Raw genomic sequence first — 72,089 nt, 5'->3', positions numbered from 1 at the left:
AGACATCAAAGGCCTTCCCCTTTTTCACCACCAACTTATTGACTGGGACCATGAAGGACCTACACAGTTTGACACATTCCAAAATGATGAAGCTTTTATTGACTATCTTGGCATACGAGATGATCTTCCCCCTGGGGACCATAAAGCGGGATACACTATAGAACTCAATAGCATGGCATATTTTGGTGAGGGTGTCGGGCCTTCTAGTCACAAAAATATAAAAATAAAAACAAACCAAGGGTCTTATGGCGAAAACCACATTGTGGCACTGTCTGACCCCAAAAAAGTAAAAAGAAAGGACGTATATAAGGGCGAAAACCTCTCTGAGGCACCCGAAGATGGAAGGCTCGACATTCTCCCAGTATCATATGAGGAAAAGTCATCCATGTTGGTAGAAGAGACTCTCAAAAAAAACATTGGCACAGAAGAAGTTCCACACAACATATTCCTGGCGCAATCTTTGACAGAGTCAGAAAGGTCAAAATTCATAAGTTTCTTCACAGAATGACAAATCAACTTTGCATGGTCATACGTTGATATGCCTAGATTGGATCTGGATTTGGTAATGCATCATTTGACAGTTAAACCAGGGGCAAAACCAGTGAAACAAAAATTAAGAAAAATGCATCCACAAGTCGCATTATTAGTCAAAGCAGAGCTTGAGAAATTATTGGATGTCGGATTCATACACCCAATTGATTATCTTGAATGGATCTCCAACTTAGTGCCTATCAGTAAACCAGATCGTAGTATCATAATATGTATAGATTTCAGAGACATCAACAAAGCTTGTCTTAAGGATGATTTTCCATTACCAAATAGTGACTTGATTGTCGATCTCATAGCAGGCCATGCAATGTTATCTTTGATGGATGGATTCTCTAGTTACAATCAAATAAAAATCGCATTCGAGGACCAACACAAAATAGCATTCACTTGTCCTTGGGGAACTTTCTGCTGGAATGTTATGCCCTTTGGGCTAAAAAATGTAGGTGCTACATATCAAAGAGCCATGACTACTATCTTTCATGATCTCATGCACGTAACTATGGAAGATTATGTTGACGACCTCTTGGGTAAATCAATAGACAGAGATACACATTTGAACATACTTCCAGTCATCTTTGATCGGTTGGAAAAGTATAAAGTAAGATTAAACCCCAAGAAATGTGTCTTTGGAGTAACCTCCGGGAAGTTCTTGGGATTCATTGTATCAAAAAGAGGAATCGAAGCTGATCCAGCAAAAGTCAAGGCCATCCTAGAGATGCAACCACCAAGAAATATCAGTCAACTTCGATCTTTGCAAGGGAGACTCCAGTCCATACGAAGATTCATAGCACAAATTGCAAATAAGTGTAATCCTTTTCAGCACTTGCTACATAAAAACATCAAATTCAAATGGGATGATAATTGTCAACAGGCTTTCCAGATACTCAAAGATTATCTTCTCAATCCACCAATTTTGATGCCACCAGTTTCGGACCAACCTTTATTACTATACATATCAGCTACTTCAATAGCACTGGGAGCACTCTTAGCACAACAAGTTGCTGAGGGCAAAGAAAAGGTAGTATACTATATCAGTCGCACATTGGTGGGATATGAGCTAAACTACACACCAATTGAGCATGCATGTCTCGCTGTGGTCTTTTCTTTGCAAAAATTATGACATTACATGCTAACTCATAAGACTAAGTTGGTTGCAAGGATTGATCCATTGAAATACCTTCTCAATAAAGCAACACTTACTGGGTGACTAGCCAAATGGGTGATGATCCTGAGTGAATTCGACATCGAGTATGTGGACAAAAAAGCAATAAAAGGACAAGCTATCATAGATCAGTTAGTAGATGCTCCCACGATAGATGATGTTCCTCTAATTTTAGAATTTCCAGATGAACCCATTTTAACAATGTCACATGCAAAGCCTTGGCAACTATACTTTGACGGCTCATACACACAACATGGGGCAGGAGCTGGCATCCTCTTCATAACTCCTCAAGGGGATTCTATACCAAAACCATATCGATTATCATTTCCCTGCACTAATAACATAGCGGAATATGAGGCATTAACAACTAGATTACGGATTGCAATTTAGTGGAAGATCCAAGAACTTCGTGTTTTTGGGGACTCTCAACTTGTAATTCGTCAAGCCACTAATGACTACCAAACAAAGGATGATAAATTAATGCCTTACAAAAGAATGGTGGATGACCTGAAACAACATTTCATGAAGATAGACTTTGAGCAGATACCTAGAGAGCATAATCGAGCCGCGGATGTCATGGCTACAATTGCTTCACTAATTGATCTACCACCGAATGAGACCCGCTATGAGTTCTTGGTGGATAACCTTTTGGTTCCCTCATATGAAATCATTTCTACTGAGATGATATGTGTTGTTGGTCTTGAGTCCCAATTATACAGTTCCATTTTCGCATACCTTCATGACAATATCCTCCCTCCTGACCTATCCAATAACCAACGTCGCACTTTCATTCACCAGTCTTCTCGATATGTCATTTTAGCCGATATCTTATACCATCGAGGTCTAGATGGCACTCTTCTTAGATGTTTAGAAAGCGACAAAGCTTAGATTGTGTTATGTGAAGTACATGAAGGGATATGTGGTCCACATTCTAGTGATCCTACTTTAGCCAAGAAACTCATCAGGATTAGATATTACTAGCCCAATATGGAAAAAGATTCATATTAGTTTGTCAAGAAATGTAAGCAGTGTCAACTTCATGGAGACCTCATCCACATGCCAGCGCAAGAACTTCAACCAATTGTGACTCCTTGGCCCTTTTGTTAGTGGGGTCTCGATCTCATAGGCAAGATTCACCCTCCATCTTCCAATGGTCATAAATTCATCATCACTGCCACAGAGTATTTCACAAAATGGATCAAAGTCGTGCCTCTTACACAAGTCACTAGAAAACAAATTGCTACATTCATTCTCAACTATATCATTTGTCGATACGGTATACCTATTTCCATCATCACTGATAACGGGCGTCCCTTCAAAAATCAAGATGTTCGTGAACTCTGTGACCGCTTCCATATTACCCATCATTTCTCCACACCTTATTACCCCCAAGGTAATGGTCAAGCTGAGGCGTCTAATAAAACAATCCTTAAAATCTTGAAAAAGACAGTCGACGACGCTGGCCGTAATTGGCATATCCAACTTAACCCTGCACTTTGGGCTTACCGCACAAGCGTCTGCACACCTACAAGAGCTACACCCTGTTCACTTGTCTATGGCATTGAAGCTATCTTTCCTATTGAGGTTGAGTTACCCTCTTTACGAGTCTCTTTGTAAAATATCATCAATGATGAAGACTACAGGGTCTCTCGCTTACAAGAACTGGAACTATTGGATGAACAAAGACAAACTGCTTTTAATCATCTCAAGGCTTATCAACAATGAATGAGTCGCAGCTACAATCATAAAGTCAAGCCTCACACATTTGAGGTAGGTGACTTAGTTCTCAGAGAAAATCCAAAAAATCAGCAAGACAGAGAGAAGAAGTACAAATTTGAACCAAACTGGCTTGGTCCTTACATCATTACAGCAGCATATGGATCTGGTGCATATCAACTCTCAACCACAGAGGGTGAATCCTTGGAGGATCCTATCAATAGCATGCACCTTCGCAAGTTTTACACATAGCTCTCTAGAGTATCCCAATTTTAAAAATTCAAAAATACAAAAAAAAAATCAAAAAATTAAAGAAAAACATTTCGTCCAATGGTGAAAACCACTCCGGTGGCACCCTGGGCAAGTACCATGGTGAAAGTCGGGTCACCGATGCCATGTGTAGAGACATTGTTCCTCCCTCCTTCAGGATTCTATTTACATCCTTTCACTTTGCACACACTCACAACCTCTTCATCCATAATAAACTTTACACATTCCCATCATGGCTTGTTATTGATCTACCTAAGATTGGTTAGCCACCCATAATAAAAAACATTATTTTTCACCCCTTTCCATCCATAATAAATCAGCTCCTATATGTGGCTAACCCAAATCCTATGTCTAGTGATGGGTGTGGAACGCATCACATGTGTCGAGGAGTATAGTTTCTTCCAGTTTATTCAATCTATCCGTGCACAATCCACAATTAAGAAGCACTTGCATCGCCGATCCACAATAAAGTTTCGTCTGCTCCACAATAAAGTATCAGTTGCATGGATTCAGTCAGTTTTAGATGAGACACATTAGAAACAATGGACTTCAACAAATCAAATCTTTCAACAAACTCAGACAACATTATGGTTCAATGTTATCTATCCTTTTTGTGAAAGTAAACATTGTGACCACAATCAAATAGACTTATACAAGTGGCAAGAGACACTAAAACTTGAGGACTATAGTGAATGTTGGTGTCGAGTCTTGGTTTTCTTTTGATTTTGATTTTCTGGTGACATGTCTTTTAGCTTTTCCAGGATGTCTTTGACTAGAGATTTTTATCTCCAAGATTTCTTTGACTAGAAAGGCGAGGATGGGGTATCATCACCTATTTTTCTTTTGTTGTCTATGGATTGTCTTTTAGTAATGCTATGACTTGTCCAAGGATATGAGGACACTAAGAGTCTAGTATGAATTGGGGCATTCCTTGTTTGTGGTTGTCTTATCTCCATGCAAATGGTTACAATGACTTTCTGGGTCGAACATATGCCTTGATTGTCATAACCTACTTGCCATAATAAGCTCAATGATGATAACGCACAAGAAGCTCTTTCACTTTCATATCTTCTATCTTCCATCCCCCTTTCTTGATTGACCTCCATCATCCTTCTTGAGTCTATGTAGCCTTCTATCACATGACTGAGTATAATGACACACCAAAAACATTTGCATTTCATGTAGTTGCACCTGCATTACCACATATCACAATTGCATCACATCCTGCACACAACACATGTTAGCACATTTTACATTCTCATCATGAAAATAGTCATTTACATTATCATATTCATATGCATTTCATACATTCACATTTGCATCATACATAACATATTAAAAACATAAAAGAACAAAAATATTGTATTTCATCATGTACATATTTGCATCCATAACATAAACATCACATAGAAACATACATCATAAAACATCTCATCACATAGGTACACATGCATATAGCTGCCGTAAAGATGAATTATCTCATATCTATAATCAAAAGTGTCATGATACAATGATGTCAAAATCATATGGCTACAATCACCCGAAGGTGTCTACATCATAATACAAAATGGTACAAAACTGATACATAGGGAGCCCTCTATGGCTATGATGAACTCCCTCCCTTGGAGCCGCCTGGCCTCGATGGAGTCTGAGCCCTAGAAGGACCCACCCTAGGATCATCTCTCCTGCCCCCTCTATCTGGTGGTGGTGGAGGACCCATAACCCCACCACTAGATGCCTGTCTCCTCTGACTCCCTCCTGTGGCCGTCGCTGTCCGTGATGGTCTACGGAAGCTCCTCGCCCACTGCTTTGGTGGCATTGCCCCATAGTATAGGTCTCTCCAATAACCTATCTCCTCTCCTACCCACAGAACATAGGCGTATCTAGCCCCTGTGTCCTCTGTCACCTGTCTCCCTACCCGCAATGCTGTCTCAGCCTCAATATAACGCTGGATGGCCTGATCCCGCTCTCGCTCTGTATCCCTTAGCTATCTCCTGAGCCTAGTTGTCTCCCTCTCTAGGTCCTAGATCTCATCTGCCTGTCCCTGGCAGATCTCCCTCAGCTCAAATAGCTCATCCTCCTCCTCCTCAGCCCCCTGTGGCTCCCCCTATACTGGTACTTGTACCTCTACCTGTACCTACCTCTTCCTCTGTCCCTACACCTGTCTAGGACCCTGTGCTGCTGGCACCTGTAGTGGCAATCCACCACGAGCCCTCACCACTCGAGCCTATCTCTCCTCCCCACCCTCTCTCTGTGGAGCCACCCTCCTCTCTCCAACTACACCCCACCTCCTTCATTCGCCTCTCCCCCCACCATCTCCATCATCATCCCCATCCCCACCACCATCTCCATCTATCGGCTCCCCTGGGTCTGTCAGTCATGGAAAGGGATGCTCAGCCCAATATGCAGTGTACTCTGCATCCATACCTACATCCTCAATCTCCGACCACATATCCCATGGCATAGGCACCATCTCTACCAGCTGCATCACGGCCTGATCATATGATAAAAGCAACCCAAAGTGTGCCTGATCCCTGACTGTCCGAGCATACATCCTGAAACCCCGTGGCATCCGCTGAATATGGTCAAACTGCCTGCATACCCTGTCAACCAGCTATCTTTCCAATACATAGGGCATCCACCCAATTAGATATCTACTCTGAAAGGTATAGGGTAGATCCACTACATCATCCTCCCACTGCTCGCACTCATGGTATGACCTCCATATCACAGTGTCGATCTCATCCAGAACTCGACACCAATGCTCCAACCTGCTAATCTATGGCTGTGATGTAATCATATCGTACAAATGAACAAAGCTGCGTCCATGACCCCTGCCCCTGAAGTGTATCGGTCAGGTAACCAGCAAATGCTCATATGCCCAAACCTGTAGCAATGTAACTCCACAGCCCAATCCTACGGATCCATGATAAACAAACTGATGCAGCTCATAGTATAAGTGTGCCAGCATGCACGGTCCCCAGACATATCGGGTATGCTATGTAACTAGTGTCTCCAAGGTGTTCCCCCAGCCTATAGCCAACCCTCGTGTCGCCTTGTCTGGACACAGGAACCCACTGATCACTCCTAATAGTGTTGGTAGTGCTAGTCCTGTTGCTATCATCGTATCCCATGCCACGTGCCCAGCCCTCATCTCCAGTCCCAGATCCTAGAACACTCGTCTCAGGGCCTCCCTATCTCCATCTTGATCATAGGGTATCAGTTCTCCATCTATCGGTATCCTTAGAATCCTATACACATCCTCCAAGGTGACTATCATCTCACCCATCAGTAAATGAAATGTGCATGTCTCAGAGTACCATCTCTTAGCAAGTGCAGTCAGCAAACCCATGTTCGCCCAAAACTCAAGCACATACAGAATGTATCGTAGACCCATAAACTCAATAGCAGCTTGGTCCTCGAATGTCAGCTCTGGTCGTAATCTCTGCATCGATGGGAATCTCTCTCGTGACTCCAGCATAGGCAAATACTCCTGCAGTCAAGCAAATCAATCATGTCAGTCAAAGTGACATTCACTGTTCATCACAAAGTGTTGCTTCTATCCTAGTGACACTCATTGTTCATCACAAAGTGTTGCTATCTATCCTAGTGACACTCACTATTCATCACAAAGTATTGCTATCTATCCTAGTGACACTCACTGTTCATCACAAAGTGTTGCTATCTATCCTGGTGACACTCACTATTCATCACAAAGTGTTGCTATTTATCCTAGTGGTACTCACTGTTTGTCACAAAGTACTACGTTTTAGTATTCCCTGTTCATCACAAAGTGTTGCTCATATTTGCACTCCCTATTCATCACAAAGTGTTGCTCATCTTAGTACTCCCTGTTCATCACAAAGTACTATGTCTTGGTAGTCACTATTCATCACAAAGTGCCTCGATCTATCCTAGTCTTCCCTAGAGGACCTGCTTGAGTGTATCCTCTCAGTAGCTTATCCAATCAACAGTGTATGTTCATCACAGAATTGTCGATTTGCCCTTGAAGACATAAATGCACCTTTATGACATAAACGCGCTTACAGACTGCACAAACGCGCCTGCTCTGCACAGATGCACCTAAAATACATAGACGTGCCTGAAATACACAGATGTGCCTTTGTTCTGCACAGACGCGCCTGTCCTGCACAGATGTGCCCATATTTCACAAACACGCCAGCAAAACGCAGACGCACTTGCATCTAGCACAAACGCTTTTCCCAGCATAGATGCGCTTGGCACCAATGCAGAAGTGCCTAGCCAACCAAGACGTGCCTGCAACCAATGCAGACGCGCCTACATATTTTTGACATTTTTTGACATTATCCTAAAGCACATTTATTGCACTACCTAACATGCATTAATGACAACAATTAATGTGATAAAGTACAAGGAGGTTTTGTGGTACTCACCGGCTCTCCTACATCTGTTGGCCTCTGATATTGGCGAACGTGATCGAATCTATGCACCAATGCCATCACTGCTAACTGTTGTTGCTCAATTCTCTCTCTGCACTCTGATTTCTTGGATGTGTGGATGACAATGAGGATGTATTCCCTTCATGGTCTATTTTATAGACTGCCCTAGCCCTAGCCCTAGCCCTCGTCTCCTCAGTCAGTCTTCATTATCCCATGACTCTGTCACTCTATCTTATCCTGTCTATCCATTCTAACCTTTCTTTCTTATTGAGAGATTGTCTGTGATCTTTTCAAACATTTTCATCCAATCTCTCAAGGGGGCATATCATTCCCATCTTGGGGCAACTTTGTATCAGTTCATATTATCTTCTTTGAAACAACGCGACAAGATGCATTGTCTCAAAGAGGGGCAAAACGTAGACACCTAAAATTGTCATGGCTAATTAAATAAATATTTTATTTATTTAATTACTTAAGCCTAATTCTTCTATTAATTAAATAAATCTTTATTTATTTAATTAATTCATTTATCCTCTTTTAGCCTTATTTCTCATTTAAATAAATTCATTTATTTATTTAAATTATCCTTTTCCTAAATTAAATAAATATCTTATTTATTTAATTGATCCCACTTCCTCTATTAATTAAATAAATCTTTATTTATTTAATTAATTCATTATCCTTTTCTACCCATGACACATGTCATTCATCTCTTAATTCCTGCACCACCTACCCTCTCATTATTTTATTATTTCTTTTACCTACCCTCTAATCATAGCCGACCATTTATCTTTTACACTTCTCAATCTTATCCCTCCATTTCTTATAGTGTCTTCAATATAAGGAGATGCTTCCTTCATTATCAAACCCTAACTGACTAACTCAATTTGCGCACTCGACTACACTATGCCTTTTACATGTGATCCTACTTGCAACCACATTTTCGTTCTTTGTTGAACTCTTGTGCACATATAAAATCTAAGAGCAAATATATCAAGAAAGATCAATGGAGATAGGAAGAACGGAGATCCAAACTCTATTGGACATGTGATGGTATAATCTTTGTGACTTCATTTGATTTGCATTGTCTTAGGTAATCTTCATATGTTATGGTGGATCTTTGTTGTTGTTAGGCTAGGGTTTTGTGGTTGAATCTATTTAGTCTTTCATCATTGTTGTATCCATTTTCACCATAAACAATAACCATTTTTTCAAAGCATGTGGAAGAGCACTTTTCTCACTTAAGGCAGATTTTTGAAAGGTGTAGAGAATATGGAGTATCTTTAAATCCTAAAAAGTGCATTTTTGTTCTACACGAGGGTAAGTTGTTGGGCTATATTGTCTCCAAACATGGAATAAACATAGATCTAGAGAGGGTAAGTACTATTTTAGCTTTTCCTTTACCTGCACATAAGAAAGGCCTTCAAAGCTTTATGGGCAAAAACAATTTTGTCCGAAGATTCATCCCCAATAGAGCATCTCTTTTGAAGCCATTGACTAGTATGCTTAAGAAAAATGTTACTTTCAGCTGGTCCAAAGAGGCTAAGAATAATTTTGAAGAAATCAAGACTACCATAGCATCAGTGCCTACTTTGATTAATCCAGACTTTGCAAAGGATTTTATATTATATGCTTTTGGTACTTTTGATACTATTTCAATTATGTTGATTCAACAGAATGATGAGGGATTGGAGCAGCTAATAGCATTCTTCAGCCAAGGCCTCGAAGGGTACAAACAAAATTATTCTTTTGTTGAGAAACATGCATTAGCGGTCATTAGAAGTCTAAAGAAATTTAGACACATGCTTTCAAATAGAAAAATTCACCTAATGGTTGCTATTGCTAGTATAAAAGATTTTTTGATAAATAGAGATCTTAATGACAAAATAGCTGGTTGGATCACGAAAGTGATGGAGTATGATGTCAATATAAAGGTAACGAAACTAATTAGAGGTAAGGGACTATGTGAATAGCTTGTTGATCACACAGAAAATAGCAAACAAGAGAATGAAGAAGTTGTTCTAATTCATGAAGATGTAACGAGCCAATTGTTGTAGCAACACCTCCTACAAGTTGGGTGCAAGAAATGATGAATTTTCTTCAAACCGGTGAGTGTCCTAAACACCTGAACAATGCTAAACAAAGATATTATAGACTTGAAGCTATCCATTATATCATTTTGGAAGGAATTTTGCTTAGAAAAGATTTTAATAGTGTATTCTTAAGATTCGTAGATTTAGATCAAACTGACATAATATTAGAGGAATTCCATAATGGACCAGCTAGTGGTCACTTTGCACCATGAACTACAGTATTAAAGATCATGAGGATGGGATATATTTGGCCTGATTTGCATAAAGATGCATATGCTTGGGTAAGGATATGTAAGAATTGTGCAGTATTTGCAAGCAAAGAGAAGATGGCAGCTTTACTCCTACAACCTGTTCAAATTGAACAACCATTCATGAAGTGGGGTCTTGATTTTATCAGAGTCATCAATCCACCTTCAAGTTTTGGGCATAAATGGATCTTGACAACCACTAATTACTTTACCAAGTGGACTGAAGTTGTACCCTTGAAGGAGGCAAATGAAAGTGCAGTCTTAAACTTTTATCAGGACTTAGTAGCAAGGTTTGATATCCCTAATTCTATTATTTCAAACAATGCATTAGCTTTTGTAGGATTTAAGATTACTGATTGGGTTGTCTAGAACATCATATTTTTTAGTACTTCATCCAATTATTGCCTTGAGGGTTAATGGACAAGCTAAGTATACTAATAAGAACTTGATTAGGATAATCAAGAGGACAATAGAAGATAATCAAAGAACTTGGCACACTCAGCTGAAAAATGCATTGTGGACTGATAGAATCACCCCTAAGAGAGCTACAGGTATATCTCCTTATGTCCTCATTTACAGTAAAGAGGCAAGACACCCAATTTCAGTTGAAATGCCTACACTAACTCTGATTAGAGAGCTAGAAATGTTGCAAGAAGAACCCATGCAAGTTAGGTTGGCAGAACTAATGGAGTTGGAGGAGGTAAGAAAGCAAGCAATGTTGACTATTGAAAATCATCAAGCTCAGATGAAGAGGACTTTCGACAGGAAGTCATCTCTAAGTGTTTTCAATGAGGGAGATTTAGTTTTGAAATGGGATGAATTAAAAAGTAAGCTTGGAAAGCATACTAAATTTGACATCATATGAGATGGCCCATACATCATTACTAAGAAAAAAGCAACATAATGCTTTTCATCTTTCAAAGTTGAATGGTGAAACCCTTCCAATCCCAGTTAATGGGATTCATCTCAAAGCTTGTCTTTGATATTTTATTCAGGTTAATAAGTGCTGATGCACTTTTAGTTCTGAGTTTCAATAAGTGCTCATGCACAGTTTTGTGGTTTCTGTTTTAGGCAGCACCACTTGTTTTTTTTTGTTTTTTTCTTTCCTATTTTTCCTATTTTTGTTTTGCTGACATACTATGAAGCAATTGAATTTCAAGAAAATTCCATTTGGAGAGAGGGCTGAGATGACTCCATAGGCCCAATGGATAAGCCATGATTAGTCTATAGTGTTTAGCAAGAAAACACTCCGCAAAAGTCACCAAAAATGTTACCAAATTTTTCCAGATGCTAAATTTGGTGACCTAATGAAGCCTTGCTTTCATTCATATTGAAAAAGCACCAAGCAAATCACCAAATATCAGGTCAAATTGTTAGCAAGAAATCAGATATGCACTACTTTTTTTAACTTGTTTGCTTCATGTGCATATACAAGAAAAGCAAAATACAACATGTGGGTTAAAATGTGGCTCCCACAAGGGTTGAGCCTAGCATGCTGATGGAGATGAGTTTCTTTGCAGTTTTAAAATTTTTGCCTTATCAGCAAGACCTACCTCGATGAGCAAGCATAGGTGTGGAGCGGTTGTATTGGATATTGGTAGGCAAGGTTCTCCACTACGCCGACGCCTGATAGAAAAGTGGACGGATCGGAGTAAGTCATCCACTATTAGAAGGAGATATTTAATGTTATCCCGATGACCTGATGGAAAGGCCCAGGCGTAGTCCATTTATCCCACATTGGCCGCAGGGAGGAGCATTTCAGTATTTAAAGGCAAAGCCCCACACATATTAAATGTCAAATCTTAAGGGCTTTTGGAAAATTGCAGCTCAGCGTTGGTGGGCCCCCCGCGTTTGCGCGCATCTCAGAGTGGCCAAATTTTGCAGTGAAAGGTGGTTAACCAACCTGCAAGCCCAACAATATCGGACAATGGTGCGAAAGATCTAATGGCCATCGCTATACCGATATGCGAAAGCACTTGACTGTTAATCTTTGTGACTTAGCGACTAGTGAGGTGGCATCCAGGTGGAAGTTGAGGTGGCTCCCAGGTGGATCATGTGGCAAAGAAAAGTCTAACACATGGTGACACGCAGCAGAAGGGCATGCAAATCAAGGAAGATGGGATGGTGGAGTAAAATTATGGGGCTATCCATGATTGTCGCTATATCACGGTTGTGATGTGCCCCAAATGAATACCCTCGCGAAAGGTGGCAGACAGGTGGTGCCCAGATGATGGCCAGCTGGATGCGCAGACAAACCAAAGGGTGAATTATTGAGCAGACCCTTGCATCGATGGATCTCTAAACGGATTCACCAAAGGTATCGGTTCCATCAAAATAAGAGGTATCGATGAAAGTGTAGTTTCGATGAGACATGAAATAAGTTTTCCAAGGGAGGAAGTTTGGCCAAAATAATAATATCGAATGAACCAAGGTGGGCCCAAGTCCAGTGGTGACACCGTGGCATAAGAGAGAGCCACTCAGAGAGACTAAAGAACTAGTAGATCAACGGCAAGTCCGAGATGATCCGGTGGTTGTCGCTATGTCATGGTGGGAAGATGATCGCCAAATACTCACCGCGACTTGGTGATAAGGCATGTGTGGAAAAGGTGAGCGAGACAAGGAGATAAGGAGTGAGCAGGTTGGAGCTGATCCAATGGCTATCGCTGATCTATAATGTGAAGATGATCGACAGTTACCTATTGCGGATCAGCGACAAAGGAAGGATAAGTCCAGTGATGGGGCCCAACAAAGAATTTGATGGAGTGCTACCATCAGCTATCAAAACAACCAGTTTTACCCTACCTCGATGACTAATGAGTTTGCATAAGGCCGAAAAGGAGCTATCGGACATCGGTAGAAGTATTTTCCACCTACCCTGATAACCCAATAGGAAAGTATATTGTTTGGGAGCGCACCATCGACTATCGGTGGGAGTGTTTTAAAGCTATGTTGATAACCCAATAAGAAGGTACACGAGTTCTAAACTATTTGTAGACAAGTGGTTCAAAAGCAGGCTTGAGTAACCGGTAGCATCCAGGTGGAATCAGCAACAAAGAAAAGAGAAGTCATCAAGTAGTTTGGGGTTCAATTTAAGCAGTTTGCATGAGTTTTTCTCATAATTTTGAACCTATTTTGGTGGATTTTTATTTTCACTCGAGGATCAATTTTTAGAAAAGATATTCTCAGTGGGAGTTCATCTTCAGTCTTTCTAGAGTCATTATTTCCTCTACCTTTTAGAAGGTTTTTGTATAAAGTGAAAAAGTTTTATCTTTCTTCACTAGTTCTTGATCATTCTCTTGCTGGTTTTAGCAGAGAATACATTCTTGTAGCTCATGTGAAATTTTATGATAGAATACTAAATAAAATTATCAGCTTATGTCTTATATCTTTGGAGTTCATCTTTGTATTCATGATAGAGAGCTAGTTTATTGTGTTATTGTTTAGATAATCTTTAAATTTTATGTCTCATTCGTAAGTCACAGGTTGTGCATTGTTATAAATTGGTTCATTTGGTTGATTGTGAAAGTTTTCTTTCCTTTCAATTTCTTGAAGTTTAAATCCTTTGCATGAAATATTTATGTGCTATGAACCAAAAGTCTATTTGTGCAAATTGGTTTTTTTAGGAGTGTATTTCTGTCATTTTGAGATATCACATTGATGCGTCACCTTAGTTTAGCATTTGCAAGGTCATTCTATTTTCAATTTTAGTTTTCCTATCCCTTTTCTTGGCAAATAATTTAGAGTTATTCACAGAGAACCAACCCTTCATCTAGAGGTTAATTCTCACTATAGGCAACCCACGGGCCTGAGAATTATCCCATGTGTCACCAACTTGCTTGAGCTTTCAGCTTGTGCATTACGGGTGCAATTTGAGTGACAATAGTTTTTTGGCACACCCACTGGGACACGTTTGAGCTATCTCAGTTCAACAAATATTCACTCTTGTTTCTTTTGGTGAGGAGTGACAATTCTGGCCTTTAGAGGAAACAATTTTCATACGTGGCGACTCATTTTCTTTGTTTCTTTCCAGATTCAGTGACATTTTGTAGCATATTAAAAAGTATCAAACCAGATAGAGTGAGGATCCGGTTGAGTATATTGAGCTACCACCATCACAAAGAAGGTCAAGGACAACAAAAAAGATAGAGAAAGCAACAAATTCAATAGTTGAGATTCCAGAAAGTTCGTCAGTTGAATTTTTTCAGGAAACTCCAGATTCTGATCTCCTGTCTAATTCTTCTCCTCTACCTAATTCTCAACCTTATTTTGCCACCCACATAAATCCTCTTTTTGCAACTACTCCAATTCAACCATCTATTACCCAGATAGCACAAGTAAATCCACCTATTATCCCAATGGCTCTGCCAAGAGCTCAGCCTTTTGTACCTTTCAATCAAGTCATCCCTTTGAATCTTACTCATTATGATGATATTCATGTAGCAACATTGAAAAGCCTACCTTTTTTTACAGGAGAAGATCAGACCACTCCCATCGAACATATAAGGCATATAGCTTGGTTGTGTGGTGTACATCATATCACACAAGAGAATGTTGCAATCAAACTCTTGGTTGCCTCATTTAAAGGGAAATCTCTTCAGTGGTTTAGAGGACTACCTGTAAACTCAATTGATACCTGGGATCAATTGGGTGATAGATTAAATTCATAGTTTGAGGACAAATCTGACCATTTGTCACTATTAGAACAGCTGAGTACCAGAAAGAGATCCCCTCAAGATAAAATGACCAACTTTAATTTTTGTTTCCAGAAGACTTGGAGTAGAATCCCTGTCACGGTAAGGCCTACTCCTGGTGATGCAGAGATCCTGTGCCTAGCACTCCAATTCGCCCTTACTCACCCCAACTCCTTAACTCACCCTTGTACTCAAGATCCTCCAAGGTAACTTGTTAGGGTACACTCCTTAGACCTCTAAGGCCTAAATATATTGGATTTCCTCCTAGGTATAGCCTCTTGAGGTTTCTTGTTGGTTTTGACCCCAAATCTCTGATTTTGAGATGGTCTCCTACTATTTTTCCAAAGACCTTCGCCAAGGATCTTCACTCTAACCATGTTTAAAGTTTGTGGTTATGTTTTTTAGGTATTTTAAAGGTCATTTTATTCATTATAAATGTCTTCACCTTCCTCCCAAGCCCTAGCCTTTCAACTTGCTTCTACCGGCTGCTATTAGGCCTAAATGACTAGCCCTTCTGGGACTATTTTTTGGTATTTTCCCCAAAAATTTCCTAAGAACACCTAGATATTTTCACATATTAAGATACCCATTTGGAATTTAAAAAAGATCACAAATTTTCCCATCTGGGTTTGTCGTACAACTCGGGTAACTCAAAATGAGCTATTTTTAAGGGGTTTAGGGCTTCCAGGCAATTTTGGGAGATGTGCTCCAAACTATTCACTAGTCAAAATCTACAACTAGAAAAATATTGGATACTTTTTTTACACCCATAGACCTTTCCAAAACACTATGGATTGCTAAGGTATCAGTTATCCATGGCTCTGAAAATGAGCAATCTCTGTTGCCCCCACACACTAGCTACAAGCTTGTGTGTTGTTCATCTCACCCATTCTCATCCTTGTGGCCTGCAAAAACACAAAATGCCTACTCTAAAAATATTTATAGAGCCTACCCAATCCATCCAATGGATTTCAACTTTTTCCATTCATGGATGCTCAGGTAAAATGCATTTTTACAATCAAAACCCCAAATTTCAAGGGTTTGTGAACAACTATTACAAAAATAGTGATAACTTTTGATTCAAAGCACTTCAGACCTTCATATTATACTTGTTGGAAAGGTAAAACAAATGTATAACTTCCTATGCTACTATGATCACCATACTAGACCATACAAGTTGTACAAAATCATAAATTCAAAGCAAAAATAGTCCAAATGTGAGAAAAAGCATAGGAAAACCTTGGCAAATGAATTGAATGCAAACCAAAAGTTGATTAACCCCATATTGGATATGTTTAGAAGGTTTTATACACAATTTCAATTTTTTTGCAACCAACTTCCAATGCCATTTCCTTCATGGACAACTTTTGCCTAAAAATGCAAAAGTTGTCATGACAATTTTCACAACTTTTACCTATGAGTGCAAAAACACACTCCAAGGCTCTCAAGGCCTTAAAAATCACTCAAATGTAATCCTAAAATGGATTTAAACCATTTAAAAATATTTTAACAATTTTCTAGGAATCCACCTAGTACATACCAAAAATTGACATTTTGACAATATTTCAGGATAATGACAATTTTGGATCCTGAGCACAACAAAAGTGTGGACAACCAAACTATGGCTTCAAAAAGAATCATAGGAATTATTCCACCTTATTACAACATAAAATAACTTTAAATCACACAAAAACTCTAAAATGCAAAAAAGACAACTTTGAGCAAGGTGCCCTGCACCATACTCCCTTGGGGCAAGGAACTCAAGTCCCTTGAGTTATCAGGTCTGCTAGTTGCACTCCATGATAAATTATGTCATCTTCTGACATCCACATAGCCTCTATATCAGGTATACTTGCCCACTTCACAAGATAATGTTTGTAGATGCCCTTTCTTGTCTTCTTGATCACCTTGGTATCCAAGATGCTTTCCAACTGAACCGGTTGACTAACTGGTAAATCCTTCACCCACTCCTCTTCAGATTGCAATGTGGTATCCATCTAAGAGGTATAAGATTCTCCTTTATAGGGATACAAGTCACAAACATTAAAAATAGGAGATATGGCCAAAGAAGGAGGTAGTTCAACCTCATAGGCATTTTGGCCAAACTTATGAACAATCTTGAGTGGCCCAATCTTCTTCATCATCAACTTGGTTGGTTGTCCTTTTGGAAATATTTCCTTTCTAATATAAGACAAAACTAATTCTCCAACCTTAAATTGCAAGTTCCTCCTTGATTGATCAGATTGTTCCTTATATTTTTATGATTTTTGTTGCAAGGACTATCGTACTTTGTCATGAATTTCCTTAATACCTTCAACAAAACTCTTTCCTTGAGAACTCTTGTGGGTCATTGTATTGATATCACTAAGTTCTAAGACACCTCTAGGATGCATTCCATAAACAATTTCGAAAGGACTTCTACCTGTGCTTTGGTTGACTGAATCATTGTATGCATACTCTGCTTGGCTGATCACCAAGTCCCAAGTCTGACCATGCTGCTTAGTGAGACACCAGAGGAGATTACCCAAGGACCTATTGACCACCTCAGTCTGACCATCTGATTGTGGATGGTAGGCAGATGAAAATGAGAGTCTAGTACCCAACTTCTTCCATAAGGTTCTCCAAAAGTGACTCAAAAACTTAACATCCCTATCACTCACAATGCTAACTAGAAGTCCATGTATTCTTACTATTTCTTTGAAGAAAAGACCTGCAATATAGGTGGCATCATTGGTACTCTTACAAGGGATGAAGTGAGCCATTTTGCTGAACCTATCTACCACCACATAAACACTATCAAATCCTCTAGGTGTTCTTGGTAAACCCAACACAAAGTCCATGCTCAAACATTCCCAAGGCCTCTGGGGTATGACTAAGGGCTGATATAAACCTACATTACTTGCTGATTCTTTTGCTCTCTGACATATGGCACATTGTTCAACAAATCTCCTTACTTTTGAATTCAACTTGGACCAATAGTAGAACCGACTAACCTGTTCCATTGTTTTATCATTGCCAAAATGACCTCCTAGACCCCCTTGATGTTTCTCTTAATGATGTTTTGTCTCATAGAGAATTGGGGTATACAAAGGAGATGTCCTTTAAACAACAAACCTTCCTATATCATATACTCTGAGTAGGAAACATGAGAAGTGTTAGAAAAATCAGAATATGTAGCACATATATCAGCAAAATCTTTGTCTTCTTTGTAGAGGTCTCTCAACTCCTCCAACCCCACACTGTGCAATTTAATCTCTTGTATGGTCATGACTCTCCTATTGAGTGCATCAAAAAATTTATTTGAGGTGCCCTTCTTATGCTTGATAGTGAAGGTGTAAGATTGTAGGTATTCTACCAACTTGAGGTGCTTCTGATTCAACTTCTCTTGTCCATTGAGAAAACTAAGGGCATGGTTGTCAGTATAGAACACAAACTCTTTGGGCAGCAAGTAATGATGCCACTTCTTCAAGGCTTGCACCATGGCATACAACTCCAAGTCATACACAGAGTACTTTTTCTTTGCTTCATTCAACTTTTCAGAGAAAAAGGCTATGGGAAGACCCTCTTGACTCAAAACAGCCCCTATTGCTCTTTGACTAGCATCAAACTCTACTGTAAATAACTGACTGAAATCAGGTAACCTAAGGGTAGGTAACTTAGCTATCTTCTTTTTCAACAACTCAAATCCCTTTTGGGCCTCCTATGTCCACCTAAACTGACACTTGACTCCCCCTTTGATAGTATTGAGCACAGGAGCACACACATGACTAAATTTTCTTACAAACTTCCTATAAAAAGATGCTAGCCCATGAAAGATCCTAACATCACTGATATTATTAGGTGTAGGCCAACTAAGTATTGCCTCAACCTTACTAGGATCCATTTTTAGACAACCTTGTGAAATGACAAAACCAAGATATACAAGTTCGGTCTTGAGAAACTCACACTTTTCAAGGTTGATTTTGAGTTGTGCCTTTTTTAGCTTCTTCAAGACCATCTCCACATCCTTGAGATGTTCTTCTTTGGACCTGCTAAAGATTATAATGTCATCAAGATATACAATCACAAATTTGCCTATGAACTCAGCCAAGACTTCATTCATGAGCCTTTGAAAGGTGCTAGGTGCATTGGTAAGGCCAAATGGCATGACCAACCACTCATAGAGGCTGGCATTGGTCCTAAAGGTTATCTTCCATTCATCCCTGGTCTGATTCTTATCTGATGATAACCTAATTTTAAATCCACCTTTGTGAAGTAGCTTGCACCCCCAAGATTGTCCAACAAGTCTTCTATCCTTGGCATAGGGAACCGGTACCTTATAGTGATCTTATTGATTGCTCTGGAATCTGTACACATTCTCCAGTTTCCCCCTTTCTTGGGTGCTAAGACAGTAGGTACACCACATGGACTCAAACTCTTTTTGATGAATCCTTTGTCCAAGAGCTCCTGCACTTGTTTGGCAATTTTTTCATTTTGACTAGGTGTCATTTTGTAGGCAGCCTTGTTAGGCAAACTTGCCCCTAGAATCAGATCTATTTGGTGATTTACATCCCTCATTTGTGGAAAAGAATTAGGTAGATCTTCTCCTATTACTTCTGCATATTGTTTGAGTAGACCCTTCACCTCTTGTGGCACTTCTTCCATTGGATCTGCCTTACCTTCTTCACTAGGTTTGAGCATAATAGCATATCCTTGATCTCCTTCTTGTTTCATCACCTTAAAAAACTCTTTCCCACTCATCATCATCACACCTGATCCCACTTTTGTTTCCTCTTTTGGATCAGGTAATGGATCCATTTGATACCTCTTACCATTCTTGATAATGATATAGCTATTCTTTCTCCATCATGTTGAGCCTTTACATCAAATTGCCATGGACGTCCCAACAGCAAATGGCAAGCATCCATAGGAAATATATCACATAAAATCTTTTCCTTATACTCACCAATCTCATAGTCTACCCATGCTTGCTCATCAACTAAGACATGTTGGCCCCGGTTGAGCCATGACACCTTGTAGGGAGTGAGATGTGGCAACCTCTTTAACTTGAGTTTATCCACCATTTCAGTTGAAACTATATTCTCAGTTGAACCTGAGTCTACAATCACTTTGCAAATCTTGCCTTGAGACTTACAAGTTGTTCTAAACAAACTCTTCCTTTGTGGTGGCTCTTGAGCTTGAGGAATCTTCAACAAAGACCTTCTTAGCATTAAAATTTCACCATCTGTCACTGGGCCTACCTTGCTGAGAGGGGAAGACACACTTTGATTGTCTTCTTCCTACACTAATTGTGTTCTACTCTCACCCATGTATGAGTGTGAAGAGCTAGTTGCTTTCTTTGGACACCTTCCCATTGTGTGGCCAACTTGATTAGAATTGTAACATCTACCAGTGAAAACTAAATTTCCTCTTCCTGAGCTTCCAAATCTACCCCTAAAATTGTTTCTTCCTCTGAAGGATCCTCTAAATGGCCCCCTTGAAGAGTCTCCACCACCTTCTTTCCTGGAGTTTTCTTCATTCCTTGATGTTTGTTGTCCTCTATTAAAAGTGCCCCTTCCTCTAAAGGATCTGCCACCTCTAAACTTTTGATTTTGTTCACTCCTCCTCTTGATTTTGTCTTCTGCCCTTAATGCTAACTAAAAACACTTATGAACGGTATCAGGAGTAAGGATACTAATTTCATCTTGTATATTTTGTCTCAATCCATTCATGTATCTAGCCAATTTCTCCACCTCATTCTCATGCTTCTTACTCTGAGGCTTACCTTATGGAATTCTTCTGTGTAAGCATTGACATCTAGCTCCCTTTATTTCAGATTTTGTAGTCTCTTATGAATTTGAACTTCATAATCTCCTAGAAGGAATTGTGCCTTAAGTCTGATCTTCATACACTCCCATGAAGTTATCTTCTTCTTGCCTTCTTGTATCCTTTCTTCTTCCATCATATTCCACCAAACCAATGTTGATCCTCTCATTCTTGATTTCGTCACATTAACTCTTTTCTCTTCTGCTACCTCTTTGTAAACAAAATGATTATTGAGAGCTTCTATCCAATCTAGCAACTCTTCTCCATTGAGGTTTCCTCCATATGTGGGTAATCCATCTAGATTGTCCATTTGACTGCATCTAGGAATAACTTTTGGTCTTGAGGCATAGCTATTACTATTGGTTCCTCTCCATCTTCCACTTCTTCATTAGTCTCATCACTCCATTCTATCTTAACCTTTCCCTTCTTCTTCTTTGCCTCTCTCGTTCCTCTGCTTCCTTCTGTATCCTTCAATCCTTCTATCATCTCTACCACCATCTGTCGGATGGCTTCTGGAGTCATTGCCTTTGGAGGCATTGAATTTGCTTCTAATTCTTCACAATCTGACACACACCAAATCTTTCAAAGAATGGCTATGATATCACTCTGATGCAGAGATCTTGTGCCTAGCTCTCCAATTCGCCCTTACTCACCCCAACTCCTCAACTCACCCTTCTACTCAAGCTCCTCCAAGGTAACTTGTTAGGGTACACTCCATAGACCTCCAAGGCCTAAATATATTGCCTTGCCTCCTAGGTATAGCCTCTTGAGGTTTCTTGTTGGTTTTGACCCCAAATCTCTGATTTTGAGATGGTCTCCTACTAGTTTCCCAAAACTCCAGCTAGGCTCCAACTAGGCTCCAAAGACCTCCACCAAGGATCTTCACTCTAACCATGTTTAAAGTTTTTGGTTATGTTTTTCAAGTATTTTCAAGGTCATTTTATTCATTATAATGTTCTTCACCTTCCTCCCAAGCCCTAGGCTTTCAACTTGCTTCTACCGGCTGCTATTAGGCCTAAATGACTAGCCCTTTTGGGACTGTTTTTTGGTCTTTCCCCCTAAAAATTCCTAACAACCCCTAGATATTTTTACATATTAAGATACCCATTTGTAAGTTAAACAAGATCACTAATTTTCCCATATGGGTTTGTCGTACAACTAGGGTAACTCAAAATGAGCTATTTTTAAGGGGTTTAAGGCTTCCAGGCAGTTTTGGAAGATGTGCTCCAAAATCTTCACCAGTCAAAATATACAACCAGAAAAATCTTGGATACTTTTGGTACACCCATATACCTTTCCAAAACACTATGGGTTTCTAAGGTATCAGTTCTCCATGGCTCTAAAAATGAGCAATCTCTGCTGCCCCCACACACTAGCTACAAGCTTGTGTGTTGTTCATCTCACCCATTCTCATCCTTGTGGCCTAAAAAAACACAAAATGCCTACTCTAAAAATATTTGTAGAGCCTACCTGATCCATCAAATGTATTGCAACTTTTTCCATTCATGGATGCTCAGGTAAAATGCATTTTTACAATCAAAACCCCAAATTTCAAGGGTTTGTGAACAACTATTACAAAAACAGTGATAACTTTATATTCAAAGAACTTCAGACCTTCACATTATACTTTTTGGAAAGTTAAAACAAATTTCTAACTTCCTATGCTACTGTAGCATCCTAAAATTGTGACACTTGCAATTTCGACTGCATTTGGGTCTTCATGATGGCGGCGCAACACTGAACCTGAATGGAGACCCCGAAAACTATTTGTGACATCAAAAACTGCATCTTTTCTGCACCTTGGCCTGATCCTCCTTGCACCCTGCTGTCCCGGGAGGTGGGACCATGGTGCCCAGTGCCCTGGTCCCTGGCCCTATTTTGGGCCCGGTCTCTTGTTGGGCATCAGGTCTTTAAGTTTGCAATTTGATAAATAATGTTCCTAGGTCAGCCTAAGGTCAGAAAAATCAGTCTTCTAACCCTAATTGACAAGTATATAGACTACATTTCCCCTCTTAGAAAGGGTAGAGATGAAAAAAAAAGGAAAAACATATGTGTGCAAGAGGCGAAAGCGATAGGCAAACATTCAAACATTCAAGCATTCAAGCATTCAAGCATTCCTTCAAGCAATTGAGCATTCTAAGTTTCCATTCAAGGCTAGGTGTTGCATTCAAGACAAGGATTCAACCATTGAAGAGGAGATCACTTACAACATACAACATACAACATCATTACACCTTCGCATGTAAGAATACAAACATTCTTTCAACAAGGTATCAGTACTTGATTACATTACAAACATTTACATTTACAGCATTCTCATTTCTTGGTTAATTCCAAAACCAGGGTTTGACCTGAAGGCAAACCCCTAATCCCTAACCCCCCAATCATCCTCTCTTTTTTGTGTGTAGGTTGTAGGTACGCGGTTGTAATTGAAGATCTGGAATCCTTGTGCAAAGACAAACAGATCCCCCTTCGTTTCTCGGATTTTTTGGAGGACCGTGTGCATGTCGGGCGCCATCGTCCCATCAACTTTCACTCAAACTTGCAGGACAGAATCATCTCGACATTTTACTGCTAATTCCAGGTCCGTAGCTTCATCCCGCGTCTCTATCTCTGTCTACAAGCGAATCTTTCTTACTTTCACATACACTCCTAGTTCAATCCTTCTATCTACATTCTTTACAAAAGAGGGTAGCCTTGCTGTCTCAACCCTTGAAACTCATTTAGTATTCAATCTTGCATTGTGTGGGATTGGATCTTGTGAGTTTCGACCCCTCTTTTGAATGTAAAGTCTCTCCTAAGAGAAAACCATCAATCCTAGTGACCTCCTTTCTCCTTGGAGTGGGGGGAACACCCAGGGTTCGATTTTCCGCTTTACATTTTGGTGAACCCAACATGAACATCCTAATTCTGATTATTCATGGCTAGATCTGAAAAAATTTGCTTCCTTAATTACATTTCCATGTTTGATCTTTTGCAAATTTTAGAGGTTAATTGCATAAAAACCCTAAATTTTATTTTTAGTAATTGAGCTTGTGAAATGTTTAATTGTTAATGCTTGTTTCAGATCTACCCTTCTATTGCAAATTGTCAATTCATATTTGTGCTTTAATTCTGAAAATTAAGTGGTTAAGTGTCAAAACCCTAATTTTTAAAACCCTCTTGATTCAACCTTTGACCGATGATTTCACTGATCAGAACACCTCCAAATTGGCTGTAACTTTGGATTCCGCAACAAAATCATAATATCTTTCATCCTTGAAAATTTTGAAAAAAGTTGCGAGGACCATGTGCACCCCGAGCGCCATTGTCCTCGACATTTTTTTCAAAATTTTGGGAGCTAGATCTTACTGTATTTTTCTGCTAGAATCCAGAATCTTGGCTGATTTCATCAATTCTAACACTTTCAAAATTAAAGTCAAAGTTGGTCTAGTGATTGCTTGGATTAAGGCCTCTAATCATTCAAAAATTGTTGAAATTGAAATTTTGTGTCAAAATTGTGTTTCTTACTGTCCTAAATCTGAAAGGTGTGTTGGCATTCATTCAAAGTTTCAGTGCTTTATTCAAATTTTTGCAATTTGTGACTTTTGAAATTAAGTGTTTGATTGCAACAACTTTGATTTCCGCTTTCAAAATTGAATTTTGCATGAAATTGAGTCAACTTTTAAATTTCAAAGCTTGCATTGCTTTTAGTATTCCCTCTAAAATCATAAAATTCAAAATTTCAGTTTCCCTCTCTTTTTCAAAATTCAAATTTTGCATTTTTCAACAATCTTGGTAGGGTTCAATTTTGAGATTGCAACTTTAATTTGGCCTATCTACAGATCGTAAAATCACTCAATTTTTTCAGATTAGCTTTAAAATCATCATAACTTTCATCCCTGAAAATTTTGAAAAAAGTTGCGAGGACCGTGTGCACTCCGTTCGCCATGGTCCCTGACATTTTTTCTAAAATTTCGGGAGATTGTCATGATTGCATTTAACAGCTTAAATCTAGGAGATTGGCTGATTTTATTGAAATTTTCTACCTCTAAATTCGAAAATAAATTCAAAATTCAAGATTTCAATTTTCAAGATAACAATTAAAATTAAGAGCTACCCCCCTTGGCCCTAATTTTTCAATTGTGCCTACCTTTCTTGGAAGTTGTGTTTCCCTCTTCTTTCACAAAGTTCAAATTGGATAATCATTATCTCATTGTTCAATTTTGCCAACTTTATTTTAAAAATTCAAAATCTTCTCTCTCTCTCTAGTGCATGAGTTTTACAACAATAAGCCGTACTTACACTATTCCCGTTAGACAAAGCCTTAGAATTAAGTCTTTCCAAGGTTTAAGTACCGAGGAGATGGAACCTAATTTGAAAGGCCTTTTTAATGAGGACACGGGTAATTCCTCTAATCCTCTTAATGATGAAGAAGCTCTCCATGAGGTTTCTATAGAACAACTTTCGAAATTGGATAACCAATTTGATGATTTTCAGCAATGGATGTCTCAAGCATACCCCGATAGTCAAGCCCTTTCATTAATTGAGGGTCTAAAACGTATGGTTCAAAGTGATAAGAATGGAATTGATATTTTGTGTAGTATTGCACACATCGTGGATTTTAATGTGATGCCTATGAAGAGTTGTGTCGAAACTTTAGGTTATACACAAACTCCTACTCAAGTCAATCATTCTATCCCTTTGACAACTTCTATTGCTAGTATACCTACTTTTACATCAAACATAATGACTACTTCAATACAAAACATTCCACCTATGATCACCAGTCATGGGGGCAATCCTTCTTCTTCAATCAACCCTATTCCTTCATTCAATCCGACTTCTTCATTCATTCCTTCAATGAGTGTCCCTATTACATCTCCACAAATGAACATGACGCAAGGGGGCAATTCATTCAACCATTCCATTCCTCCTTGTAGTGCTCCTTCCTTCCAATCATCTCCTATGACTAACCATCATAGTGTCCCACCACCTTACTCTCAATCAATACCTTCTTTCAATAACATAATACCTCCATCACAATCTAACATGTCTAATATGAACTCTTCGACTGAAGTGACCATTAAAAATCTTGCACAAACTGTCTCTTCTTTACAGCAACAAATTGCCTCTATGAATCAATCTAAGTTTAGTGTGCCCACATTTGATGTTGTGAGCCCACTTTCTCTTGACATTGTTCGAGCTATCCCCCCTAAACATGTTGAAATCCCGCAGTTGGAGCTTTATAATGGTAAAGGTGATCCTCTAACACATGTTAAGACCTTTCAAACAATATGTACCGATTTTGCTCACGACCAAAGGTTGCTTGCAAAACTGTTTACTAGAACATTAAGAGATAAGGCTCTACAATGGTATTGCTCGTTGCCTTCCTATTCTATTACTTCTTTCCAACAACTTGCAAATGCTTTTATTCAACAATTTCAAAACAATATAAGTCCTAAAGTTACTTTGATTGATTTAATGCATTGTAAACAAGGTGTTAAAGAAAAAATGACTAATTTCATTGGTAGATATAAGCATTTGTGTGCTCAAATTTCTTTTCCAGTACCTGACAATGATATTCAAAGAATCTTTATTTCTAATTTACAAAAAGATATTAGAGAAAAACTTCTGTTTTCTGTGTTTACTTCTTTCCAACAGTTGTGTACAACTCTTCACAATTATCAACTGACTGTGAGTCAAATGGAACAAGCAAATCCTATGGCTCCGAGTGATAAGGGTGATAGTAGTCAACAACCATTGGGGAAGTTTAAACTAAATAGAGAGTTCGTTAAGTTCAATGAAAACATCATCAACAACAATGTGAATGCAGCATCAGGTGTGCCTCCTATTTCTAAGTTTTTCAAGAAAGAAAGAAAGTTTACTCCTTTGAATGAATCATTGCATAGTATTATGAATAAGTTATTGGAACAAAATGTGCTTACTCTCCCTCCTATAAAGCAAATAGATCCTGCAAAGATTAATTCACCCTATTTTGATAACAAATCTTTTTGTCAATTTCATCGTCAACCTAGGCATGGTACTGAAAAATGTTTTGCTTTAAAGGGTAAAATTCAAGATTTGATTGATAATAATACTATCTCTGTTTCAGGCGTGAATGATAAAGGCAACACATCTGTAGCTCTTCCTAACCAAAATCTTAAGATTTTTACTGATACATTACCTTCTCATACCTCTAATGTGATTGAGACTAATGATTCCTCCTTCTCACCTGATGGTCTTGTGTCTATGACTCCGAATGTGATTAACTTTGTAGAGTAGCAGAAAATCCCTAAAGAACCTTCCATCACATTTGATTCCAGTGAAACTATCAGGGCACCTGATGGTCCTTCATATATAGTTGCAAAATTCAAGAATACACCTTGTCGTGGAGTGTTTATTGATCCTTCTTGCATGGCTAATATTATTACTGAATAATTTCTTTTTACTTTGCAATTGAATCAAGTGATCTATGACAAAACAAATGTGGTTGTGAAATTATTTGATGCATTTTCTTCTCCTGCAATTGGTTCTATTACATTACCTATTGAGGTCCATAACAAATCCCTTGATGTGAGCTTTGCTATTATTCCATCATCTGAACAATTTCGTGTGAAGCTAGGCTATCCTTGGCTATCTTCCATGAAAGCTATTGCTTCTCCTATTCACAAGTGTTTGAAATTTCCCCATAATGGTGAAGTTGTTACTGTCAATCATAGTCTCTTTAAACCAGCTGAAAGAACTTCTAGCATTCCTATTGATTATTTTTGGCCTAAACAATTCCAATCTCTTCCACCGTGAAGTGATCATCTTTTCAAATCTTATCAAAAGTGGAAAAAAGATATGACCCTATCTCTAAGTGAACCTCGAACACCCAAACTTGATATTCCTATCATTCTTGAGAAGGAAGTTCTTCCTTTGAAAGATAAAACTAATGTCTTTCCTCAAGAAGATTCCTAACCCATCCCTATGGATGTAACTATGTCTATGTCTAATAAACTTTCCAAAAGTAAACCTATACCTCCTCGTCATGATGGACTTGGTCTCCTTCCTAAACCAAATATTCCTCCTTTATATGGAGCAGTTCCTCCTCCTTCCTCTTATAAAGAGAAGAGACCTTCCTCTTCTCCTATTATCCAACCTAAGAGACCACAACCTAAACACCCAAGTGATAAGGATGAGAACATTCCTCCTCCTCAATCTTCTCAACTTCCTACTAAGACTAGACGAAATCGTTCTGCGCGTGAACACTGACAAAAGCGTCGTCTTAGAGCTCGTGCAGCTGCTTCTCAAACTTTGCAATCCCCACAAACACCTTCAACTAGTATTATTCCATTTTCTCCTCAGCCAAAAATTGAGCCAAAATCTCCTAAGCATAAGATGCATGATGGTTTTGATCCTGTGTGAGTTAAAGATCCTATTTTTATAAATATTGATGATGATCTAGATGAAAATGTTATTCATGATGAAAATGTTACTTCTCTTGCTTCTGATAGTGAATATGAATATGTTGATGTTGATAACCATTTATCTAATGAATTTTCTAAAGCACTTATCCTAGCTCCTAGACAAGAACAATGTGGCTTGGAACATGAACATAGCCCTTGTTTGGATCTTGTGATAGCTCCATCTGCTGTGTTGGATGTTCCTCCTCTAGCATGTTCCCTGCCTTCCTGAAATATTGATCAGCAAGATCGGGGGGTGGATGACGTGCTAGATTAGTTCATTAGCATAGTAGACTCTCTCCTCCTCTCTTGATATCTTTTGTTACTTCTTCTATGTGTTATTCTCATTCTTCTATTTGTTGTCCTTAGTGTTGTCTACTTGAGGACGATGCAAAGCATTGAGATCTCTTTTGGTCTCTCTCATGTTGACTCAAAAGACACGTGTTTCCTTCTTCTAGGTGACTTTCCTTGATTGGGGAATGAAGAACAATTATGCATACATACATATGATATACATGAATTATCATACAGCATACTGACCCCAAGGAAAGCGAAGTCACCTCGTGCTTTGTGTTTTGGGTCTATTATCCTTGGGTTTATCTCACACTTGGGGGCTAAATCTTTGTGATAACGTGCTCCTTTCCCTTCTCATTTCTTATGTGTATCACTACCTTAAAGCAATCACCACCATTGAGGCGTGTGCGATCGCTTTAATGTAGGGGGCATACACCCCGTCCATATCTCTTCAGGATACTTGAAAATTTCTTGACGAACTTAGCTTTGCCTTGAAAATTTTTGGTATTTTTCTTGCATGACTCATAGTGAGGGAACCTTACTACTATCAATCATGGTTCTCCCTCATGATCTTCCCTTTTACTTTGTCAATCGAAGTCGTAAGATCCTTAGTCCACTGGGGGCTTGGTGTATCTTGCCTCCTTGACGTGGTGAAAGTCTTTCAACGTTGTTTCCTTGTACTTTACTGGAAGTATGGGCATACGCTTATACACCCGCTAAAGTGGGGGCTAAATGTAGCATCCTAAAATTGCGACACTTGCAATTTCGACTGCATTTGGGTCTTCACGATGGCAGCGCAACACTGAACCTGAATGGAGACCTTGAAAACTATTTGTGACATCAAAAACTGCATCTTTTCTGCACCTTGGCCTGATCCTCCTTGCACCCTGCTATCCCGGGAGGTGGGACCATGGTGCCCAGTGCCCTATTTTGGGCCCGGTCTCTTGTTGGGCATCGGGTCCTTAAGTTTGCAATTTGATAAATAATGTTCCTAGGTCGGCCTAAGGTCGGAAAAATCAGTCTTCTAACCCTAATTGACAAGTATATAAACTAAATTTCCCCTCTCAGAAAGGGTAGAGATGAAAAAAAAAGGAAAAACATATGTGTGCAAGAGTTGAAAGCGATAGGCAAACATTCAAACATTCAAGCATTCAAGCATTCCTTCAAGCAATTGAGCATTCTAAGTCTCCATTCAAGGCTAGGTTTTGTATTCAAGACAAGGATTCAACCATTGAAGAGGAGATCACTTACAACATACAACATACAACATCATTACACCTTCGCATGTAAGAATACAAACATTCTTACAACAAGGTATCAGTACTTGATTACATTACAAACATTTACATTTACAGCATTCTCATTTCTTGGTTAATTCCAAACCGGGGTTTGACCTGAAGGCAAACCCCTAATCCCTAACCCCCCAATCATCCTCTCTTTTCTGTGTGTAGGTTGCAGGTACACGGCTGTAATTGAAGATCTGGAATCCTTGTGCAAAGACGAACAGATCCCCCTTCGTTTCGTGGATTTTTCGGAGGACCGTGTGCACGCCGGGCACCATCGTCCCGTCAACTTTCGCTCAAACTTACAGGACAGCATCGTCTCGACATTTTACTGCTAATTCCAGGTCCGTAGCTTCATCCCGCGTCTCTATCTCTGTCTACAAGCGAATCTTTCTTACTTTCACATACACTCCTAGTTCAATCCTTCTATCTACATTCTTTACAAAAGAGGGTAGCCTTGCTATCTCAACCCTTGAAACTCATTTATAATTCAATCTTGCATTATGTGGGATTGGATCTTGTGAGTTTCAACCCCTCTTTTGAATGTAAAGTCTCTCCTAAGAGAAAACCGTCAATCCTAGTGACCTCCTTTCTCCTTGGAGTACCAGACCATACAGGTCATACAAAATCAGAAATTCAAAGCAAAAACAATCCAAATGTGAGTAAAAACATAAGAAACCCTTGGCAAATTGAATGCAAACCAAAAGTTGATTAACCCCATATTGGAGATTTTTAGAAGGTTTTATACACAATTTCAAGTTGGTTCCAACCAACTTCCAATGCCATTTCCTTCATGGACGACTTTTGCCTAAAAATGCAAAAGTTGTCATGACAATTTTGACAACTTTTACCTATGAGTGGAAAAACACACTCCAAGGCTCTCAAGGCCTTAAAAATCACTCAAATGGCATCCTAAAATGGATTTAAACCATTTCCAAACATTCTAACAATTTTCCAGGCATCCACCTAGTACAAACCAAAAATTGACATTTTGACAATATTTCAGGATAATGACAATTTTGGATCCTGAGCACAACAAAAGTGTGGACAACCAAACTATGGCTTCAAAAAGCATCATAGGACTTATTCCACCTTATTAAAACATAAAATAACTTGAAATCACACAAAAACTCTAAAATGCAAGAAAAGACAACTTTGAGCTAGGTGCCCTGCACCACCTGCACATGCATTTCTATCTTATCTTAGGGCCCTTAATAGTGACATTTTTGTAATGATTCAGTCTATGGGTGCAAATACTCTACCAAATGCATTTGATGTTGCTATTAGAGCAAAAAATTGCTTAATTCAGGCTGGTAAAATAGCCCCTAGGCCACCAATGCCCATATTTCAAGAAATATAGCCTATTGTACCTCTTTTATAGCCTCCTCTAGTCGATGTCCCACCTTTACCAGCACTAAATTATCAAGTTGCGGTCCAAGCAAATACTGTCACACTCCCAAATCAAGAATTTTAGGAGTTTAAAAATGAAATGAAAACCATGTTCCAAGGCTTTGGTAACAAAATGACCAATATTGAGAAGCAAGTTTTTCAGAACACCAAGCCTTATCAAGCCCCTAATCAGAACAACTAGCAAAACAAGCCTCCTTATCAAGCTGACCCTCAAGGTCAAAGAAGAAATTGTAACCAAAGATCCAATATACCTTACGATCCCAACACTACCAGCACATCTAGAGATATCATCCTAGCTCAAAACAACATGGCATCGGATTATGATTGGTGTTATCCTTGCAATGAACCTCATAATCAAACCACTTGTTCGAATGGTATACTACATCAATCACTCATGGTTCAAAATAATGTTGTTATCTTAGAAGATAGTACTCATGGAACTCATGATCAACAAGTTTCTCATTCTGAAGAAGGCCCGGATGTCACCTTGGTCAATTGGCAAGGTGAAGAATTATGTGGAGTAATTCAGCCACAAGATCATAATCACTCTTACACTTCTATTGCATCCAACACACGGTCCAAAAAGAGAGTCATTGATATAGGACAACAAGCTAATAAAGGCATCAATCAAGCTTCTACAAGCCAACAAGCACCACCTAGACCTCAACCCACTCTGAATACACAAATCCTACCAAAAGGGCAACCAGTGGTCAACAAGGATCAACCAAGAGGTCAATTACATACTGCACAAGTTCAAGAGGAAGCTGTTGTTAAAAGAGGAAAATAGAAGGTTAGTACAAGTTCATTTAATACTTTGGATTAATTGAAAAAGACGCATGTCAGTGTCTCAATGTGGGATTCCTTAGCTCTTCTAGGGCAAAAGTATTTGCTTAAAAATGCCTTGTCTAACATCTCTTTGTCACAAGAGCTTCCTAATGAGCAACCCAAAGTAGTCTTATCCAATGCCCCTCAAGAAAAGAAGGGCCAACAACAAACTCAGAAGGTTAAACCCCCTCCTCTTTATCTGACTTTAATCATAGGTTAGCACCTAGTGCATAAATGTATGATTGATTCGGGTGCAACTACTTCTATCATGCCAAAAAAGATAGTTGATAAGTTGGGTTTGACATATGAGCCTCTTTCAAAAGGGGTAGTACAGCTAGATGGGACAGCAGTAAACACATTAGGTGTGATTAAAAATTTGGATCTCATATTGCATGCATCCCCAAACTTCTCAATCCCACAAGATATCTACATCATAGATCTTCCATCTTACTTTGCTTTATTCTTGTCAAGAGATTTCACAGCCAAGTTGGGTGGGTATTTGTCTTCTGATTGGTCACACATGTTTTTAATAGCAAGATATGGTACCAAAGTGACCATAAAATCAGAATACTTAGCTAATGATCATATAGAGACATACATCCCAAGTGTTGTTAATGCAAATTTGTCTATACAAGAATCTAAAGAACAACCCGATACCCAAGATCCAAACACCCCAATTGAAGGGATACTTGATGTAGTATTACATGAATGGGTAGTAGAGAATGATGAAGAAGATCCATTCAAGCATATGGAAGAATTAGAGCTAGGTGTATACATGATCCATGAAGAAGGTGTCGTTGTCCCTAATCTTGAAAAGGGTGACAATCAATTGTCCAATCAGCAGGGTGAACAATAGAACAATGAATTGTGGCAACTCTATTTTGATGGCTCGAGGGGCAAGGTTGGTTCCGGAGGTGGTGTTATGTTAATCTCTCCTGAAGATAAGAAATACTTTTTAGCCTTTAGATTTTTTTTAACTATATTAATAATACAGCTGAATATGAGTCACTTGCACATGGATTGGAATGGGCTAGAAAAAGAAATGCAACGTATTTGCAAGTATTTGGGGATAGTGAGCTAGTGGTAAATCAAGTAAGAGGTGTCAATGTGACTATAAATGATGTCCTAAAAATGTATGAGCATAGGATATGGGACTTAATTGAAGAATTTGATGCTTTCAATATGTTGTCTGTGCCTAGAAATCAGAATAAGGAAGCAGATAAGTTGGCTGCCTTGGGTGCTCAATTTGACATACCAGATGAGGTAAGCAAGATTGAAAGACAACAATATGTCAAAGTGGTTGTTAGGCCCTCAATTCCAGATAATAGTGTCAATTGGCAAGTCTTTGATTCAAATGAACAAATTATTAATTTTCTTATTGAAGAGGCTGAATTTGCAGTTGGTAGTCAGCATAAATTTTTAAAGCAATATGAAAATCAAATTCTTCAATTGAAAAGTAATAAGCTGCCAAAGGGATTGGTAACCCTTGAGTTAATCTTTAACACTAATGATCAGGTTAAAAAGGAAAAAGGTAGCATTTTGGTTAAAGAGGAGCACTATGAACCTATTAAGATCTTCAGAGATAAGTTATTAAAGCTTGGAAAGGTATGTACAGATGAAAAGAAACAGATTTTTGTTTTCCTTTGTCAAGAGTTCAATGACGTGTTTGCATGGCAGTATGAAGATTTGAAGGGATTCAACCCCACATTAGCCCAACACACCATAGAGTTGGAAGTTGATGCCAATCCTATGAGACAAAAGCAAAGGCCCCTTAATCCAAAACTCGAGCATCTCATGAAGATAGAACTAAACAAGTTGATCCATGGTAATATCATCTTTCCCATAAAGCATACATCTTGGGTTTTAAATTTGGTTCCCGTAAGAAAGAAGAATGATGAGCTTAGACTTTGTGTAGATTTTAGAGATCTTAACAGAGCTTCTCTAAAATATCATTACCCACTATCATCAATGGAGCAGATCTTACAAGTAGTTTCAGGTTCAGATAGATTTTCACTACTTGATGGTTATTCTGGTTATAATTAGATTCTGGTAAAAGAGGATGACCAATTTAAAACTGTCTTTACTATAAAATGGGGAACAATGGCATATTGGAAAATGCCTTTTGGTTTGTCTAATGCAGTAGCAACCTTTCAGAGGGCAATGGATATGGCCTTCCAAGGTCTTATAAATAAATTTGTTTTGGAACCATTTTTTCAAAGCATGGGGAAGAGCACTTTTCTCACTTAAGGCAGATTTTTGAAAGGTGTAGAGAATATGGAATATCTTTAAATCCCAAAAAGTGCATTTTTGCTATACACGAGGGTAAGTTGTTGGGCTATATTGTCTCCAAACAAGGAATAACCATAGATTCAGAGAGGGTAAGTACTATTTTAGCTTTTCCTTTACCTGCACATAGGAAAGGCCTTCAAAGCTTTATAGGCAGAATCAATTTTGTAAGAAGATTCATCCCCAATATAGCATTTCTTTTGAAGTCATTGACTAGTATGCTTAAGAAAAATGTTACTTTCAGCTAGTCCAAAGAGGCTAAGAATAATTTTGAAGAAATCAAGACTATCATAGCATCAGTGCCTACTTTGATTAATCCAGACATTGCAAAGGATTTTATATTATATGTTTTTGGTACTTTTGATATTATTTCAGCTATGTTGATTCAATAGAATGATGAGGGATTGGAGCAGCCAATAGTATTCTTCAGCCAAGGCCTCGAAGGGTATGAACAAAATTATTCTTTTGTTGAGAAACATGCATTAGCGGTCATTAGAAGTCTAAAGAAATTTAGACACATGCTTTCAAATAGAAAAATTCACCTAACGGTTGCTCATCCTAGTATAAAAGACTTTTTGTTAAATAGAGATCTTAATGATAAAAGAGCTAGTTGGATCACAAAAGTGATGGAGTATGGTGTCAATATAAAGGTAACGAAGCTTATTAGAGGTAAGGGACTATTTGAATAGCTTACTGATCACATAGAAAACGGTGAACAAAAGAATGAAGAAGTTGTCCTAATTCATGAAGATGTAACGAGCCAATTTTTGTAGCAACACCTCCTACTATTAGGCCCAATATAGAAAGCTAATGTACTAAGAGGGGAGGGGTGAATCAGTACTCCAAAACTTTTCTCTGATAATAACCTTACTGTTATGCATAGACAAAATAGTGCAGTAACATAAAATAAAACTATAATCAACAGATAACAATCATACATGATTCACTCCATAACACATATATTTTGGTCATGCAGAAACTCTTGGTTAAAGAGAAAAACTACGGTGGGGATGGCACCCACAACTTCACTACTGCAATAATAAAGAATGCTTGGTTAAAGCTACATTTAGCTATTTCTGATAGCTTACCCTGTTAGGGGTATCAAGATCAGTTAGATCTACCTTACTAAAGGATTTTTTTACAACACTATATAAGTGTGGCACCTGGTTAAAGGATTTACAATTTGTAGACTTGGTTAGAGTCTTTCACCCTGTTAAAGGTTTCTCTTACAACTTCAAAATATTACAATAAAATAATTACAAATATTTGCAACTTTACATCTGAAATGCTAAAGCAGATTCTATGTGCTCTGAATAAGATTACCTAGCTTATAGCATACCTCGGTAACCCATAATGAAACTCGGTAAACCCTTCTATTTACTCTATTCTTCGACTGTTCACTGATAACCTTCTCGGTGACCTCTCTGTGTCTCTGTAACAGTCTTCCTTCATGCATACACTCTGTTATCTCTTATTGCATCTCATATATCTAACACTAGAATCATGTTGTATAAATAGATCTCTTACAGCGGTGATCTGATTCATTGCTTCGATCTTACAAAATATTCTTCGAATGAATAACTAAAAAAAATATCTCATTGGTTAGATTGACCTTGTAATCATGCACAATCTCATAGTGCAATTCCCAATGCAAAAATGGTTAGATGTGCCTCAATGTTGTAACACGTTTTCATGTGCATGTCCAGGTTCAATGTATATGGTAAAACATTTCACTCGGTGAATATCAATTCGGTGAGTTAACTTTACCACTCGGTATCCATGAAACTTTACTCGGTAAACAGCTCAGTGAATACTGCATTCTGTGACTGCTTTGTTCTGTAACCGACTAGACTGTTCGTACCGACTTCTCTGAGTGTACCGACTGCATGATTCGGTAATAATAATCGACTAGAATATATAGTATGACTTTGGATATGAAACTAATGGCAATTTGATAAGTAGTAACAATCTCCCCTTTTGACATTAGTTGAGATGTTTGACAAAAACTACTTACAAATTCATAACTCAAAAAATATATACTTGTCAAGATGACTATACTTGACAATATGTACAATAGTCAATAAAATAGTATATGCAGATATACTCCCCTTATCATTATCCTGTACATAACTCTAAATTTTTCTTGTTTGGTTCTATTCTGTACTTGTGTGCTCTGAGTGCTCTATATATTCTACTCGGTATACTCCCCTTGTATACAATACTCAAAATTGTGTTATCAAAACTGTACTACTCTCCAAGTGTAGAATTACTCCCCCTTTGCTAGGCTTTCCTCTTTGTAGTATCACAAGCGTAGAATTACTCCCCCTTTGCTGGGCTTTCCTCTTTGTAGTATCATAATATTACTCCCCCTTTTTGACAAACATTAAAAACTTAATTTCCATCCGGAGGCGGTAACTAATCAAAAATAGTCTTATACTTGGTCCGAGCGTCGGTGAGGGTGACTGAGAGTGAGGCCTTGAGACTTTCCATAAGGGAGTTTTGTGCTTGAATATCAGATAAGAGTGATATCAAGCCATCAAGAGTGCTTCCCTCTTGTGTAGTTGATAAGCTTGTAACTCGGTTGAGCTGCTCCTATACTAATGAGAGATGAGGAAGGAATAATGTTTGAAGGGTCATTATATCCATCCTAATTTTATGCTCTTTATTCCTCAATTCTAACTGTTGAGCCATGAGCTGTTGTAGCTTTTTGTAAAAATTATGAACTAAATTGGGCTCAGTGGTCAACTTAGATGAGAGATCGGTGATCTCTTTCTCAATTGCATCAGTTTTATTTTTTATATCTTTAACAAATAAAGAAAATGTACATAATTTCTGGAATAAATAAAGAATGTGCTTGAGCTGAGGGGACAACTCAGCAATGAATTTGACAAGTTTTACTTTGCCAACAGCAATTGATTTTTGTACTTCCTCTATCATTTTTGTTGTAAGCTCTTTATCCTTGAGCTTGCTTAAGTACTCGGATGCATCAACTCCAGATGTTTCAATCTGATTAAGGAGTTCATCCAACTGGATATGGATGGCTGCATCGGTTGACACTGTTTTTGATGGTAGCATTTCTGTGAGTAGTGTCCTAACCTTCTGAAGTACTTTGTTCTTTTTCTGTATGGCCAGTTGCTTCTCCTATTCAGCCTTTGCTTTGCATAGTTCACCGAATTTAGTGAGTGCTTGCCCTTTCAATTTGGAAATGTCTACATTGGGCAACACGATCGGTTTAGATAAGTCAAATTTAAAACCATGCTTTCTCACCTTCTTCTCTTTTCCTTTGATCTGTGGCACTAAGACAAGTGCTTGTGAGGCTTGCTGACCCTTGGTAGGTTGCTCAGTAGATGCAACACTTTGGTCTGTACCTGTAGCAGTTGCAGTGTCTTTGGGTGGTTTAGTGCTAGGGGTCTCAGCTATAATATATGCAGTGCTTGTTTGTGCTTGAGATGTTTGATCTTGGGTTGTGTCACCTGTAGCTTCAGATTTGTTGCCTTCGATAGCTTGCTCGGTGTCTTTGGGAGCTTCGGTTGAGACTGGGGGCTTCATCGGCGGATAAGGCTGAACTTGTTCTAAGACAGATTCACTAGAGACAAGTTTTGCATATGTGGGTGCCTTCAATCATTTCCTGCTCCGATGTTGCTTCATCCATTACATCTTCATCAATTTGTATAGTGTCAACCGGGTCTGGACCTTGCTCGATGACATTTGGATCTTGCTCAATGACATCAACAATTTCAATTTGAGATTGTTCACCGACATCCTTTTGTTTGAAGATCTCCTACCACTTGGCTTTAGTCTCATTTTCCACATCAATATATAGCCCATTCATCAATTTTAAGGCTCTCTATTTCACAAGAAATTTTGAATTGTATGTGGACAAATGCTCTTTGATTTCAGCTACGGACATGTCAGGAAATAGATGGACTAGACTTCTTTCTCTTATTTGTCTCTCTGAATCCATTGCATATTTCCATCTGTTGTCAATATGTGAGTAGAGTTCACTCAAAAGTGACTTTGCTAGTTCTAATGGTGCTAACCGAAACTTCAGAAGTGTAAATATGATAGCTTCTTCAATCTGTCGTTTCTCATCATTATTCCTAGACTCATACTTAACATATCTAAATCCTGCAAATCCACCATATTCTTTGAGATTGGCACAAAAGTTTTCAACACTGTGAATGTTTACCTTTTTGCTTTTCACAACCTAGAATTTGTTTGCATCATCAGACTCTGTATCACTCGACTCTTTTGCCAAAATGAGTCTCCGAGTATATTTCTTGTAAGTCTTAGTTACCTTAGGAATGGCAACAGTCTTTTGTTTCTTGCTCGATGATGCAGGTGATGCTCTGGTGTTGGGTCTCTTTGTTGGTGGAGTCGGTAGGGCCTTTGTGATGTCCTGTTTCTTTCTTTTTAGAACTTTTCCCTTTGGCAACTTTGTGCTCAATGTTATTGCAGCCTCCTGTGCTTTTGATTCTTCCTCGGTAATGGCAAGATTGCCTTTGACAGGTGTAGAGGAGGATTCTTCTTTGAATTTCTCAGATAAAGCCTTTATCATCTTTGTAGCTTTTCTTGTATCCTTAGGAACTACAATGCTCATTTTTACTTTCTCCTTCACCTCTTCATAGGTTCCATACCTTAGTTCAGCTGCATGCCTTGGTAATGATAGATAGGCATCAATTTGTTGCTATGTGATATCATAATCAATTTCATAACCCATTGGTTGCAATGATTGAATCCTCGGTTCAACAGCATTTACATAGCAATAATCAGTGTCGACTTCAAAACATATATTGTCCTTCTATTTTTTGACCAGCTATGGTGGGATCTTGTACCTATTGTGCATTTTCTCTTGGAATTTGCTAAAGTAATCATCCATGATATCATTAAAGTTATCTCCTAACTTCTTGATGTAGTCATTGATCTGATGGGTGATAGGTCGGTGTAGCTCCCATACTACTTTACCGACTAAGGGAAAGAACTTCTCAAAATAGAAAAACATACATACAAGTAGTGAACCGAAATTTAGTGTGTTTGCCAAGTTGTTCTTCTTCGGCTTCCTTATTGTGTTCAGGTTCTCAAAAAAGTTCTTTAGTAGCACTTCACATAAGTCTACTTTCATTCCCTTCTTTACTATTTTGTAGGCCAGGTCCACTGCAGCACATGGTACACTATTTTCCCTTGTAGATTGGAAGAAACAATAACCAATAACTCTGATTGCAAATTTTGGTTCAGCATCAGTGACATTATTCAATTTTAGTCCTCGGTAATTGGATTCTACTCCGGTTAGACTGATTAGCTCCTTTTGTGATATCATTTTCTATGCATGAGCATGATCGTAGATGGGATATCTGGTGATCAGGTGAATGACTTCCTTCATGATCTTGAATGGTTGAGCTTGTAGCCACGTGAAATGATCATGTACTCTACTCAATACAAACTTAACCCATTGGGGTTTGAACACACGGGAATAGACTAGGGCTTCAGTTAAATCCTTGATTCTGATATGCTCAAATTTGCTATCCAGTTTGCCATCAGTGCACAGTTCATCATATGTGTCACTAATCTCTACATGATCAATTTCCTCAACACAGCATTTGGTAAAGAATCTGACATCTTTTACCAACAAGACTCGATCCGGGATGAGTGAAAATGCAGTTTTATCATCCGGTTCTGAGGCAACTTTAGGAGTTAGGGAATATTTCAGCGAGGGCTTCTCCACATTTTGGACAACTACAGGGTCTTGGATCTTGGGCGCCATGTTAGATTTCGGGTAATATTCAACAAGTTATCCTTAGGGTTTACAAGTGACTGACTCTTCACACTCAGTAGACAATAGCAATTTGACTAGATCGGAAACCAGCTAAACAGTGTGAATACATTGATGTAAATACCTCGAAATTCGCTCTAAATGAAGTTTGATCACTTTGATTCACTCTGCTCTGCTTCTCGAAAACTTGGGTGAATGAAAATGACCGCGAAAACATTTTTAAGTACTCAAAAATACCTTATTGGGCTCCATGCAAGTTAGGTCAAGATATTAAATGCACTCGGTCCACCTTTTACCGATTTACTCCATTTTCTGTTTTCACCGAGTACCCAACTTAGCTTCATTAACCGACTTGACAGGTTTCCTATATAGTATATAAACTGACTAATTGCATCTTAACTATGCAGATTTTGAATTTTGTACATAATAGAATAGGAACTATTATGATTCAACTTTTAAAGAATGCAGTCGCTTCATACCTTTTCTTGACTAATTTGAAATAGGTGCACCTAACTCGGTAGGTAAGGTGCTTTCTTCATCAGAAATAATTTCTTTCTTTTTCTAAATCATCTTGAATTTTTCTTTTATCTCTTCAGTGTCTCTTCTCGGTTGATCTCTGCAATCTCCAGCTAAATGTCCAGCTTTGTGACAATGAAAACATGCCATACCGGGATTTCTTCATGATCTCCGGTTGTTCATTCCAAATATTATAAAATAGTTGGCACTTATATGTCCATATCTTCCACAACATTCACACCATATCCTTGTATTGTAATCCCATGGTACTGCTGCATATTGTCGGTAAGGATCTATGTGAGTTCGGTAACCTCCAGTGTTTGCTTGGTGTGGATACTTCATGTAGTTCTTTTGCTTAAACCAGCACTTCTCGGTACTATGTCCATATCTATTGCAGTTTTTACAGAACCCTTTGAATTTTGCCTTCTGATAGTTGTTAATAGACTTTGTCCTACATTGATTAGGTGTGTGACCATATTTATTGCAATTATAACAATATCCATTGGACTTAGAGATATTCGGTTGCTTACCTTTTCTGATCTGGCATATGTTGGCAGTATGACCTTGATTTCCACAGTAGTAGCAAATAGGCTTCTTCCTTTTGATGTTATTCCTTTTTCCAGCTTGTTTTGATGATTCTCCTCTCTCGATAGTATGAATTCCTTTCTCGGTAGAGTCTTTTCCTTTGTAACCGAGTCCTCCATCTTTGTAGAGTCTTCTTGTACTCAGTTGTTCATCCAACATCTTTGATGCTTCATAACTTTTCTCCAATGATTCTTTGGATTTCAATTTTGTTTCAAGTTCACCAGTCAACCTTGATACTTCAAGTTTCAATGATTGATTTTCATCATTCTTTATAATTGCTTCATGATGTGCATAACCTAGTTGATCTGCCATATTTTGTTGAGTACCAGTTAACCTTATGATTTCATCATCCTTTTCAGATACTAGAGCTTCAAGTTGTTGTTTTTCTCTTTGTAGATTTCTTGCTTTATCCTCAGCTATCCTTAATGCATCTAGATTTTCAGTCATTTGTGTACTAAAATGTTCATGTTCTCTTTTCATTGCTTTTAGTTGATCAACCAATGCTTTGTTCTTTTCTTTCAACATTCCAATCATTTCTTCAATCTCTTTAGATATACTATTCTCAGATGATGTCTCGATTTGTTCTACTAGCTCTTGAGAATCCTGCAAGTCATCAGATAATCTTCTTCTTACTTTCAGAGATTTTTGCATTTACCTCTGCATGTTTGCAATCACTTGATTTACATTATCCAGCTTTTCTTGAAGATGCACAATCCTCCGAGATTGTTTGTAGCCTTCCATTGCTAAGATCTTTCTCTTTAGGTAGTTAAACCCTTTTCCAAGATTCAAGCTCTGATACCAATTGTTAGGCCCAATATAGAAAGCTAATGTACTAAGAGGGGAGGGGTGAATCAGTACTCCAAAACTTTTCTCTGATAATAACCTTACTGTTATGCATAGACAGAATAGTGTAGTAACATAAAATAAAACTATAATCAACAGATAACAATCATACATGATTCACTCCATAACACATATATTTTGGTCACACAAAAACTCTTGGTTAGAGAGAAAAACTGCGGTGGGGATGGTACCCACAACTTCACTACTGCAATAATAAAGAATGCTCGGTTAGAGCTACATTTAGCTATTTCTGATAGCTTACCCTATTAGGAGTATCAAGATCAGTTAGATATACCTTACTAAAGGATTTTTTTACAACACTATATAAGTGTGGCACCTGGTTAAAGGATTTACAATTTATAGACTTGGTTAGAGTCTTTCACCCTGTTAAAGGTTTCTCTCACAACTTCAAAATATTACAATAAAATCATTACAAATATCTACAACTTCACATCTAAAATGCTAAAGCAGATTCTATGTACTCTGAATAAGATTACTTAGCTTGTAGCATACCTTGGTAACCCATAATGAAACTCGGTAAACCCTTCTATTTACTTTGTTCTTCGACTGTTCACTGATAACCTTCTCGGTGACCTCTCTATGTCTCTGTAACATTCTTCCTTCATGCATACACTCTGTTATCTCTTATTGCATCTCATATATCTAACCCTAGAATCATGTTGTATAAATAGATCTCTTACAGTGGTGATCTGATTCATTGCTTCGATCTGACAAAAGATTCTTCGAATGAATAACTAAACAAAATATCTCATTGGTTAGATTGACCTTGTAATCATACACAATCTCATAGTGCAATTCCCAATGCAAAAACGGTTAGATGTGCCTCAATGTTGTAACACGTTTTCATGTGCATGTCCAGGTTCAATGTATCTGGTAAAACATTTCACTTGGTAAATATCAACTCGGTGAGTTAACTTTACCACTCAGTAGCCATGAAACTTTACTCGGTAAACAACTCAGTGAATACTGCGTTCTGTGACTACTTTCTTCTGTAACCGACTAGATTGTTCATACTGACTTCTCTGAGTGTACCGACTGCATGATTCGATAATACTAACCAACTAGAATATATAGTATGACTTTGGATATGAAACTAATGGCAATTTGATAAGTAGTAACACCTACAAGTTGGGTGCAAGAAATGATGAATTTTCTTCAAACTGGTGAGTGTCCTAATGGCCTGAACAATGCTAAACAAAGATACTATAGACTTCAATCTATCCCTTATATCATTTTGGATGGAATTTTGTTTAGAAAACATTTTAATGGTGTATTCTTAAGATGTGTAGATTCAGATCAAATTGACAAAATATTAGAGGAATTCCATAAGGGACCGGTTGGTGGTCACTTTGCACCATGGACTATAGCATTAAAGATCATGAAGGCGAAATATTTTTGGCCTGATTTGCATAAAGATGCATATGCTTGGGTAAGGAAATGTAAGAATTGTGTAGTATTTGCAGGCAAAGAGAAGATGGCATATTTACCCCTGCAACCTGTTCAAATTGAACAACCATTCATGAAGTGGGGTCTTGATTTTATCAGAGTCATCAATCCACCTTCAAGTTCTGGGCATAAATGGATCTTGACAGCCACTAATTACTTTACCAAGTGGATTGAAGCTGTACCCTTGAAGGAGGCAAATGAAAGTGCAGTCCTAAACTTTTATCAAGACTTAGTAGCAAGGTTTGGTATCCCTGATTCTATTATTTAAGACAATGCATTAGCTTTTGTAGGATTTAAGATTACTGATTAGGTTGTCTAGAACATCATATATTTTAGTACTTTGTCCAATTACTACCCTTAAGGTAATGGACAAGTTGAGTCTACTAATAAGAACTTGATTAGGATAATCAAGAGGACAATAGAAGATAATCAGAGAACATGGCACACTCAGCTGAAAAATGCATTGTGGACTAATAGAATCATCCCTAAGAGAGCTACAGGTATATCTCCTTATGTCCTCATTTACGGTAAAGAGGCAAGACACCTAATTTCAGTTGAAATGCCTACACTAACTCTAATTAGAGAGCTAGAAATGTTGCAAGAAGAACCCATGCAGGTTAGGTTGGCAGAACTAATGGAGTTGGAGGAGGTAAGAAAGCAAGCAATGTTGGCTACTGAAAATCATCAAGCTCAGATGAAGAGGACTTTCGATAGGAAGGCAGCTCTGAGTGTTTTCAATGAGGGAGATTTAGTTTTGAAATGGGATGAATTAAAAAGTAAGCTTGGAAAGCATACTAAATTTGACATCATATGAGATGGCCCATACATCATTACTGAGAAAAAAGCAACATAATGCTTTTCATCTTTCAAAGTTGAATGGTGAAACCCTTCCAATCCTAGTTAATGGGATTCATCTCAAAGCTTGCCTTTGACATTTTATTTAGGTTAATAAGTGTCGATGCACTTTTTGTTTTCCTTTTTTGTTGTTCTGAGTTTCAATAAGTGCTCATGCACAGTTTTGTGGTTTCTATTTTAGGCAGCACCACTTGTTTTGTTTTTTTTTCTTTCCTAGTTTTCATGTTTTTGTTTTGTTGGCATGTTGCGAAGAAGCTAAATTTCAAGAAGTTCCATTTGGAGAGAGGGCTGAGATAACTCCATAAGCCCAATGGATAAGGCATGACTGGTCTATAGTGTTTAGCAGGCAAACACTCCGCAGAGGTTGCCAAAAATGTTACCAATTTTTTGCACATGCTAAATTTAGTGACCTAATGAGGCCTTGCTTTCATTCATATTAAGAAAGTGCCAAGAAAATCAGCAAATATCAGGTCAAATCGTTAGCAAGAAATCAGATATGCACTATTTTTTTTTAACTTGTTTCCTTCATGTGCAGATAGAGGAAAAGTAAAATACAACATGTGGGTCAAAATGTGGCTCCCAAGAGGGTTGAGCCCAACATGCTGATGGAGATGAGTTTCTTTGCAGTTTTTGAATTTTTGCCTTATCGGTAAGACCTACCCCGATCGGCAAGACTTACCCCGATGAGAAAGCATAGGCATGGAGCAGTTGTATTGGGTATCAGCAGGAAAGGTTTTCCCCTACATAGATGCCCGATAGAAAAGTGGATGGATCGGAGTAAGTCATTGGCTATCGGAAGGAGCTATTTAAGTTATCCTGATGACTCGATGGAAAGGTCCAGGCGTGGTCCATTTATCCCACACTGGTTGCGAGGAGGAGAATTTCAATATTTAAAGGCAAAGCCCCACACATATTAAGTGTCTAAGCTTAAGGGATTTTGGCAGGTTTTGCAACTCAGCGTTGGTGGGCCCCCCACATGCGTGCGCATTTCAGAGCAGCCAAATTTTGTAGTAAAAGGTGGTTAACCAGCCTGCAAGTCCAAGAAGAGCAGACGATGGTGCAAAATATCTGACGGTCATCGCTATACCGCTATTTGAAAGCGCTCGACTGTTAATCTCCATGACTTAGCGACTAGTGAGGTGGCATCTAGGTGAAACTTGAGGTGGCGCCCGGGTGGATCATGTGGTAAAGTAGAGTCTAACACATGGTGACATGCAGCAGAAGGGCATGAAGATCAAGGAAGATCGAACGATGGAGTGAAATTACAAGGATATCCATGATTGTCGCTATATTGCGTTCGTGATCTACCTGGAATGAATACCCTCGGGACAAGTGGCAGACAGGTGGTGCCCAACTGATGGCCACCTAGATGCATAGACAAACCAAAGGGTGACTTATCAAGAAGACTTTGGCATCGATGGATGTCTAAATGGATTCACCAAAGGCATCGGTTCTATCAAAATAAGAGGTATTGATGAAACTATAGTTTTGATGAGACATGAAAACAATTCGCCGAGGGAGGCAGTTTGGCCAAAAGAATAATATCGAACAAACCAAGGTGGGTCCAACTCCAGTGGTTGACACATGGTGACATCGTGGCATAAATGAGAGCCACTTAGAGAGACTAAAGATCAAGCAAATCAACAACATGTCCGAGTTTATCTGACGTCTGTCGCTATGTCATGGTTGGAAGATGATCATCGAATACTTACCGCGACTTTGCAACAAGGAACGTGCGAAAAAGGTGAGTGAGACAAGGAGATAAGGAGCAAGCACGTTGGAGATGATCCAATGGTTGTTGCTAATCTGCAATGCAAAGATGATCGACAATTACATATCACAGATCAATGACAAAGAAAGCATAAGTCCAATGGTGGGGCCCAACAAAGAATTTTGAGGAGTGCTACCATCAGCTATCAGAACAACCGGTTTTACCCTACCCCGATGCTCGATGAGTTTGCATAAGGCCGAGAAGGAGCCATCAGATATTGGCATAAGTTTTTTCCACCTACCTTGATAACCCAATAGGAAAGCATATTGTTTGGGAGTGCGACATCGGATATCAGCGAGAGTGTTTTGACGCTACGTTGATAACCTGATAAGAAGGTGCATGAGTTGTAAATTGTTTGTAGACGAGTTGTAAACTATCTGTAGACTAGTTCTTGATCATTCTTTTCCTGGTTTTAGCAGAGAATACATTCTTGTAGCTCATGTACAATTTTGTGACTAAATACTGAATAAAATTATCAGATTATGCCTTATATCTTTGGAGTTCATTTTCTTATTCATGATTGAGAGCTAATTTATTGTGTTATTGTCTAGATAAACTTTAAATTTTTTGTCTCATTTGTAAGTCGCAGTTTGTGCATTATGATAAATTGGTTCATTTGGTTGATTTTGAAAGTATTCTTTCCTTTCAATTTCTTGAAGTTTAAATCCTTTGCATGAAATATTTATGTGTTATGAACCAGAAGTCTATTTGTGTAGATTGGTGTTTTTAGGAGTGTATTTCTATCATTTTGAGATATCATATTGATGCTTCACCTTAGTTTAGCATTCACAAGGTCATTCTATTTTCAATTTTAGTTTTCCTATCCCTTTTCTTGGCAAAGAATTTAGAGTTATTCACAGGGAACCAGCCCTTCATCTGGAGGTTAAATCTCACTATAGGAAACCCATAGGCCTAAGAATTATCCCATATGTCACCAAGTTGCTTGAGCTTTCAGCTTGTGCATTACGGGTGCAATTTGAGAGACAACGGGAATTAGAGGTAGAATTATCATATGCCTAATGAGCATCTCTTCATTGAAAATTTTATGACAAGTTTTAAGTTATTACTATTACAATTGAAGGGTTGTTAAGAAAGGAAAACTTATGGAGAGTACATTTTTTCCTAAGTACAATGGTACTTTTTAGTTTTTCCCCTCTACATTTGATACCACTATAGATTCCATAGGCTTTTAATATAAGATGCTCACTTTTGAATTTATTGTCGGCATCTTACTAGTGAATATGCTAAAGTTAATTTGTTAGATTTTCTTCCTTGTTATAAAATTCAAGCATTGATTGATCAATTTTCCAAAGGAAGTTATAGAAATAGGAAAATCCTAAGAAAATTTTGACTCTTACTAGTAAGTGTATAGCTACAAGTCCAAAGTTTACTCAACCTCTTTCTTCTTAGTCTAATGAGAGTTTCTTTAAGATAAATAAAAGGTTAGTTGGACTTACAATTTTTGTGGTAAACTTGGCCATGATGAATCCAATTATTGGAAGCATTGAAGGATGTCATGGAATAAGAAAATATTTCTATGACCAAACCTTCTTGAACTAGTAAAAAGAAATTCATTCCTGCATAGGATTTGCATGCATCAATAACTAGTTGGGTACTTGAGTCAAGTAATTTACACCATGTAAACCATTCTCCTAATATTTTTCCATCACTTTTTGAAACTAGACTTTGAAAGATTATAGTTGAATTCTTTTCATAGCTTGTGGTTTTTGGATTAGGCAATGTGTAGTTTACAAAAGGTTGCATTAATAATGTTCACCTTGTTCCCAGAAACTTATCCTTAGATATTATATTTATCATTTGAGTGATAATAAAACAACAATTTTTCCTTCACATTATTAGGTCGTTAAAGAGTTACAAGATCTAGAAATCATGGTTGCTTTAGGAATCCAAATCAAGGTTTTTTACGAAATCTAGATCATGGTACCTATTTGTATAGTTTAAGATTTTCTTCTTTAGGATAATTGGTCATTTGTCATGCTAATTCTTTGAGTATAATTTTAGATGAAATATTTAGTCATTCTCAGATTTTGTATAGAAAATAGAACTTAACATTAACACTTGGTTCCCTACACCTATAAAAAAATGGTATTAGTGATTGAAAAGATCATATTTTGTGAGATATGGTTGAAGTGTAGTTAAAATTGGATGTGGTGGAAAGAATTTCCTCAAGTAGCATAAATCCAATGTAGAGAGGTTGGTGTCCATTCCATAGACTTTGGATTTCATATACTTTGTATCGTGCAATATTTTTGACATAAACATTAAGTCAGTTTAGACATTGTCAATGGAAGAATGATAATACCAAGTATTTGTACCCGTTAAGGTACAAATGGAGCCAATAGACTGAGCCAATAAGTGGTCTAGGAGCATCTTGGGTTAACCTAATTATAATTGTGTCAACATCTCATTTTAGGCAACAAATTTTAGAGTCTACATGATCAATAGATGTTCTAAAGATAATTTTCTGGTTTCTTGATCATTCTTTAGTTCTTTCTAACTACAAAGAAAAAAAATTCCCACTTCATGCCAGTACTGAGTCAAAATATAATTAAAACATGTATTTTATCCTTTTTGAAGCTATAATAAATGATAAGTTTTGAATTGTAATGAGATATGTGAGGGTTCTCTAACTTCTCTAATTCTATATATTGAATAGTTTTTTATTAAAGATAAAAGACAAGTTTTTAAAGTGACCCTGAAATCCTATACATGAAAATGTTGCATTAAAACAAGACATCAACAAACCAGCAGCCAAACATCAGCAACGCAACATGAGACAAAACAAAAACAAAGCACGAGAAAGAGCTACTATAATTCCATCAAGATGTGAGCAGCTTCAATGTCTTTCTAAATCAGGTGATGATGAAGATTAACCACACCACCTCTTGGATAATCTTATTCTGGTCCTCCATAGGCTTAACCTGGCTACGAGTTCTAATGGAAGGCCCTTGCAGTTCAGAAGTAGACATTTTACCTTTATCAAAATGAAAAACATCACCTTTTTAACCTTTACCAGATGTACCAATTTTAGCATCAGTTCTTTTACCTTTCTTCTTTTAATCCCAAGTCTTCAGATCCTTCACTTTGTTATTGAGAATCTGCAGACCTTTAGCACTATCTCGAATAGTAGCTTTGCTAACATTCACCACTGTTTCCAACTTCTTATGCACTTTGTTTATGATGTCCTCTAGCAGTTTAATCCTACCTTCAAAATTATTTCTCATGATGTTGATTTACTTGGCCGCCACCTCTAAAATGACAAGAGTGCCACAAAGCACCATCTTTAGCCATGCCAATGATATCATTGATATTGACCTTACTGCCATTGAAATCAGAAATTTCATCCTCCGCAAGCATTTGCTGATCAACATTCTAATTGGGAATAAACCCCTCCCTTTCAACATTATCCTCCTCTCTACCAATATCCTCTTCAAGATTTTGCTCATCTTGCAGAATCTGCCTACCTTTCCCCACATCATCTTTCTTAGCCACCCTAGAAGCTTCAACCTTACCCCTGCTAGGGACATATTTTCTTCTTTTTCCCACTCCAGAATCGTGATCATCCTCCTCCCTCAATGAAAGAACCATTTGTCGAAGAAACATGGGACTTGAACGTTTTTTTGGGCTTTCTTATGGGAGACATACTTCAACTCATCTTCTTCATCCTCTACAGCCCATTCCTCTTCCCCGTCAAAGGATTTATCCTCTAGATCAGTGATCATGTCCGAAAAGTACACATGGTTATACATATAAACTACGACAATGTTTATTGTTTCTTTGTGACATAATATGATCATTTAAGAGGATATTGTAAGTTAAAGAGCGCAGCTACGAAGCATGCAAGCTACGCCGGTGCGGTCACTGAAACTCCCAATTTTTACAAGCTGCCCCAGTAAATCCACAAAGTTATTTAAAACTTTTCTGTTATCCAGGGTCGGCAAAATATAGTGTGAACAACAAGAAGAAAACAAAAAACCAGTGATACATCTAATAGTAAAGTTAGATGCTTTTGGAACAAAGCCAAATAGTAAAGTTATTTTTGGTGAAGTGGGTAGCTTTTGCCCACATTTACATGGTGAAAGAATAACATTACCCACAGCAGTTGGAGATGATGGGTTTGCATTCACATTTTGTAGTGGTGCTCGCAATTATCATGTTTGCTTTGCAAGCGAAGTTGAAAATGGGAAAGTTAAAAATAAACGATTTGCATTTCTATTTCCATGACAAAACGTGATGAGCATTCGCTACATCGACCAAAAATTTGGCCATTTCTTCGGAGCAGCGATGGTGATTGACGACAATCCCAACTCCAAATTTTTAGGCATGCAAATTTTATACTTAAGCCTTTATCTCCACTTTGGTTGACCATTGAAGGAGGCCAGCCTTGAATCTCACACATTAAGTTGATATTTTAAATTCTTTCTAATCCTCCTTTCTTTTCAAACAGTTTTTTTTTAATAGAACAAGTTGTGATTTTTTTAAATTTAAATAGAATTTATTATAATAATAATTGAAAAAAATCTAATAAGAATAGGTAAATTAAATGAAAGGTATAGTATTTTTAAAACATCCTTGTTTTCAATTATTTATGGTGTAATATTTGTGATGAAGAAAATCCATCTACTACACCACCTATTATTAAAGAAATACAGTATGACACTAAGAATTTAGAAACCCTAGCTTTGATATAAGGGCTTACATTTAAGGAGGTGTGTTTCAACACATGTACAAGGGTGAAAGTTAGTTTGGGACACCCTTAAAAATGTACAAAATCTATATGATTCTCAATTAGACTTGTAGTTCATTTGGTTGTAGTTGAAGTTATTTGATCTTGAATATAGAAGGGTTATATCATAAATTTGGCTGCTAAAATTTGAGTCATAAATAAGATGTCAATGCTATTAGTTGACAAGTTGATATCTATCTTATACACTTTATAAAAGCACTCATTCCAAATAATTTGACTTATTTGGAATATCTACATGAAGTAATCAATTGATGACCACCTCTTTAAATCAATTAGTTGAAAACTTGGTAAAACCTAAAGAGGCATTTGAAAAACAGTTGACGACACTAGTAAAATATTTATCTTTCCTAATAAAAAGACTAGACTCCTTATATGAACTTTTCTTCTATAGGTGGTTGTAGTGATCAAGGAAGAATTTGATTCCAATGGAAGAATACAAGAATGGGAGGTGCATACAACAGATGACACTTTCAATGTGATAATTAAAATGATGTACTCAGTTCATATCAAAATTGATGTGTTTAAGAATGTAGTCTTAAAACCAATGAGTGCAAGATCCAATGGGATAATATATAAAGTTCCTTTAAAAAAAGATATGATCCATTATGATGATAAACCATTTGAACTAGTTGATATATCTTGTGGCAATGATAAACATGTGTGTATACTTTTGACATCAAATTCAATACATTATATTTCAATTAGTGCATCACGATAAGATGCTTGAGTGTTAATTATTAGAGTTTTTCATTCTCAAAATTATAATTTTTAAATCCCTAAAGGCATGCTTCTTCCTAAGCACACGGGGTGTCAAACTTACAGAAAAGCCTCAACCAAATGAATAGGTAGGACAAATTTGGACAAACTGCTAAGGTGGGTAAGACCTTTAACTTTGGGCTTGGCTAAACTTAGGAGTATAAACAGGCTTCAAGATAAAATTAAATGTAATATAACAGCAAAGATCAACATCTATACCTAATATACAGTCGAACGATACATATATCACTAGCCCAAGACAAACAAGCTACATGCTACCTTTATTAATTTGATTAAAAAAATTGCACATACAATAGTATATGACAACATTATTATAATTCCTTAAGATAATTTTATTTAACATCACATACAAAGTGACATGGTGTAGACATAACCTATGGTTCCCTATTTTATGTCATTGAATCATGGACAACATGTATATCTGATAGTTACTCCCAATTTTTTAATTAATGTTATTTTTAATTGAGGTATATGGTGGAACATAACTTATAGGACTAGTTCCTATTAATTAGGTCATAGAGTGTGAGTAGAAAGTGAGAACCAAAAATCAAAATAAGAAGGAATATGAGATGTGCATACATATACACCAAAAATAATGATTTCAACCAAATTAAAATTCTTAATTATCCATCCTAGACTATATACATTATATATACAATAAGAAATATTATTATAAAGCTTGTACCAACTTAGAATATAATCTCATTCATCTAATTTTTTATTACAATCACGCCAACAAATATGGTGAGGGGAAACACACAACTCGAGCTTTCTTAAAGATCTACAGGTGGAATCATGAAGAAATTTATTTAGAAAAATAATTTATAATATAAATACCCTTGTGATTTACAATCATATATTATTTTAAATTTGACTAGATTTGTAGAGTTGAAACCCTAGAAGTTTCTCTATCTTGTAATTGCATAGAAGTAAAAATGATAAATCTTTTGAATAAAATGAGAATTGTTATATGCAAATTTGTAGCTTAGATTCCTAGTTTACTTGGAAAATAGTTAGAATTCAAAAGTACTATCAGCCTAAACTATGAAAAATTCAAGTTTGTTATTGTTATGATGCATATATTATACATTAGATTATATATAAGTTTACACATACATAAATTCACAAAACCAAGAGTTGAAAGAATTACATAACCATTCTTAACTCTTCATAACTAAGAAATGGAAGAATTTATGTATGATTTTTTTGGATACAATCTTAGAAACCCAATTGTTAGTTATGTATTGTTGTATAACTTAGCTATTTTAGGTGAGTACCAAAGACGAGGAAGGAGAATACAATCTTTTTTGTAGAATTGAATTTAAAAAACAAATGAATCCCCTAATATTGATCGGCTTCAACGTACTGCCTAGAATACAAAAAAAAATTCTAAAATCTTCAAACAATTTTTTAAATCGCAGAACAAATATCATATATATTTGAAATGACATTCACCAATACTAACTTTGCTTCTGTTTATATTTAATAAACAATAAAATCCTAAGTTGACTTAAAAATACTTAGTTGCAACCATACATAGATAGCCAAATTTGTTTACTTGAACCAAGTAGCACAGAATAAAAAATATAATGATCAACTAAGGAAGAATACGAAATATAAAATATGAAAAAGAATAAGAATTATAGTATTCTTGAGAAAACATGAAATGAATAGAATATCAATGTCTTTAATTTAAAAAAATTGTAAAAATACATATTTTCTTTTAATAATATTTAACCAATTTTCTAGTAGACTCTTCCTATTCCTGATAACTTCTTTCTCCCATAAACCTCTCAACATTCTATGACTCAATTTGTTGTCTCTCAATTCATCACAATACAAGTAGAAAAGAATAAAATAAACAATTTGCATTAATGGTGATCGACAAACTACTCGGGAAATTCTAATAAGAAAAGACATGGATAGAATGACTCATAAAAATATATTCTTGTTTTTATTTATTTGCAGCGTAGTATTTCTCATAGAAATACCCAACAAACAATATCCGTAACTCTTAAAAGACAAGGAAATAGGATAATATAAGAATTATAATGTTTTAAATTTGATAGGAGTTTATATTAGCGGAGATGTATTTTAACACGTAGATGTAAAGTGGCATGTGATCCACTTAAAGAACTATGAGATTTATAAGATTTTAATTTATAATTGTAATTCATTTCTAGTTGTCGTTGAAGTTATTCAACTTTGAATTAAATAATTGTGATGTTAAATGGATTTGGCTTCTAAAATCTAATCATAAAATAAGATGTTGATGTTTTTAGTTTAAAAGTTGGTATTTATCATATAGTCTCAATAAAGGCATTTTTTAGAAATAATTCAGCTTATTTAGAGCCTCTACATGCAAGTAAACAGTCAAAGACCATCACTTTAAATTTCCAAACTATGGAAAGGTTGTTGGGAGAAAAATTGATTGCACAAATGAAAATATTTGTCTTGGTCAACAAAAAGACGAGCCTCTTAGTAAGAAATTTTATTTTACAAGTTGGTCATAATGATCAAGGAGAGGAGAAGGAAAAAAGATATAGGATACTTTTAATGTGACAGCCAAAATAATATACTTCATTTGTATTGTAAATGATGTGGTTGAGAAGGTAGTCATGAGATCTATGAATGAAAAATCTCATGAGTTAAGATAGAAAAAAATTTCAAACAAAATGATACAACATATTATGGTGATGAAGCTTCCATATCTCAATAAACATGTTGCAATAGTTAAGTTGGATTAACGCTTTCTATATCAAACTTTTTTTTACTACACTTCAATTATGGTATGATGGAATGAAGCTCGAGTGTAAATTATTAGACCCACCCAACATATGATATTTTAGAGTGGTTGTTCTCATTATTTCCATGAAGGTGCCTACGATGTTGTCTAGTTGGTAGATAAACCATGTCTCAAGGCAAAAAGGAACCATTTTCACAAGCTGCCCAACCTTTCGAAATTCGAACTTAATAATATCTTGTATCTACCTCAATCATGTGGTAACTTATTCTCACTAATATTAATTCAGCAACAAGGTCATTCTATTTTAATGGAAGATGGACAAATGATAGTCATATAATCAAGTCACATTTATTGATTGTGAAGATGATACTTTATTAAAACTCAAAGACAGTTCAACCATTTCTAGTAGTTTTACTTAGCTTATTGAAAAAGATAATCTTTATACTAGTCATTTATGGCTTGAAATATGTGGACTAGTATTTTATGACATGAAATTTTTTGACATGTTAATTATAATAAAATTCAAATCATGCAAGATAATGGTCTTGTAGGTTTGCCAACTTTACCTATGACGTCTAAAAATATAAAGCTTATATTTTGGTACAACTAGAGATCCTTTCCCTTGTTTAACTTGATCAACAAAATAAAACAAAACTTATTTATTTTGATCTTTCTCGTCCCTTACCAACAAACTCTATTGTAGTGTGTAAGTATCTTATTTTGTTCATTAATGATCATGTAGTCAAATAAATCGAATTCACTTATTGCAAAAGGAATTTAAATATTTTAATTTTTTAAAGAAGTTTCACATTATTATTCAAAATGAAGCTCAATCTCAAATTATCATTCTTTAACTAGAGAATGGTGGAGAGCTTGTATTTGTGTAACATTTTTGGATTTCTAGCTTGAACTATTACGCTTTGATTCTCAAGGAAAAAAGAAGGAAGTTTGATCATCAAAGTCACAACTTGATTTTTTCTTATGAAACTAATAAGAAATCTTTTCTTACTTGTGATATTTTTGAAGCCTCCAAAAATAATATTAATGTTAAATACTAATTACAAGACTTTTGAGTTTTTTTTCACATTTGTCTATTTAAAAAAAAAAAAAAAAACTCATTGTGCAATTCCTTAATTTTAAATGAAAATTCCTAAGATAGATCTAATAATTTTTAAAAAGGAATCCCTAATATCTAGGGAAGAGGACCCAGTAGTTGAGCACCCTAAATTTGCATTTCTCAAAGTTCTACGTTGAAATTTCAAATCATTGCCAATTTTTTAAAACTACTTTTTGGCAAGTCCCGAGGTTATAACTAAGGTTTCAAGGCAACATCATCTAATATGATGCCACCTCAACATGCTTTTCACCAAGATAAACCCTACACCCATCCATCAGCAACCACTAAATAGCCTACTATTACATACGTAACATGAAATGAATAACTCCAATCTGAGTTGTAGTTACCTCAAGGAGGCTAAGGGGCCCCGTTGCTTCTTCAACAAAATAAACACTTGTTGGATCGACTGAATCCACTGCATCAATAGAATCAATTGTTGCTTCTTTATGATCACCAACTTGTCTTGGGTCTGCACGGTCTATTGGCACGTGGTGATATGACATCATATGATTTGTTACTTTTTAGATCTAAGGAATACATTTCATTCAATTATGGGTACTCATCATCAACACTTAAAACTTTCAAGTCACAATTTTTGGTGCAATGTTATTTAAAATGTTGGATATTAAATCAACAAATACTATAACTACGAAAATGTGCTCAACTATTACATCCTCTCCCCTAATACTTTGTGATCTTTTAAGAACAAATATAATACAAACAAACAAACATTGAAAACAAAAAGAGAATAATACAATGGATATTAAAGTAGATGCTCTGTATGGGCTGATATTTATATGGCAAGGTTAGTAGCTTTGGGCCTATTTACTTGTTCAAAGTGTAGCCAATCTTTTAGACCCACGGCGTTTGGAGATAATGGAGCTGCACAGACATTGTGGGGCATTTGCAGTGGTGCTCACCATGATCATCTTCGCCTCACAACCGACTGAGACAGCAGCGAAGTTGAAAGTAGGAAAAGAAAAAATAACCAACCTGCAATTCTATCTCCATGAATTTTTTGCGGGACAAAACGCGACAGTCGTGCTGTTAGCACGCGCCTCATCGACCAATACCTCGACCAGTTTCTTCGGATCGGTATGGGTGTTTGATAATCCAATGACGGAAGGAACTGAACCCACCTCCAAATTGTTGGGCAGAGCTCAAGGTTTGTTCTCTTTCTCTGGTCAAGGGAATGATCTTGAACGGCTGAGCCAAGTAATAGTGCTCAACTTCATTTTTCAGAGTGGAGAATTTAATGGAAGCACACTCGCCGTGGTGACCACACAAAGTTCCCCATATTTTACAGAGATGCCAATTGTGGGAGGAACCGACAAATTCAGGTGGGCTCGAGGGTATGCCCTTGCCCAAGTACTGCCCAGCAATATAATTGTCGATACATAAAATTGTCTTGTCTAATTAAATAAATATCTATTTATTTAATTATTTTAAGTCTAATTCTTCTATTAATTAAATAAATATTTATTTATTTAATTAATTCATTTATCTTCTTCTAGCCTTATTTCTCATTTAAATAAATACATTTATTTATTTAAATTATCTTTTTTCCTAAATTAAATAAATACTTTTATTTATTTAATTGATCCCACTTCCTCTATTAATTAAATGAATCTTTATTTATTTAATTAATTCATTAGCCTTTTCTACCCATGACACATGTCATTCATCTCTTAATTCCTACACTACCTACCCCTCTCATTATTTTATTATTTATTTTACCTACCCTCTAATCCTAGCCGACCATTCATCTTTTACACCTCTCAATCGTATCCCTCAATTTCTTATAATGTCTTCTATATAAGGAGATGCTTCCTTCATTATCAACCCTAATCATTCTATTCAATCAGCTAATCAATCTATCTAACTACGCTTTCAAACTTTCATTTGCGATCAAGCCTACTTACAACCACATTTCCATTATTTGTTGAGCTCTTGTGCACACATAAAATCTAAGAGCAAATATATCAAGCAAGATCAATGGAAATAGGAAGAATGGAGATCCAAACCCTATTGGACATGTAATGGTATAATCTTTGTGATTTCATTTGATTTGCATTGTCTTAGGTAATCTCCATATGTTATGGTGGATCTTTGTTCTTGTTAGGCTAGGGTTTTGTGGTTGAATCTATTTTAGTCTTTCATTATTGTTGTTTCCACTTTTCACTATAAACATTTTGGCACGCCCCATGGGACATGGATTTTTGTTAGATCCGTGTTTTTTGCAGGTTTTTCTAACCCTATATTGTTGTTTTGTAAAACAATTTGGAGAATAACCTTGTGCAGCTAGGGTTTTGGACACAAGATCAAGATCTTAGAGAAATTTGATCCGATCTCACAAAAAACTTGGAATTTTTGCATCAAATTGTTTTTTCAGGTTTGGGACAGTATCAAGAGCTCGCAATCCAAAATTCAGATGTTTTGGAGCATATTTGAATTTTCTATGAATTTTTTATGAATTTTCATAAAAAATTAATTTTAAGAGCAAATGAGAGAATTTTTCGGATTTTCTTATATTTTGGAAATCTCTCTAATTTATACATAAGCTCTATTCTTTGTGATTTTAATTTTGATGTAAAATATTTCCTCAAAAATTGGATCTTTAAAAATTAGGGTTTTTCATTATTTTGATCAAATCTCACAAAATGTTTTGAATTTTGGTATCACATTTGTTTTACAGAGCAAGAACATTATCAGAGGTTCTCAGTAACAATTTCTGATTTTTTAGAGCATATTTGAAGTTTCTATGATTTTTTAATGAATTTTCATAAAAAATTAATTTTGAAAGCAAATTAGCAATTTTTGGGGATTTTCTTACATTTTTGGAAATCTCTCATAATTATACATAGGATCTATTCTTTGTTATTTTAAATTTGATGCAAAATCATCCCTAAAAAATCGAATCTTTGAAAATTAGGGTTTTGCATTATTTTGCTCATATTTCACAAACTACTTGTACTTTTTGCAGGAATTGTTTTATGCATGTTTGGAAGACCATAAGGTGTGTCCAGTAAAAATTTCAGATTTTTTGGATCAATTTTGCATTTTATATGAATTTTTTATGTTTTTTCATAAAAATTAATTTTTGGAGCAAATTAGCAATTTTTTTGGATTTTCTTACATTTCTGGAAATTTCTTGAAATTTTACAAATGGTCTTTTTTTAATGATGAATCAGATCTTGAATTGGTAAAAAAAAACGCATTGTTGAAGGCACCTATTTCACAAAGCCTTTTGGATCTAAAATTTACCTAACTTGTGTGCTTGCAAGAAGGGGTGATCATTTGAAATAATCCAAACTACTAACAAATCTTTGTTGCAAGCCTTTGACAAGGATTTTTTCTTTTTATCTTTATTGTGTGCCTTGTTTTCATAGATTATCAAAAACTTCAATTGGTGCACTAAAATTGAACCAGTATCTTTTATGTCTTGGGCAATAGGCTCTTTTTGTTTCATCTTTAGAGGGTCTGTCTCCCTGTGTGGTCATTAGGACTACTAGTGAGGAGATAATGACCCAAGTGGTAGCGAGGAAAAGCCATTCTCTTCTAAACCACTATAAACAATTGTATTCATGGTGAAAACCATGGATAACGTGTGTTGGTTAGTTCATACCGGCACTATGTCTCCCCATAAACTCGTTTGATCAAATTTATTTGATCATTTGTAGGGCGTAACCCCTACCGGCTGGGAGCCTTCTGTATTTATAGAGCTGAAAGTGTCGCACGTATGGCCACACGAGCGGATGCCCTTACTAGTACATTTTTGTTTTAGAAAGCCAAAATCCTTCTAGTTGTTGGGTCAGAAGGTCGGACCTCTGGAGCGACCCTCACACATACAGTTCTTAGTAGAGATACAAAGTTCGTCACAGGGGAGTTTTTGTGGGGACTGGTGCTTGGCTGCCCCAGAGAAGTGAGTGTCGAGGGTGGAGCCAGTGGGGTCAAGCATCTAAGTATCCACTCTAAATAGTGTAGCCTCATGGGAAGCCCCATGTGGGATCAACAACTATTGTCTTTGTCATCCATAAGAATTATGCTTGTCTTATTTTGAACAATCAAACATTCAAGATCAAACATCAAAACATTGTGTCTTTTGTGTCTTCAAGTGTATGCAAAACATTTTTTACATCAAACAACACACTTTCTTTGAGTCATTTTGAGTCCAAACACTTACAAACATAGAGTCCTCATCAATATTGTGTCCTCTTGTCACGAAAAACAGTCAAAAAATTCTGATTTGGTCACAACAAACAACTTCACAAATTGGAAAAATTTACAGTCCAACAAACAAGAGCAATCAATTTTAGAATTCTTAAGCTTCCTAAGTTATTTCTCCGGGTTTTTATCTAGCATTAAGCCTATTTTTGGGTCTCACAAAGTCCATCATTGCTTTACACCTTACATTACATTCACATTTTTTTAAACTTGAGTCAAAAGGTCACTTGCTTGTCCTCATCTTACTTTGTCAACACACTACATACAACAACATTTTGCTAAGTGGTCCCTCATCAAGGTCTATCACCTTTGGGTCTCATTTGGTCTTACTTAGAGTCAAGGTCAACTTACCTCATCAAGAGAAACTATCATCTATTGGCATTTTTTATAATGATGTTGTGATTGTCATTGATGGACACACACTTGCTTTGAGATCACTTTTTGTATGTATGAGTTATGCTCAACCGATATTTGTTCCAACCGGTATAATGTATTATAGTCTTTAGACTATCGGTGTTTTGTAGAAAGTGTTTTATCGATCTCAAGCAATATGAAGACCCAAAGCGGTATGAAGACCTCAAGCGATTCGAGGATCTCAAGCGATACAAAGGAACTAAAGCGGCAGTTATCATTTTCCTAATCTTCATTTTGACAACCGGTAATCGGTTAATTATATGAACCAGTATTACTCTGTGATGAGTTACCAACAGGTATTTTTGTGATGAGTTATCATCCACCAACACTTTGGCGATGGTTCTGTGTCGTGTTACCAAATGTGTCTAGATGTACTAAACCTAGGAACTTGCAATGTAATCCTATTGGACCGACATGAAATCAGATTCCTTTATAAGGACATCATGTCTAGGGTTTTAGTGGTTGTTAGGGTTTAAGGTGATTGATGATGTTTTTGTATGTGCGATCATAAAAGAGAAGATTAGGTCTGTGTGAAGAAACAGAGTGTGAAGATAGTGAAGACTGAAGTAATGCTGAAATGCATTAACAATGAGCTATCAAGGATCTAACCAAGCATACTGTGCTAGTATCTAGATCACTCACTTGTTGATTACTCACATCTTCGACAAGTTTAAAACCCTTAATTGGGTAGGCCTAGCAAAGCCTTTGTAAATCCTCTAACAAGGTGGTTCACAACAGTGGATCTGAAATCCTCTCACAATGTAGTCTTTGATCGGACTTATCTCCTAACAGGATTTGTTCTGGTGAAGAACATTGTATGACCTTAACCGGTCTGGTTACTATTCTGTAGATAGTTACTTGTGAGTTTCATCTCACCGTGGTTTTTTCCATTTGGGTTTCCACGTCAAAACCTTTTGTGTTATGGTGATTGTGCTCCTGTGGGTGAATGTCTTATTTGTTGTTTGGCTTGCATTTGCATTAACCAGCTTGTTAGTAAAAGTGTTATACCGATTTACTGCTAAATTGTTTAAGTGTCTGGGTTCAATAACTTTTGGTATACTAATTCACCCCCCTCTTAGTATTCATCAATTGGTATTAGAGCCAACCTTTCTATAAGTTTAACCACTTGGAAGGAGATATGGGGGAATACACTGTAAGGGAACTTACTCATCATCTCACTCAGACTGAGAAAGCCTTTGATAAACTCAAAGTCAAGTATAAGGCCTCTCTGGCAAAAAGAAGAGAGCATGCTGAGAAACTGATGGAGTTTACTGAAAATAGTTCTTCTGATGAAGTGGACATAGAAGCCCTAGTTGAAGAAGTTGAAAAACTGAATGAGTCTAATGCTAGCCTGAGAAGGGAACTGGAAGGACTGACTATCAGAATGTGTCAAGAGCTTGAAAACCGGAGGAAAGCTGAGGATCTGGTAAAAGACAAAGATCATGAGATCTCCAAGCTGAAGCAAGAAATCAGTACCCTTACCACTCATCTCCAAGAGAGTAAAGTGGAAAAAGAAGAAATGCAAGGTGAACTAAACATGGCTATTTTTTAGAATGTAACCTTGAAGGAATCCAATGCTGCTATTTCCAAGGAACTCACTGAGTCAAAGGAAATACTTGCCAAATTCAATAAGAGTATTGTTAAGCTAGAACAAAAGCTTGAATCAGCAAAACCGGCAAAGAATACCACTCAACTTGGTTTTTCTAGTTATGAGGAAGGTGAGACCTCTGAAACAAAAGATGGAGCATCAAAGAAGCAACCGACATCAAAGGATAAAGTTAAGCAAAAGTTTAAACCTATTTTCTTTAATTGTCTAAAGGAAGGACATAATGTTAATGTGTGTAGAAATAAGGCCTATAATAACTTTCCTTATTTCTTAAACGATAAGCCTAGATCCAATAGATTCAATGGAAACTGTTATGCATGCAACAAGTTTGGGCATAGAGCATTTGAATGCAGGTCTGTTATACACAACACTGGAAGATATCCTCAAAGGAGTCAAGGAGCATTTCCTGAATCTTCTGAGAACCGAAATCCAAAACGGTATAATGCCTATGACCATCAGTCAGATGGTGGTGGCTATCAAGCGGCAACCAATTGGAAAGCAACCTATATGATCTGTCATGATAAAGGTCACACTGCTGCAACATGCAGAAGGAAGAATGGAAACATGAATAATGGACCATGGAGAGCACCTGGAATGGTATACTATCATTGCAACAAACTGGGTCACACAGCCAAAATCTGCAAGATGAGAAAGAACATATCAGATGATATACCGGTCACTCCGGAAGGAAGGATTGATGTTGAAATTGTTCAAGCAGATATGAAGAAAACCTAGAAAAGGAAACCAGAAGAAGTGTCACAAGAAGATCTGGTTTCTGCACCTAGTGTGGAAATCTCTGAACCGACAAACTAAGCTACAGAAAATCTTAGGGGGAGCGAATCGGTGAAATATTTTGAACCCCCGGTTTACACCGGTAAAAGACCTTAATCGGTTTGTGTTCCCTGTCAATCGATAGAAAACCGGAAATGGTAGAAGGCAAAATTAGAGTTTATGCCCTAATGGTGGAGCATTTATTATGGTAGGTGAAGAATTTGTTTAAAAGGGATTTTCAAGTCATTTTTCACTTATCAATTTGCGAGTGAAGAAATTCTCAAGTGTAGAGCGACCAAAGGTGATTTGTTTTGCGATTCAGAGAGATTTCAAAAATGTTGAAGTAGAATCCAGAGAAAGTATCAATCAGTCAAGTGAAGAACATTAAGCGGTGTTCCAAGCAATCGAAGTGGTGTGTTGCTAGCTACGGTGTCAAAGCCCTAAATCTCGATTCGTGAAGGTATTTTTCGAGTTTCTTTGTTTATTATGGCTTCTTCTTCGCACTCCAGTTCAAGTGCACCTATTGATTCAGCAGATTTCATAAAAAGGAAGATGAAATACAATGCCCTATCCTAGATACCTGCTGGTGTTATAGTTGAGGAAGGAATTTCAGATTATATTGATTGCAAAATTGAAGACCTACGATCCCTTATGATCCATTCATGGTTAGGTTTATTTTGCGGGGATGACAAGAAGATCAAGCCTGAATAGAGCATCCTAGAAAAGAAGAAACTTCACAATGCGGTCTATTTTCTTGAAGAATTCACAGAAGATCACATCTGCATCATCCTAAGCAGAGTGCATGGTGATAAAATGTATCTTGAGCGGACACATGACATCACACTAGAAGCGATTCATGTCGTCACCGGTTTTTGTAACGTTGGAGAAGTGTCAGCCCTAAGAAAAGTTATTAAGACAGAAATGACTAAGCTCACCGGTTCTATGAGCGACCAGCGAGGAATGACCGTCAACACCATCAAGGATGATCTAGTCAAGTATGCATGTATGGTGATCAGATACCGGACGTTCTATGCCAGCAGAATTAACTTTGTCTCTGCTGTTGCGGTCAATGCTGCCTACAGAATGATCATGGAAGATGCATCATTTGATTTATGCACCTATATGCATAGGCAACTCCTAGTAAACCTGAAATCTATCAAACAGGACAATGCCTTGAGATTTAAATTTGGACAACTATTGGTAGGATTGTTTTTCTACTTTCAAGGCTATTTTCCGGGAGTCGGTGATATTCAATGGTCTGCTGACCAACCGGTTACCAAACAGATCGGAGAAAGTCTTCAAGCGGTGGGAACCGGTTATCCTCAGATCCTGAACAAATACTTTGATGAATTCAAGCGAAAGATGAGCTAGAGGATGAGGATATCTGGCGACATTTTCAAGAAGTATGAAGAGGACATTTGCTTTATCATTAGAGTAGATGAGTGCATAATGGAGGCAGTAGAGCCTAGAAAGAAAGAAGTGGAGCCCATGGGATATGAGGTGATGTATGACATGCTCGATGGGTATGCCTCTACCCTACTTACCTCACCTCTTGATCCAAAGAAGAAGAGAACAGACACATACTTGGAAAGAATTAAATCGGTTGAAGAATCTTCAGTGAAGAAGGGAAAGGCAGTGCCATCGGTATCAGCACCAGTTAATTCAACAAGTCCTAAAGTGACCAAGCAGTCACCAGCCAAGAAGAAACCAGAAGTTGCACCTGCCAAGGTCTTTGAAAGAAAGTGGAAAACTAAGAACACCTCACCAGATTCTGAGTATACAGAACTTGAAGTGCAACCTAAAAAGACTAGGCAAATGAGGAAGAAAGCAAAGACAACCAACAATGAATCGACACTGTCAGCACCGGTAAATATAGACATTTCCTCTTACACCCCATTGACACATTGTCAAAGGACTATCAAAAACATAAGAAGAAAATTGCTTAGTGACTTGAAAGAATGTTTTGATGATTTTAATGATAATGAAAAGGAGGAAGTTGAATAGGAATCCATTCAATATCTATGTATCAATGACTGGTCACCATTAGACATTAGATATAAGGCACCTAATTCTTTATACAATTCTTTAGATAACAAATGGCGCATTGCCATTGAAAAGGAATAGGAAATAAGAGAGGAAATCTTTGCACAGTATTTTTCTGATGTGTCAAATTCTGAGCTCTATGAGATCATGAATAAGTACAAAGGTCGCTTCTTCATGAGAAGAAGAAGACTCATGTTACTAGAAGGCAAAGTCTTAGAGGTGGTGAAAGATACACACTCACATACCAAAGCCGCTCTGAAAATGCAGCAAGTAGGTGAAGCCAATAGAAAGGTTGAATAGGAACCAGAAATCGACAATCTGGTTGAGGCATTTGATGGTGAGGAAGAACAAGCTACAGGATAGGTGGACACTATTGATGTGGATTCACTGGAGGGTGATGATATCACTCCAGACACAGACAAGGAGAAACAGGAGAAGGAGAAAGCTGACAAAGAGAAAGAGGCAGAGAAAAGGAAACATGAAGAAGAGAAGAGAAAAGAAGCGGAAAAGAGGAAAGAAGAAGAAAAGAAGAAAGAGGAGGAGAAGAAGAAAGAGGAAGAGAAAAGAAAAGAAGAGGAGAAAAGGAAACAGGAAGAGGAGAAGAGGAAACAAGAAGAAGAGAAACGGAAACAGGAAAAGGAGAAGAAGAAATAGGAAGATGAGAAAAAGAAACAGGAAGATGAGAAAAAGAAACAGAAAGAGGAGAAGAAGAAAGAAGAAGAGAAGCAGAAGGAAGAAGAAAGGAAGAAGGATGAAGAGAAGAAAAAGAAACATGCAAAGGAGCAAAAGAAGGGAGAAGAGGAAAAACAAAGAGCTGAAGAGAAGAGGGAAGGGACAAAGAGTACACAAGTGGAGACCCCAAAGGCAACCGGTGGTCAATCCGAACTGGCTGACATTACCAGTCCTATTGACCTCCAATCTGCAAATGAATCAGAGCTTCTCCAAAGCATTAAGCTTGCTCAAGAGTGACTGGAAGCTTTAAGGAGGAAAAAGGAGCAAGACGTTATTCAAACTGTGGTGGATACACTTACCAGTTTGATTCCCAATACCAACCTTCCCAGTACCGATTCCTCTTTGGCCCAGCTAAAACTTCTATGCATAGTTGTGGAGGACTAGGTACAAAGCCTGGAAGAGGTTGTTGAAGCTAATGCACAGAAGAAGCATCAAAAGGCACTAAACACTACCTTAGTGAAGAAATTGAACGAGCTCCGGTGTGAACTTCAGAAAGAGCAGAAAGACATAAGAGATGCTATGGATGAGGGGAAATTACTGCTCAATAAGATAAGCCAACCCCATCTATTATGTGATGATGTACTTGTTCAGAAGGAAAAACTACAATCTGATTTGCAGGCCTATATAAGCACCTTTAAGATGCCCTATGATTCCTTTACTACATATGGGCAAACCATTAAACGGTTTTAGCTCCAATCTGCTAGAATTGAGTTGGAGATTAGCAACCAGACTCGAGATTTGTAGGAACTTCAACTGGTTCTACTACCCAGACTGCAAATACTTCAGAAGTGCTATCTTAATCCGGATGCCTTAACGGTCACTCAAGAGATGAGCACAATAGATGCCATGGAGGAACAGGTATCCTATATGCAAACAGAAAGTGAGGTGGCTACCTCATTAATTGAGTCATGGTCGTTATCCATGAAGTCCTTTATGCGGGATTTTAAATCATTTTTTGATAAGTTTCACTCATTATTGTCATAAACATTTATTATATTAATGATAATGAGAAATAGGGGTTATTCTGTAGTACTTTGTCATTGTTGGCAAAGGGGGAGTAGTATTTAAATAAAATTTTGATGAATGTTATGTATACTTTCATGTTTATCTCTTTAAGGGAGTAGTATACATTGTATTTTCTGCAAAAGAGATAGTGTATATGCTTAGGGGGAGTAATTTTGATTATGGCATATTTTTGTTGTAAAACACTTAGATGTCAAAAAATTTCCTAAGTGTTGCCATCAATGCCAAAGGGAGAGATTGTTGGCATTTTTGATAATGATGTTGTGATTGTCATTGATGGACACATACTTGCTTTGAGATCACTTTTTGTATGTATGAGTTATGATCAACCGGTATTATGTATTATAGTCTTTAGACTATCGATGTTTTGTAGAAAGTGTTTTACCGATCTCAAGCGGTATGAAGACCCAAAGCGGTATGAAGACCTCAAGTGGTTCAAGGATCTCAAGCAGTACAAAGGAACTAAAGCGGTAGTTATCATTTTCCCAGTCTTCATTTTGACAACTAGTAATCGGTTAAATATATGAATCAGTATTACTATGTGATGAGTTACCAACCGGTATTTTTGTGATGAGTTATCATCCACCGACACTTTGGCGGTGGTTCTGTGTCGTGTTACCAAATGTGTCTAGATGTACTAAACCTAGGAACTTGCAATGTAATCCTATTGGACCAAAATGTAATCAGATTCCTTTATAAGGACATCATGTCTAGGGTTTTAGTGGTTGTTAGGGTTTAAGGTGATTGATGAGGTTTCTGTATGTGCGATCATAGAAGAGAAGATTAGGTCTGTGTGAAGAAACAGAGTATGAAGATAGTGAAGACTGAAGTAATACTGAAATGCATTAACAATGAGCTATCAAGGATCTAACCAAGCATACTGTGTTAGTATCTAGATCACTCACTTGTTGATTACTCACATCTTTGACAAGTTTGAAACCCTTAACCGGGTAGGCCTGGAAAAGCCTTTGTAAATCCTCTAACAAGGCAGTTCACAACAGTGGATCTGAAATCCTCTCACAAGGTAGTCTTTAATCGGACTTATCTCCTAATAGAGATTGAGATTCCTAACAGGATCTATTCTGGTGAAGAACATTGTATGACCTTAACCAGTCTGACCTTAACCGGTCTGGTTACTATTCTGCAGATAGTTACTTGTGAGTTTCATCTCACCATGGTTTTTCCCATTTGGGTTTCCACGTCAAAACCTCTTGTGTTATGGTGATTGTGCTCCTGTGGGTGAATGCCTTATTTGTTGTTTGGCTTGCATTTGCATTAACCGGTTTGTTAGTAAAAGTGTTATACATTTTTATTGCTAAACTATTTAAGTGTCTGGGTTCAGTAATTTTTGGTATACTAATTCACCCCCCCTCTTAGTATTCATCATCATCTCTTTGGAAGCCACACCTAATCTACTACATACATACTTGGTCTTACACTTTGGACATTGCAAGTACACTTCAAATTCATTTACATTCCATCCAACTCTTGGTCTTCCATACTCTTTCCATTTTCATCTAGTCTCACACATCTTGGTCAATACCTAGTTCATGGTTGAAACCCATTCCCAAAAATCTAGGAGAGAAACTAAAGAGGCTCAAGAGTTTGCAAACATGAGTGCCTATGAGTATGACAATGATGTCTTTTTCAATTCTGATCATACCACATTACCTAACATGGATGCCTATAGAAACATTCCAAATGGTGAGAACATGGATAGCACAAACAACAATGATACACACAATGACAATATGGACAACATTTCAGTACATTCAGAAGAAGTGGAAGACTCCATTATGGATCCCCGTTTCAATCGATTGGTTGAGGAAATAATGAGGCGAGATAGACAATATTTCTTACAAGTGATGGCACAAAGTGGATCCAAGATCCCTCATGATTTTGACATGTCTCAAATAATTGAACATCGACCTTTGCAAAAACCTCACCTCAACTTGGATCAAAGGAGGCCTAATAGTGGAGGCAATAGAGGACCACATATGGTGCCTGAATCACCATCATCTTTGTTTCAAAAACCTGAGGTTCCATACACACATGGTCAAGCATATGATACTCACCTTCGTAGACCATTATGGAAGTCTTATGTAGAAAAATATACTCAATCACATACCAATGCCAAGGACCAACCACCAAAGCAATTGGATATCCAAAGGCATGCCCAAAATTTGGACACAAGGAAACCCCGCATCAAATTTGGGGGCAAACATTAGAACAAACTCATGACATGCCTGTTGAGTATGGTATACATGGACAAAACAGATATTCTATTCCTCATCATGACTCTATACCAAGTGGTCCTTATACACAACATCACTATAGACCTCCTCCATATGAACGTGTATGATCAATACCATCCATATATGCAACATGCTCCTCCACCCAGTGGTTCAGGCATGGGGTATGGTCCAAGAAGTCGATCTCCACCTAAGAAGAATTTGGAGCAGCAAATTAAGGACTTACAAAAGAAAATGGAGGACATAAATACTCCAAAGCCAGCTTACACAATGAGAGACATATGTCCCTATCCATTTGACAAAAGAACTCCAATGCCTCCTTTTCCTACACATTTCGTGTTACCTAAGTTCGATAAGTATAGAGGAAAAGGAGATCCTAAGGCACATAGAAGACAATTTTTCACATCTTGTATTGAGGTAGCATCAGAAGAGACATATTTGATGAGACTATTCCCACAAAGCTTAGGTGATCAAGCTATGGAATGGTTCTCTCAACTTCCACCTGGAATCAAGTCATGGGGTGACTTAGCAGATGCATCTATCCAACATTTCTCATACAACATAGAGACAGACATATCAATCACTACTTTATGCAACACCAAGAAAAAGGATGGAGAGTCTTTTTCATTATTTTTACAAAGATGGAGGAATCTAGCCAGCAGATGCTCTTGTGAAATTCCACAGAAACAAATGGTAGGGATGTTCACCCAAAATGTTAACAAAGACATTGGTTATGACCTAAGAAAAGCTTGTTTTTCCACCTTCAAAGACGTCATTGAGAAAGGCTTAGCAACACAAAAGGTCCTCATTGAGCAAGGCATCATCAAAATATTCAAAGAAAACAAAAAGGACTTTAAAGGAAAAGACAAGCCAAGATTTTGGATTAAAAACAAGAACACAGTCAATGATGGTGTTGTTGATGACAATATAGTGCGATCCAAAATCATTTTTTCCGAATCAAGCTCTACAAACAATCAAGTGAATACTCAAACAACTTCCAAATCACGAAGGAAATACACCCCATTGGGAGAACCACTTGAGTCAGTTTTCAAGAAGCTAGTGGCAAACAAAATAATAACAATTCCAGATATGCCTCCATATGATCCAAAGGTCAAACCAAATTGGTGGAATGACGATGAATACTATGAATATCAAAAAAGCAAGGGCCATAAAACAGGAAATTTTCATCGACTGAAGAACATTATACAGGATCTTATTGATAGAGTGACATTGAGATTGAAGGACACTCATCCAATCAAGAACATGAAATGTTTAAAGAACAATTCCGAAAACATGACAAGGGAAAAGCCAAAGCCACAGATGAGTAGACCAACTATACCAAAGCATCCTATAACTATGATTTAACTGTCAATCACATTTTGATGGATAATTATGTCTCTACCATTATCATCAAGGACAAAATGCCTGAGAATTCTACCCAAAGACCCAAGATTGTCCTAAAAGGCATTGGATCTTCTTCCGAACCTACCTCTGAATGTAATGTTACAAATCATCGAGGTAAATTCACTTTGCAAGGTGCTCCATCTAAAAACACTGCTTCCTCAGCAACCAAACCTGAGTATGACCTTGTAGAAAAGTTACAGAAGACGCCCACGCTTATCTCCATCCTTGAGCTCTTATGCATATCCCCCACACATAAAGCCATTCTTGACAAAACTTTGAGAGACAATTCTGTCCCCACTAATCTGAACGTGGACCAGTTTCAAGCCATGGTGGGATACCTTTCCGTTCTACACTCCCTTACATTCACAAAAGTTGATGATGCCTCCGTGAGCCAACCACATAATGCACCTTTACACATTGAAGCCTTCCTACACAAACATCGAATAAAATGAGTCCTGATAGATGGAGGAGTGGGTTTGAACATTTGTACATTGAACACAATAATACAATTGGGATATTCAGACAGAGTTCTGAATGCTACAAACAAAATTACCATCAAGGCATATGATGATGAAGAGCATTCATCCAAAGGCACAGTCATCTTGCCTCTCAGAGTTGGGCCAGTTACAAAAGATGTGGCTTGTCAAGTCCTAGACCTGGATCTCACATACAACATATTGCTAGGATGTCCATGGATTCATGAGATGAGCGTAGTACCATCTACATCCCATCGATGTATCAATTTTCCACACAATGGAGTTGAAGTGACCGTCAAAATTGACCCAAAACCATTCATATATTGCAACAATCTACGACCTAGATCAGAAACAACAATCCCAGTCAATCGAGATGTTGTTCCTTCTTCAGCATATGTTGATCCAAAATCCTTAAAAGCTTCTACATCCAAACAAGCAGAGCTCAAAGAAAAATTCAAGGTTAAAGACATGGGATGTGGTGAGTATATCTTTCATGTTGATCAACTCCCACTATCTCCTAAGGTATTCAGTCGATAGGAACAATCTACAAACAATTTTTAATTCCAAGGAATTGGGTATGAACCACCTAGTGTTGTGGCTACTAAGTCTGAATGCAAATCTCCTCTAGTGGTGCAAACATCTCTTGATATCAATAGTCCTAAGAATGGTTCCAACAAAGAATCTATTGAGTGTATCGCCAGCCCTCTTGAGAACTCACATGGCCTTACCATTTCATCTAATCATTCCATTTCCATTCCTCTCCCAGACTTGGATCAACAAGAATCACAAAAGCCCTTACTAATTGGGGATCAAAAATCAAGCCTTGAAAAGAAAAATCTAAAAGTCAAAACTAAAGAAAAGTCCTTCAGTCCAAATTAAAATCAAAAGCTATTGGACTCAGCAAAAATCAAGGTCAAGGATAAAAATCCTATGAAAGAAAAAGAACAAGAGTTGATCTCCCCTAATATCAAAATAAATGGGGGAAAAATTTCTACAATTTTAAGTCAAAAAGCATACTTGTTGATCCTAAGTCTTCATCATGCTATGCTACTTTCACTTCTTTTCACAATCATAAGCCTTCATAACTCATCCACTTGTTTCACACATCCATTTCCTTCTGGCGATACATCATGGACCTTTAATGGAGCTTCCTCGAGGGACTTTGTTGTCAGGGATGCCCAAACTTCTTTAGGTGACACGCATATGGGCTTGTGTAGTCCACACACTAGTAATTCTATCTCAGCTCCTTTATCAAGGAAGACAGTCACTCGAGTTGCACATCATTCAATCAAGCAACAATACAGCTACAATCATAAGATAAAGCCTCACACATTCGATGTGGGTGACTTAGTTTCAAGGAAAATCACAAAAATCAGCAAGACAAAGAGAAGAAGGGCAAGTTTGAATCAAAATGGTTTGGTCCTTACATCATCACAGCAACCTATGGAT

Source organism: Cryptomeria japonica, chromosome 10 (genome assembly GCF_030272615.1).
Source record: "Cryptomeria japonica chromosome 10, Sugi_1.0, whole genome shotgun sequence".
Taxonomy (NCBI): Eukaryota; Viridiplantae; Streptophyta; class Pinopsida; order Cupressales; family Cupressaceae; genus Cryptomeria; species Cryptomeria japonica.
Note: the sequence above shows the minus strand (reverse complement) of the source record.